The 72,089-nt window shown below is 36.4% G+C and overlaps 1 long non-coding RNA gene across 1 annotated transcript; it reads right to left on the bottom strand.

Moving 5' to 3' along the window:
- Positions 1-36,380: 36,380 nt before the first annotated feature.
- LOC125176814 (uncharacterized) lies at positions 36,381-55,996 on the bottom strand. The gene is made up of 3 exons (XR_007156404.1): positions 55,826-55,996; positions 42,316-42,473; positions 36,381-36,645 (listed from the first exon to the last, which is right to left on the bottom strand). It is a non-coding gene; the product is annotated as an uncharacterized LOC125176814 (long non-coding RNA).
- Between the last annotated feature and the right edge of the window lie 16,093 nt (positions 55,997-72,089).

Raw genomic sequence — 72,089 nt, 5'->3', positions numbered from 1 at the left:
TCGGTTGAGTGTCTGACTTCAGCTCAGGTCATGATCTCATGGTCTGTAAATTGGAGCCCCGAGTTTGAGCCCTGAGTTCGAGCCCCACGTTGGGCTCTGTGCTGACAGCTCAGAGCCTGGAGTCTGCTTCTGATTCTGTCTCCCTCTCTCTGTCTGCCATGCTTACACTCTTTCTGTCTTTCTCTCAAAAATAAATAAACATTAAAGAAAAAACATTGAAATGATTCTCTTTATTTCACTTATTGAATTTTTTAAATTATAACAAAAACTGTTTTCATGATCTGTCAGTAAGATTCTACCTATAAATCTATCGCAGCAGTCTTTTCATTTTTATTTTGTCATGACTTTCTAAAGGTTCATCAGTATTTTTTGCTTAGTTCAATACAAATGCAATCATGGAGAATGTGTCCAAAACTGTGGCCAGATTAATTCACCACAATCTATTTACAAATGACCAGGAATGTAGAAATTATCAGAATGTGAAACTTCTGTGTTTTTAGAACTTCAGTATATCAATTTGGCCGAATGTTTCCAGAATAGTACATCTATGTGAGGAGCATATAAAAAATGGCTAATAATATAAATAGCAAAATTGATAGTTTTATTTTAAAGAAGCTGTCTTGGGAAGAAATCCCCTCTCTTCATTTGTGAGCTAATTGCATAAAATAATCAGAACTCTTGAGGTAATTGTAACACACACACATACTCACATCTGCCTTTTTTTTCGTCAATTATATTATTTACTTAAGTCCTCAAACATACTGCAAAACTTTATTTTGAAGGAGATGTTGACAGTTTTAAAAATTAAACCTAACTACTCAAGGAGAAAATTCTCTGAAACTAAAGATACTAAAATCAGAGAGAGGTTCTGAAGATAATTCCCAAAGTAGAGTGTTGAAATTGTGTTTAACAAAGGTGATATTTTTGGATTAAGGCCAAAGCTTCAATACACTGAAAAGAAACAATAATGCACTAGATATATACTTTTGTTATTTTATTTTAAAGCTTTTGTCATTTCATAGCTAGAACGTTAAGTACAGTTTTAATTAACCTAATTTATTATCAATCCAAAGAAGATCTTTTTATTATTCATTCTAGTAAGAAAATTACAAAGTCTTTATTCGAGGTATAATTGAGACCTTCAATAAAGTAAATTGTACAGTTTTATTTTTTGATCTGTGTATCAGTTTTTTTTTGTAAGTTAGTAGGGGTGTATAATACAATTTTTGTATAGGGCAGAACTATAAACAATAGGATGATAAAATAATAAAACTTTTTAAGTTTATTTATTTTGAGAGGGAGAGAGGGAGAGAGGGAGAGAGGGAGAGAGAGAGAGAGAGAGAGAGAGAGAGAGAGAGAGAAAGAATTCCAAGCAGGCTTCATGCTGTCAGTGCAGGGCCCAATGCTGGGCTTGATCTCACAACCATCAGATCATGACCTGAGGCAAAATCAAGAGTTAGATGCTCAACCAACTGAGCCATCCAGGTGCCTCTTGAGTACCATTTTTAATGTAACCCCTTCACAATTCTTCTATATAATTCACCTGAACAAAGAAAGAATTTGACCGACATTATATTAATAGTTTATTGAAGATCTGCAAACATGATTAGAGATTGATTTTCTTTACATTTTGTTTAATGGTTTTTTAATAAATAAACTCTTTAAGAACAGTTTTAGATTTACAGAAAAATTGCGTGGATAATAACAAAGAGTTTCCATGTATCTTACATTGTCTTCTCTATTACTACCATCTTATATTAGTATAGTACATTTATTATAATTAATGAACCAACACATTATTATTCACAAAAGTCCATACTTTATTCAGATTTCTTTAGTTTTTAGCTTAAGGTCCTTTGCCCATTCTAGGATCTTATCATATATGCCAAAATGAATTTAATCCTTTTGTTTTCTTAGGCTCCCTTGGTTGTGACAGCTTCTTAGACTTTTCTTGTTTTTAATGACCTTGACAGTTTTGAGATTTACCGGTCAGGTATTTTGTAGTATATCCCTCAGGATTTGTCAGATATTTTTCTCATGATTAGACTCTAGGTATGTGTTGTTGGAAGGAAGATCATAAGAGGTAAAGTGCCATTTTCATCACTTCATATTAAGGGTACATACTATCAACATACCGTATCACTGGTGATGTTCATGGAGTCACCTGGGTGAGACTGCATTTGTCAAGTTTTCTCCACTATAAAGCCACACCCCTTCTTCATGCCTCCCACTTTCCATACTGTTCTCTTTTGGAAGAAGTCATTATGTGCAACCCATGATTAAGGAATGAGAAGTCATGCTTCACCTTTTTGAGAGTGGAATAGCTATAATAAACTTTATAAAATAAGTCGCAGGTAAATAACTTTTATTTTCATTTGTATATGACAATTTGACATTGCTATTTTGAGGTCTGTGACATTTTGATTTATATAAAGCAAACTGGTTAGATTTCAGCCTTTTAAAGAATCAAGTGAAGCATACAAAAGACTCCAATCTAATCTCCCTCTAAAATTCCCCCTTTATTAGACCTCTACCCATCTCTTACCTGAGTCTTACCTCTTCATGTGTGTTATCTGGGAAGTGGAGGTGGAGAGTCAAGAAAGGGATGAATGGGTGAGAGATGTTTATTACATATATTATTTTGAACATAGAAAATGTGCATTTTAGTTCCAATACTTTGATATATTTGTGTGAGATGCCTCATATCTTTTCATATTTTAAATAAAATGTCTCTTACTCCTCCCCTGCTGGCTATTTCTCAAGACCAGTCTTCTTTGTGGTTGGTCAACATGTGCATTTTCTTCTTTGGAGTTTAGAAAAACTTCTTTCTGGTTCCTAATTCCTTACAGGTAGTGCCATGTAAATTTTAGGAATATTGTCAAAGTTGGGAAGGGCTATAATTTTTCAGGACATTTAGACTTTCCTTGTGCAGTGGCTAACTTAAATGTCCCTATATTTTTCCAGTGTTTCTTTTCATAGGACTCACTCATATGTCTCATATGTCAATACTACCTCTTACCCTGGCACAACAATGGGGGAGACTCACAGCTGGGAGGTGCAATTATTCCTGAATGTTTTCTCTGTGCTGGTATAGCCAGTCCTAACTTGAGTGTGACCTCCACAAGTACTTCAATCAAGTGAAGGACCCTGATTAAAACACATCTGGCAATACTTTGTGGCATGGTTGTGTTGGTGTTTGTCTCATTGTACCAAGAAATATCCAGTCATATGTTAGTAAGGACTCCCTTGTATTAACTAGTTAGCAATCAGCTAACACAAGGCAAGACCGATGAGGTTAGAACTTTAAATAAATATTGATTCCAGAAGAGTCATAAGTCTGGTGCATGAAAGACTACAAAGGTAAGGAAGTTTGGGTTGGGGTCTGTAGTGGGAAACACAAAATATCCAAGAGAGTGGAAGGATCAGGGACAATTGAACACAGTCATCACCACTAAGACATTTTCTTAGATATGGGCCTGTGATGTTTTAGGGATCAGTCTTTGTCTCCTGATCTCTGGCTTAGCATTCTAATGTTACCTAGATTTTGGGGCATTTCTTCCTGTCTGCTGTGTATGTCATCCTTCAGAAAAGTCCTAGACATACTCAAAAGAGTATTGCTAAGTCTACTTGGGAGATTTCATAAGTGGTTGATGGAGATGGAGTAAAGGACAGGGAAGGGCTTCCTGGACATCAGAAAGCACAGTGAAGAGCCAAGACGTTGTGAAACAGCACCACACACCAGGGAACAATGCACCTGGTAGGGAATGGTGGTGGTAGTGAGATAGCCAGAGATGAAGCTGGAGAGTACAGTGAGACTAAGGAATTTGGAAGTGTAGGATAATGTTGCAGGCTAGAGAGAACCAGGGGATCTTTGATAGTGCAAAGAAAGGAGGGCATTTATTTCACTACACATGAGAATGGACTGAACTGAGTACTTTGGAAAGTGTAGTCTGTGTTTCAGAGAAAGTGACTAAAATCCTCCAGTACTAATCTAGCAGTTTTTGTTGTTGTTGTTGTTGTTGTTGTTTTGTCTTTTTAACAGCACTTGAGTAGCCTGAATGAGCTAATACATCTCTCTGACAAACTTGATTCAGGGAAAACAAGAGTCAGCAAATAGTTCTTTCATTTACAGGTATGCAATAGATTAGTGATCAGATATTAGATTTATGGCTGAGCCTAATTATTTTTACCTAAACTATTCCAAATGTAGAAATACAGACTAAGGCACTTACATGTTTAAGAAAACAAACTTTTAGATTCTATAGTGACTTCCCATTTCTTAGAAATCAGAAGATGTTTCATGTATTGCAGTAACATTAACATGTAAGTAATATTGTCGTGGAAGCTAATACCTTGTCTGGTCAGCTAAACTGTGCATTGTAAGCTCCCCAAATAATATTTGTCTTCTAACCAGAGACAAAAATGAAACCAAATCAAATGAAAGAGCAGTTTATTTATCAGATTTTTCTCTTTTGCACATTTTTCCGTAGGATTTTCTTGTACAAGGTCTAGTGTCCTCTGGGGGTTGGATATCCAGTGCTCCTGCAAGTTGCCAGCACAGGGCACTTGAGGAACCAAAACATGACCCACACATTTGCCTTTTGACCTTTTGTTTCCTATCTGATATCTGCAAACATTTTATGTGTCCCAAGTTCAGAGTTAGTGTGCTCTTAGTACAGATGGGCAAAACTAAAATTAAAAAAAATGAAGAAATATTTTTTACCGTCTAAACAGAATAGACTTCCACTATCAAACTTTTCATTCAGACGTATCCACAGTGCACGGTCTTGCTCTTCACTACAGGAGTCAATGAAATGAAGACATATCATTACTCCCAGGAGAGCTATAGAGAAAAACAGAAATTTTATATTTGGCAATACACTTTGGGTTATGTTTAACACGTTTATGTAGGGAGGAGAGTGTACACATAAATGTCATGGACTGAAAAAATTTTAGCACCTTCCACAGACAATAAATTGTGCTCAATTTAACAACCTGTTTAGGGTAAAGTCAACATATTCTAGGTAGAGCTAAAGAATTCTGACAGTAAAGCTTGTTATACCTAACATAATTTTTAATGTATAAATTATGAATAATTATCAAGTAATTTTACATTTGATGATCCTTTTTGTTCAGCCTTGTGTTTCTGATTTTTAAGTGTTTACACTGATTCTAGGTGATGCCATTACCGTCTAGCAGCTAGCTTATTTTCTAGGTTTTTAACAGCCAGTTAGGCCAGCCATATAATTCATGGAAATTGAACTATCATGAGATTACATGCAGGCAAAATCTTTGCCAGAGAAGTCTGGTGCATGCAGAATAATGAACATTTCATTATTTCTGGCACTTTGTATAAGCCATCATAAAATTCTGTTACAAACACACCTGTAAATAGGGCCACATTTCTCCGTAATACAAAGTTCGACGGGTTCATAGGTTTCCCTGCACTTAAAGCCTTTGAGTATTACCACCTTGTGGGCTGTCTTTTCTTCAGCTTCCATAAAACCTCTCTTGTTTTTCTATCACCTTCACTGTTCCATTAGAGTCTTCTTTGCTGATGCTTTTGCTTGCAGTTTAGAAAGTCACTAGAACCAGGGGACATCTATGTGAGTCAACTGCACTTTTCCTAAAAAGAATAAATATACTGCCTGAAGCTTGCAAACATGTGCAACCACCCAGAAAGCTCTATTCCTGAGGAATAAACTTTGTTCTCACTTGAGAACCATGGCAAAGGTGTCAGTTTATTTGAGTTTATCCTACCTCTAGTTTCTTTAGCTTCCGGGATATTTGTCATTATATTAGGAACATTGGAAGCCATTATTTCTACAGATACTCCTTCTGCCCTTTCTCTCCTCTTATGGGACTTCCAGTAAGTATGTGTTGGTATTCTGATGGTGTCTGCTAGGTCTTTGTTTATTTTATTTTTTTTAAATTCTTTTCTCGCTTTCTGTTCCTCAGACTGGAAAATCTAATTGACCTATTTTATAAGTTCAGTAATTCTTTTATCTCTCACCTTACATATGATCTTAGCCCCCTCCAGTGAATTTTTTTTTCATTTAAGTTATTATACTCTTTTAATTCCAGAATTTCTCTTTGGTCCCTTGTTGTAATGACTGCCTCTTTTTATTTGCTAGTCTCTATCTGGTGAAACATTTAATTCTTCAGATATGGCTTCCCTCCATTTTTAAACATATTTTTAATAGCTAAAGTCTTTGTCTAGTAAATCCAACATCTAGGCTTCCTTAGGGACAATTTCTATTCTATTTTCCTGACTATGAGCCATACTTTACTGTTTCTTTGCATGTGTCATCATTATTTGTTGAAAATTAGACACTGGACATTTTTAATAACATAATTGAGCAAAAATGGAGTCAGAGTCTCTCTGCTCCCCAAGACTTGATTTTATTGCTCTTTGTTTTTGCCCTTGTATTTTAGTGGTATTCTTGGACTAATTCTCTAAAAATCTGTATTATTTGTCATCTGTGGCTTTTAAGTCACTGCTTAGTAGCTTAGCAGTCAGCTTATGATTAGACCTTCCTGAAATGCTTTAAACCACTAGGTCTTCCACTCTTTGCATAAGGACTATGTGTGTGTTGAAGCACAACTTCCGCATTCTGATAGTTCACAACTTGCCTCAGCCTTCAGTTCCAGCTGGTGCATAGCCTTGGCATCAGCTAGAAGTGAAAAATCAAGGCCTTCTTAGCTCTTTCCTGGGCCTGAAACACATCCCCCATACAACCACAGGAACTTCTAGATCAATCCAAAATGTGACAACTTCTCAGTCTGCTATGAACATTTTATTCCCCTGATTTTCCTTTCTATGTATGTATGTATGTATGTATGTATGTATGTATGTATTAACTTATTTATTTTTGTCCATTCTTTCCTTGCTCAGCTGGCATCACTGCATTGGGCAGAAGCAATGTTACACAACTGATACTGCTTTTTTTTTTTCCCCACCCGCTGAGGATGGGGTTTTCCTCACTGAGTCAGAAGTAATGACAAGCTCTGTGAATGAGGCTTTTAGGAGCTTTCAGGGCAAATAATGAGAATCCTCTGGGCATGGGTTTTTGGGAAGGAGCTCCAAACTTCTTATTCCTCCTCCAAAGGCTGCCAGGCTGCTGTTTTTCATAGCTGCTGTTATTCTGAGACTGCTGGTTTTTAAGGCCACTGTGGAGCTGGGGGAAGAAAGTAGGTGACGGGAAGCTTGCAGTGTGGCAGTCTTTGCTGGGAGTTTAACTGTTAGTGGGAGTTAATGGTTTGAACTGTGTTGGATAGAAGTGGTGAGACTGGACATCCTTGACTTGCTCATGATCTTAGGGGGAAAACATTTCTCGTCTTTCACCATTACATATGATGTCGGCCATAGGGTTTCCGTGGGTATTCCTTGTTGACTTGCAGAACTTTCCTGCCATTTCTAGTTTGATGGGAGTTTTTCTTCTCAGGACCCCTTGCTGAAATTTGTAAAATACTCTTCTACGTTTAGTGAGATGATCATAGGTGGGTTTTTCTTTAAGAGTGTTAATATCATAAAGTATATTGATTTTAGAAATTATGATTTAAAATATTATTGATTTAAATACTATGATTTAAAAATATTCATTTGTTCTTCCATATCTTGCTAATATTATTTATAATGTTTGTTTACAGTATAAGCAGAGCACAGTTTAAAAGTGAATAACTAAAATACATTCAGGATATAATAATAGTTAATAAAACTGTATTAAACTTTTCTGAGGTAGTCTGCACAAATACAAGTTAGGGGAAATTTTATATATATTTTTCTAAAAAATAAACATGAGGTATTCAGTTTTTCTATTGTGTAAATTCAGAATCTAATAACATAATTACTATATAAACTTATATAAAAATCTTGCTAAGGCAATAAAGTAAATAGGATTTAAAATGTTTCTAAATAAAATACATAATTCAGAGCTGATAAAGCTTTGAAAATGGTAAGCGACATCTTTTGTTAATTTTTTGAATTTCTAAAATTTACATCTTGTCCTTATTCATTACATGGTCCGATTCTTAAAGAATATATAAGGAAAATAATTTTTGTTTTGATGTCATTGACTGACTGAGTTGGCGGGAAGAAGCATGAATAAAATGGCAGCAAAAGAGCCTGTTTCCTTAAGTTAATACCAAAACAGCAAACAAACAAACAAAACACTAGGAGATAAATTCTGAGCTTTCTTAACATAATTGTTCCTCCTAGGCAGCACCAATTATCAGATAGAATAGGTGAGACCTCACAAATTTGCAAATGTTTAATTTATTGCATGTACTTATTTGCAGTCCCTTCAGTGAGTGGCACAGCTGGGTAATGCCCAAGAAGTTTTGAAGTTGTAGTTTCAATGTTATTCCTTTTATCCCTTGACCAAATCTTTTACCCCTATAAAACTTAACTCCCTTTTCCCACAAACCTCAGCTAAACTGTCCCATAGTTTCACCTACAGTGGAGGTATTAAGTAGCTTATCAATCTGGACTTGGTTATTTCTGCTGACTAGTTTGCAGGTAAAATTTTCATTACATTACTATTAGCATGAAAAGAAGACCCAGTCCCTACTCTATTAGGAGAAGCCCCTACCCTGTCCAGTCTCGACCATATCCCTGAGTACACCTGATTGAATCCCACGGACTTATTTCACTCTTTGGATTGCAAGAAGAAAAGCATTGGCCATCTTCCTCTTTCGTAGCTAGTGTCTTTCTCCTGATCATCTGTTTTGAATTGTCTTGTCATAAATATTCTATTTTAATTAGACAAATTCCTACTCCAACATAGTATATTTATTTATGACAACTGCAAACAACAATTTCCCTTATATATATCTTTATGAATTTCTTTTCTCTTTAGAGAAAGAAGTCCACTTTTTCATTTGTCCTCACCAGCTGATCATAACACTTTATAAAACATACTTTAGAACATAATTCATTCTGTTTAATTTCATCCACAAAACCCCATTTTGAATCCCATTTAACTTTCAAATTGACAGCTGCACTGTTTCTCTAATCTAGAAAAAGTAGCAAGATAATTGTAAAAGTAGCAAGGTACAGTGTGGTCAAAAAAGTCTAGTAAAGGGTATACCAAAACAGAATCTTATTTCCCAAACTACTAGTGAAATTCTGATGTGTGTATTTTTATTTTTCAAGAAATGAAATTTGAGTTGTCTTTTATATTAATTTATGAAAAACATCCCCCAAATCTTACGAATTTAGTAACTCTTTCATCGAAAAATATGTATCCATAAATGAAGCGGAACATTTATTTAAAGCTAGTCTTTGCATCTATATTTTGAATAATAATAAAAAAACCCCAGATATGCAGTGTGAGTATAGCTGGAAGATTCTTCTGTCATTATGAAAACATACCGATACATTTCCACGTGCATTACCTGGTGTAATGTCTCTTTTCATTGGGTACTGGAGATAACAGAAGGACAGCAGAGCAAAATTTAGCTCTGATCTTCGCTGGACCATTCAACCTCAACTGGTGTCACCAGCTGTGAAGTACATGTGGTGAAAAAGTGCCTGAAGGAGCGAACGCAGGGCTGTTTGTGTCCTACGCGTGTAGCCATGTTGGTATCAAAGCAGTTCACTGGAGGATACTTCAACCCCCAAAGACTATTTGACCACATTTCTCGAGCTTTCTGATATAAAAGACTTTAAGAAATAAAAGATAATATATGAAGGCTTTCATCCCTATCCCCTCAGACTCCATTGTAATCACCTTCTGAGAAAGCGTACCTCATTACAAAACCAAATTGCTTGCCTCCCAAGAGCTACTTTCTAGTCTGGGTGGATTTTACTTATCCTCCAAACAACCAAAAATAATCAAGATGATTGTCTTAGTTTGACAATGTCTGATGGCTTTTGCATAATAAAGTCAGAAAGGTTTTCTTTTCTCTGTTGTTTTTTTTTTTTTTAAGAAAAATCCTTCTGATAAATGAAGACTGTGTATAATTGATGCATATTAAAAATAACGTTATTAATTCATGTCATATGAATGCTTATAAACAGTTGTATTAAAGAAGCAGTTTCAGTTTATCTGAATTTAGAGATCTTAATCACATCATTTAGAAATTAGCCAGAAGTGTCTACTCTTACATTATTCCTATATTATTTAATCTACCTTTTGTCCTTGAAATATTCCCCCTTGGTATATGTTTGTCCAAAATGCAATAGCATAATCATGAATATACGCATATAAAAGTCTTTTTAAGGCGCTACATCAAATAGTATTTAAAAATGTTTCTTTCTAAGTAAAGGTATTACCAAGTACCAGGGAGAAACTCAAACAACCTGTTGGAACAGAGCCAGCAGAAAAGGTGACCATAAGTTTAAAGCAGTCTTTAGTTGGAAATTATAGGGATCAAATTAGTTGCTGCCTTTGCCTATTCTTGTGTGGCGTTACCTTGGTCAGTCTACAGAGTTTCCTTGACTTTGCTTTTGGAACCGTAGTCTGAATTAATATGACCCATGTCATCAAGATGTTTAAAGAAGTTCTCAGTTTAGACATGCTGGGAATATTTATAGGAGTGATAGGGTAGGTATATTTGCATGATGACATGAGGAGTCTCCTAAGATGAAATTTACCATAAAGGTGAGTGAGGGGAGAGGGGGAGAGGAAGAAGGAGAAGGTAGGAAGAAGAGGAAGAGAAACAAAGAGACAGAGAGTTGGGGGTACAAAGAAAGCGGGAGGGGGAGGATGGAAGTTTAGGAGGATGTTTAGCAGCATTCCAGACCTCTATCCACTAGATATCAATACCACTCCCTGCCCCCACCTCCCAGGTTATGACAACCAAAAATATCTCCAGACATTGCTAAATGTACCCTGGGACAAACTCATCCCTGGCTGAGAACCACTGATGAAAGTAAGGAGGGTTTTAAATATAACATTGCAGTGTGTTCAGATGGTCATTTGGATTGGCCTGCTCTGCACCCTAATAAATCCAACTAGGATCATGAGTGCAAAGTGTACATAGTTCCATGATGAAGATGAATTCCATAGATCATATCAGGAATATTGGTAGACCCCATGGCTGCAGCTGGAAGAAGGCTATCAGAAATCTATTTAAAAGTATATCATGTAAGCCAGCTCCTGGGAACTTTCTGGGGGGAAAATGTATACACACACACACACACACACACATATGTATATATATATATGTGTATATATACATATATATACATATACATATATATACACATATATGTATGTATATACACATATATATGTATATAGATAGATATACACACATATATTTTTTGTTTTATATATATATATATATATATATATATATATAGAGAGAGAGAGAGAGAGAGAGAGAGAGAGAGAGGGAGGGAGAGGGAGAGAGAAAGACATTTGTTTGTTTTCTGTTTTGTATGTTTCCACACATAAGCACACATGAGTGCTACTTCCCTTTTTCATTCTAGGCTCATGAAATGGTTGTACTAACAGCAGCCCTGTTGTAATGTGATGCAGGCCTGTGTCAACTGAGGAAATGAACATTATATCATTATTAACTTCAAAGTTTATTTATTTATTTATTTTATTTATTTTTTAATTTTTTTTTCAACGTTTATTTATTTTTGGGACAGAGAGAGACAGAGCATGAACGGGGGAGGGGCAGAGAGAGAGGGAGACACAGAATGGGAAACAGGCTCCAGGCTCTGAGCCATCAGCCCAGAGCCCGACGCGGGGCTCGAACTCCTGGACCGCGAGATCGTGACCTGGCTGAAGTCGGATGCTTAACCGACTGCGCCACCCAGGCGCCCCAAAGTTTATTTATTTTTGAGAGAGGGGAAGCAGGGGAGGAGCAGAGAGAGGGAGACCAGCCAACACAGAGCGTGACTGATACAGGGCTCAAACTCAAGAACCGTGAGATCGTGACCTGAGCCGAAGTTAGATGCTTAATTGACTGAGCCACCCACCCAAGCGCCCCTATCTTTGTTAATTTTAAATGACACAAAATTATCTCTTTTACTTGCAACCTTTACATCTGTTAGTACACATTTTAAGTTTTATGGATTTGAGAGTATTGGAAAGTTTTGCTATTTTTCAACATTAGCTGAAGCCAAAGAGGATTAAATGGCAACAAAGGCCTTATTGACCCATGGACTGCAGGTCTCAGCGTGTTGCCTCCTGAACAGCCGTATCAGCACCACCTGGGAATTAGTTAAGAATGTAAGTTCTTGAGTGCCAGTGCTCAGTCAGTGGAGCATCTCACTCTTGATCCTGGGGTCATGAGTTTGAGCCACATGTTGGGTGTCCAGGTTACTTTGAAAAAAGAGAAAGAATTAAAGTTCTCAGGCCCTATCCTAAACCCACTGAATCACTGTACTGTGCCTACTTTTCTAAGAGCATGTCTTATAGATGGATTTTTACTTCTATCAAAATTACTTTTCTGTACCGGGGAGATAACATATTAAGATTTTCTTTTTAGTCAATTAATGTGCCTTATTTTAATATACATTTTCTCATGTTAAAACAAAATGTGTCTGGAGTGAACTCAACTGGGATAAGATATATTATCACTTTTCTCTATTGTTGGGTTCATTTGGCTAATATTTAGTTTTAGTGTTTGATTAAGCATCTATCTTCATGAATGAAATTAGATTGTGGTTTCTCTTTCTCATACTGTCCTCATATGGTTATGGTAACAAGTTCATAGTAGCCTCAGAAAGCAAGTTGGGGAATACTACCTCTCTCTTTCCATGAAATATTTCTGCAGGCTTCTAATTCCCTCCACTTGCATGTTTGCAACTACTCATCTCTAAACCTGTATGGATCCAAGCTTTGCTCGGATGAAAAAAAAAATAATTTAAATGTTTCATGATTATAAGACAATTTAGGTTTTTTTTTCTTGAATCATTTGTTAATCTATACTTTTCTAAGAATTTCTTCTTTCATCTAAGTTTTTCACTTATCAGTTTAAAGTTATTAAAAATATTTATTTTCATCTTTTTATTACCTTGCTATTTGAGATGGGCTCTGCAGAGAGGCGATACTAGCATCACCTGGGAGCTTTTTAGCGATGCTCAACCTCGGGTCCCACTGCAAAACTACTTACTGAAGTCCCTGTTGTGGGCTGAATTGTGTTCCCTGCCCCTCAAATTGCTATATGGAAGTCCTAACCCTCAATACCTCAGAATGTGACTGTAATTAGTGATAGGACCTTTAAGAAGTAATTAAGGTTAAATGAAGTCATACAGGTGGGTTCTAATGAAATATAACCAGTATCCTTATAAGAAGAGGAAGAGGAAATGCAGAGGAAAGGCCATGGGAGGACACAGAAAGCAGGGGATCATCTATAAGCCATGGAGAGAGGCCTTAGGAGAAGCCCAAACTGCCCGCACCTTCACCTAGGACTTCAAGCCTCCAGAACTGTGAGAAAATGAATTTCTGTTGTTTAACCAACCCAGTCTATAGTATTTTGTTATGTAGCCCTAGTGAACTAATACAGTCTTCAAGTTATTTGTAAACACATTGTTTTGAGAAGCATTGTTTAATCTCTCCTGCATCTGAATGAATATACTCCTTTTTATTATTAATACTGTTTCCTTGTACCTTGTATCTGTTTTTTCCTTGATCAGTTTCCAGAAGTTAATCCATTTTATTAGACTTTTAAATGTTTATTTATTTCTGAGATAGAGAAAGAGAGGGAGAGAGAGCATGAGCAAGGGAAAGGGCAGAGAGAGAGGGGGACAGAGGATCTAAAGCAGGCTCTGTGCTGACAGCAGTGAGCCTGATGCGGGACTTGAACTTCTGAGCCTCAAGATCATGGCCTGAGCCAAAGTCAGATGCTCAACCAACTGAGCCACCCAGGTGCCACAATTTTATTAGACTTTTAAAAGAACTAGCTTTTGGCTGTCTTGATCCTCTCTATTACATATTCATTATTGTTTTATTATTCTATTACCCTTATTATTTGCTTTCATTTTGTTTGAACTTATTCTCAGGTAGAATCTTTAAGGTTAGTGTTAGTGGTGCTATACAATAAGGCATAATATTTTATTTTTATTTTTTAGAGGATTTTTAAAGAAAAGTTTATTTATTTTTGAGAAAGAGCGAGAAAGCATGAGCAGGGAAGAGGCAGAGAGAGGGGGAGAGAGAGAGAATCCCAAGCAGGCTCCATACTGTTAGCACAGAGCCTGATGCGGGGCTCAGTCTCATGAACCATGAGATCGTGACCTGAGTTGAAATCAAGAGTCGGACACAAGCAACTGAGCCACCCAAGCTCCCCTTACCTAGGTTTTTTTTTTAAATGTTTATTTATTTTTGAGAGAGAGCGACCAGGGGAGGGGTTGGAGAGAGAGAGAGAGAGAGAGAGAGAGAGAGAGAGAGAGAGAGAGAGGATCCAAGCAGGCTCTGTGCTGACAGCAGCAAGCTCAATGTGGGGCTCCATCCAACTCATGAACCAGGAGATCATGACCTGAGCAGAAGTTGGATGCTCAACTGACTGAGCCACCCAGGATCCCCTCTAGTTTTTTTAAAGTTTTTTATTTACTCAGTTAATTAGCCCCAACATGGGGCTCAAACTAATGACCCTGAACTCACGAGTTGCATGCTTTTCTGACTGAGCCAGCCAGGTGCCCCGAATATTCATTTTAAATTAGATAGACATGTTGATAATATAGAGATGGTTTAATTATCCATATGTCTTAGAAATTTTGAGGCTTCATCATAGCCAAAGTTGAGAACTTTCCTCTCCTCAGTGTAGCAAACTCCTGTTCACTAAGTACTATGTTGGTGGATCTTTATGACATGGATGTGAGGTGGTTATACTGTTCTGGCTGCAAAGATATGAGGGGTGATATGCTGTTTTGTGAAGGCATCACAGCCATACATGGAAGCCTGTAGGGTTCTCAAACATCAGTGAGAACATAATTCTTCTTATCAAAGAGAATAGAACGTATAATTTTCCATACTATACATCGATATTCCAAGGATGATCATTAAATCCTGTTGATTTTTCTTTCAGATATTTATCCATATCTTGTTTCAAAAAGTTAGTTCAAATCACTCTTATCCCTCAAAAAACTGCTATAATATCATCATCCTACGTTGGATGGATCAAATTATTAAATTGATAATTGTTTTTAGGATAATAATCAAGTTTCCCACCGTGCTCTACAGGTATCTCTCTGATCTCATTTATTCGGTCTGCCAGTGTTGTTTCTTAACACTCTTTTTTTGTTGTGAGGACTCTACTTCTTCAGGATGTTGGTTTCATTAATCTCCCCTGAAGGGCTTCATACATGCTGACTTCTGGATCAATCTCCAATGTACCTTCACCTGGTGAATTTTTCTTAACCCTTGGTGGCTTGACCCAAGTATCAGGGCCCTGACTCCAGAGACTAGATCTGGCTCCTTGACTCTAAGCCCTGACAGCATCCTGTATTTTTTGATAACATGTCTCAGATAAGCAATTCAATAGTTACATAATTAGCTATTTCACGTCCTGTCACCTTGCTATCATATAAACTTCACAGGCCTGGCTCATTCACCTCCCTAGTGTTTCAAACAAGTGAAAATAACTAGAGACTATCTAATTTAAAGCAAATGTAATAAAAATTTTCAGTCCATTTCTTGCACAACCAACTTTAGTAATTCAAACTAAATTATAGTTTCTAAAGTTATTATGAAATTTATAAAGGATAATGAATCTGATTATAGCTCATAATGGCCTTCTGGTGATGAAATTTTATTCATATTAGCCCCCAAAGGATCTCAAAATAAGCCCTGATACTACATTGCAGTGATATCCAAAAGGCCATTATTTAACTTATATAATATGTATTTGAGGATGTACATCTGTAATAAACAGAATGTTTTTTAGAGTGGTTTTCGGTTGCAGTGAATGTACACTGACAAATCATTACCCAAAGTTCACACTTTACATTAGGAGTCACTCTTGGTGTTGTACATTCTATGGATAGCCACAAATGGAAATTGATATGTATCTACCATCATAGTATCCTACAGAGTAGTTGTATAGCCCCGAAAGTCCTCTTCTCACCGATCATTTTACTGTCTCCATAATATTGCCCTTTCCACAGTGTTATGTAGTTGGAGTGGTTTGATCTGCTTTTGTTTTGTTTTGTTTTGTTTTGTTTTGTTTTGTTTTAGCACTGAATAACATTCAGCCGTCTGGATGTACCACAATTTATCCATTCCCTGATGAAGGACATCTTAGTTGTTTCCAACTTTGGCAATTATGAATAAAGCTGCATAAATATGTGTAAATTTGGGGGGGAATATAGTTTTCAACTTGCTTATGTAAATACAAATGTAATTGCCAGATCATATGTTAAGAGCATGTTTAGTTCTATAAGAAACTGCCAAACTGTCTTCCAAAGTGGCTGTAGCATTTTGCATTCCCCCTGGCAATATACATTTCTCCACATCCATGGCACCATTTGGTGTTGTCAGTGTTTTGGATTTGGGCCATTCCAATAGATATGTGGTGGTATTTCATTGTTGTTTTAATTTTCAGTTTCATGATAACATGACACTGGGCATTTTTTCATATGCTTATTTGCTACCTAATACATCCTCTATGGTGAGGTGTCTGTTCCAGTTTTTCAGCCACTTTTTAACTGGATTGTTTGTTCTCTTACTGTTGAACTCTAAGGGTTCTTTGTAATTTGGATAATAGTCTTTTATGAGACATATTTTTTTTTTTACAAATATTTCATCGCAGTCAGTGGCTTGTCTTCATTCTTTTAACAGTGTCTTTCAGAGAGCAGAGGTTTTTAATTTTAATGAAATCTAGCTTATCAATTCTTTCTTTCATGGATTATGCCTTTGGTGTTGTATTTAAAAAGTCATCATCAAACCCAAGGTCATTTAGGTTCTCTCCTAGGGCGTTTTTATCGTTTTGTATTTTACATTTAGGTCTGTGATTCATTTTGAGTTAATTTTTGTGAAGATCTGTGTCTAGATTCAGTTTTCTGCATATGAATGTTCGATTATAATGTTCCACTATATTGGGAAAAAAAATCTTTCTCCCTTATGTTTCCTTTGCTCCTTTGTTGAAAATCAGCTGATTATATTTCTGTGGGACTCTGTATTCTGGTCTGCCAATCTGTTTGTTTATTTCGCTAACACCACGCTGTGTTGACTATTGTAGCTCCACGTAAGTCTTGAAGTTGGGTTTGCAAGTCTTCCAACTTGATTCTCCTCCTTCCATACTGTGTTGGCCTTTCTGGGTCTTTCACCTCTCCACATAAACATTAGAATCAGTTTCTCAATATTCACTAAATAGCTTTCTAAGAATGGTTGATATTGTAATAAATCTATAGACCAAGTTGGAAGGAACAAATTTAAGTCTCCCTACCCATGAACAAATTTTTTTTTCCATTTATTTAGTTCTATTTCAAAATGGTTCCTTTTCCCCCCTCCTCCTGTCAGAAGCAAGAGGGGACTTTTCTTTGATACTCAGTGTGAGAACCTGGTTGAACTTCTTAAGGTAAAATTCACAAGTGTGTGCGTCCCACCAAGACCTATTACTGGATCCCTTTGGAGTTTTAATGTGTCTATACTGACCCACCAGCAATTCATCAATTATAGTTCATATTTAAATACCCAGAACACGTTCATTTGAAGGTTTCTGCTTATGGATTTCTGGTCCAGTAAATTGTGTTCTTTGTATTTACCCTGGAGTCTCCAGTTTGGGGGAGAGCTATTGGCCCTATGACCTCACTCCTCTGACAGATCTGAGAGTTACTCATTTTTCAGTTTGTTCAGCTTTTTGGTTGTTGTTAGGATGGAGTGATGACCTCTAAGCTCTTTACTTGCTCGACCAGAAACCAGAAACCCTTATAATATCAATTTTTTAAGTATATTTGATAATGGTAAACACAGGTGTTCTCACTTATGCTAGGCATGATTCTCAGATCTGTATACATTATAACACATTTGAACCTCAGAATCACTCCAGAAGATAGTTAGTGGTATAATTCTATTTTACAGGTAAGGAAATAGTCAGATAAAGGGTAAGAAATTTTTCCAAGACCACATAGCTTATAGGGGATAACACTACAGTATGAATCCAAATTGTTTTAATCCAATCTGTTAATTCCTGTGCCACTTTTTTTTTTTTTTGCCTAAATGGCAACTATTTACTACCTTTCACCCTTTATTCTTTGTAGAGTAGCCTAATTTAATTTAGGAATACTGTCTTGTTGTGGCCAGGTCCTGGACCAGGGTGGTTTCATCCTTCCTAGCCAGACCTGCATCATATTTGGTCTAATTGATCTTGATATTTGTATTCTCCTTGCTTGGAACTTGTTTAGAAGTGGGTATATTACAAAATTCTGGCCAGAGATGTTAGGGAAGTTCCGGGAGATCCTTTGGAAAGGTTCGTCTTTATTTACTATACATGATCATGTCTGAATGTGCTATCTGGGATTTTTGCGGCCTGGGAATCTAAAAGCCCAGATGACATGCTGAGGTTGGCATAATAGTGATATGAAAAGATGGTATCATTTTAGGTATTCAATTATTTTTACACCACAGCCAGCATTGTGAGTATTTCTTTTATGGGAGGCACTAATATTTCCTAGCTGTTGAAGATGATTTGAAAAACCTTTGATAAGGGTTTTCTGTGATTTGTTGTTGAGAATAACAAACCTGATCCACAAACCAAACAAAAACAAAAACACCCCCCCAAAAAAAACCCAAAAACAATGAGTGCATTTCAAATCATTTTTTTTAAGTTCTGTATTTTATTTATCAAATAGAGACTATTTCCCACTGTAAGATCCGGAAAATTTGGTCCCTGGAATTAAAAGCAACCTGTAGACAATTTGAAGCAATATTTTAAGAGAAGTAATCTGGGAACTAATAAGTGGTAACTGAAGTCAAGCTCTCTTGTTTCAAATTATATTCCAACACTTACAAATTATGACCTTAGGCAAGTTTTTTAATTTTTCTATACCTCCATTTCCTCATATATAGACTATATAAATAATATAATCTACTCCAGGATTACTGTGAGGATTAACTGATATATTCTATAAAAATTCTTAGCAAGTACCAAAACATCAAAGCACTAAAGAAATTTCGGTTGTTATTATAATTAACATTTTATTTTTTCTGGTTTACAACATTCCCCACTAAGTGTTCTCTGCCTCAGTTAGATCATCAAGATCCTACCAGGGATATTTACGCAGAATAAAATTAGTTCTAGTTACTGTACCTCACTAGGTTTGCTCAAAAACATTGACAATATGTGTAATTCAAAGAAAGAAATTAGAATTGTTTCAACTAAATTACTGTAGGAGTAACTTTAGATTTTAGAATTGACTTTTTATTCCAGTTATGCTGTTAATTTCCATCCTTCGATTTAGAACAACGGAACAAAAATTGGATACAAGGTCGAGGTTCTGATGCCTTGTATGCTTTTTTTAACTGATTCTTGGGAGTGAATATAGTAATGAAATGGAAGTTCCTCTAAATATCCCAGCATAATACACTGCTATTTAGTATTTGACACTGAGATGTACTAGTAAGTATGAAAATAAAATTACCACTTCTAAGATATTAATCAGTCCCTTTGCGTCTCTTTGTAACAAGGTTTTAAAAATGCATTTTCCCAAGACTCTTATTCATTTATTTTCTTAGACTTTTTTTTTTAAAGCTATAGATCCAATGATTCCCTCTGATAGCCTTTCCTCATTTTATTCTCAATAATGACTCTTTGGGGAGCAATGCTATGGGGAATGAGATTGATCACCCATCACTGCTTCTGATGTGCTGTTTAACCAAGCTGGTGAACCATAGACTGTCATCATAGAGGGTATCAAATCAACAGTGTGTGCCATGCAGCATACACTCCTGTGCACCTAACAGTAATGAGAATTCTTGTAGTTCATTAGACAGCCCAAAGAATTGCTAAGTAAATTTCAAGACAAAATGTTTTATGTGATTCCGGGTAATCCGTGTTATGAAGAAAGTTGAAAACCAGTGTCCCAAGTATGTGACTTTCTGATTTAGACCTTGGAAAAGTAATTCTAGCATTTAAGTTACAGTAGGCAAATAAGAGTGTTTCATCTGAGGGCTTAACTACATGATGACAGTTTTTAACAGATTCATAATTATTATTGGCAGTGTCTTGTCTACAAATCACTTCACCAAAACATGGCAATTTATTGGGCCATTTTATTTATTTTTAAATTCTTTTTCCTTGGCTTCATGTCATCTTCTTCTTCATTTAAGATTTAGAAAGGAAAGATATTAAATCATTACATTTATTAGTTAATTTTTGCTCCCCAGTAAGTGTCAGGTTTTCAAGGAGACCATCCATGTTTCCTGTTTCTATCGTATCTTGTAGGGGTCAGGCCTTACACAATAATTGAATTCTGATTATATGTTAGTAGAATTAGGCTAAACACCCTATCCCATCCAAGTAGATGGGATTGAACTAAATATTCTTAACATGCACTCCAGACTAAAGTATTTATTTTATGAGGAAGGCTATTTGTAATGCAAAATCAATCTCGCCTCTTCACATACTATTTGCCATTCATCCTGTTTTCTCCAAATATACATTGAGAATGATTTTATTTTTTATTTTTTAAAATTTTTTTTCAACGTTTATTTATTTTTGGGACAGAGAGAGAGAGACAGAGTATGAACCGGGGAGGGGCAGAGAGAGAGGGAGACACAGAATCGGAAACAGGCTCCAGGCTCTGAGCCATCAGCCCAGAGCCTGACGCGGGGCTCGAACTCACAGACCGCGAGATCGTGACCTGGCTGAAGTCGGACGCTTAACTGACTGCGCCACCCAGGCGCCCCGAGAATGATTTTAAAAACAAACATTTTAAAGAGCTATACATTAGCTAAATACAGCTTTTACTTATTAGAATAATCTTCCTGTATCCAAACAAATTTTATGCAAAACAAAACTTTTCTTTATATGTGTAGATGTATCCAAAGGTTAATAATGGCTTAAAATTTTCGGAGAATACCTATAACATTGCCAATTCATTTAATGGAAAAATTATTATATGTTAATATGGAATGATTATATGTTAATATGGAACAATTGTATACTAATGGAGAAATGTTTTTCTGAATCTTTTTTTAAGAAAAACTAAATGGAAATATAATTTTGAAACATTGTTTGAAAATAAATATAACAATAGCATTTTAAAATAATATGCTAATTGTCAATGTATCTCACACTTAGTTGAACAAAAACAGCTTTTTTTCCCTGTAGTACTCTGTCAAAGCTGATCATTTTATTCTTGACAAAGCATCTGATTTTTTGTTTGTTTGTTTGCTTTTTTTGTTTTGTTTTGTTTTGTTTTCCTTCTAACTTGAATTGTGGTTTGGAAGAGAGTGCCTGGAACATAATAGATAATAAAAAAATTTTATAGGAAAATCGATTGAATGAAAAATCATTCTATACTCTAATTGTTTGTGTGTGTGTGTGTGTATGTGTGTGTGTGTGTAAGTTTTATAATAGATTAAGTTGTCAGCATATTTCACAAGAATTTTGCTTGCCCTTTTCTATATTAAATTTACCAAATAGTTGTATATAAAAAATAAAAGAAATATAATGGGACAGATAGAAAGCAACCTATTTGAGCTTCTTTGCTTGATAAGTGTATTTAGACATTGATGATGCTAGTGCTTTTGAAGTCACTACAGGCGGAACACCACTAAACCTTATAGATAGTCTTTTAACTTTATATGTGCATTATGTGAGGTAGCTTAATGAAGAAGGAGGGAATATAAGAAAGAATAATATGCACTTTAATAAATCATATATCCTTGTGCTATTTAAATGTTTCTTCAAGGTTGATTGAAACTTTAACCTCAGTCTCAATAAAAAAGAAAAGCTTCAAATTTGCCAGACCTTGAATTTTTACAACACTATGTTGAATTATGCAGTGATCAGTCAATTATTCATCTCCCTCAGCCTGAGATAGCTGTGCTTTGAAAAGCATGCAAAAATGGGGCTACAGAATGTGATGCTGTGTCAACACATTTCACTCAGGATTGCTTACAAGACAAATTTTTGTTTCAACATTGATTCTAGTTTTCTTGATGTTTGCTTCTAATAAGGTACCTGTTACAAATCAATTTCAGTTTGCATGCTTTAGTTTCTGATTCAGGATGATACACTGCCAAAATGACATTACTGCCTTTTCCATAGATTTCTACACCCGTGTGAGAAATAGAGATCTTTCATGTTTCAAGGTAATCTTAACACAGGACTGCAAAACAAACCTACTTTTCTGCTAATGGAACACACAAGAATGAATGAACTAGTTCTAAACTGCAGAAGAGATTTATTTGCAATAGTTGAAATTCTTAAAAACGATTCGTCAATAAAATCAATGGAAGGAAGGATGCAGGAATAGTACTGTGTTGGTCTCTAACATATCTATTGACAAAGGAAGGATTCTGTTTGGAAGGCAGAGAAGGAGAGAAGCATTAAAGCAGAGATCAAGGGTGTGGGCTTTGGAATTTGAATCCTGAGTTGGAATCATGATTTACCAGGACTTTAACCTAAGCCAAGTCGATTTCTCTCTCTGAGCCTTAGATTCCTCATTGCTGTAACAGGAGAAACAAAACAAAACAAAACACCAACGTACTTACTTACTTACAGAGACTAGATTATAGACTATGTGTTGAGTGTTTAAAATGCAATGTTTGGCCGAAGGTGGGCACTCAAAAAATTGTACCTATTTTTATTAACTAATGATCTGAGATTAGAAGGGAGATTCACAGAGACGTTTGGATGCCAAGACACACACTTTCTAAAACTAATAAATTTGATAAAATACTCCACCCAATTGAGTAACAAGTACTAGCCACAGGACTTTGTCTAAAATTCATTACCATATTTATGTTTGATATGAGGTATCTGGAGTTGCAAGGGTATCTCATGTTAGCCAGTTGCTCTGATTACCTATAGTATCAGCCTTGTCTATATCATGTTCCCTTTTACCGGACTTATCTTGCTCTGGTTTTATACAATCTTTCCAGTACAACTAGAAAATTCAGAGACCCAGCATAAATTATGGAATTCAAATCTCAGTTGATTTCCTGTTAAAAGGCAGCACAATTTTGACAATGAAATTGCCCCAACTGTTCAAGGGAAGCTGGCTGAATAGAATTGAAAATCTGAGACCTATTCAATTCAAGTACACTGTGCACACAGTTTCAGCTTTAACATTAAAGACTTGACAAGATTGAGATTTTTCTTTTTGGCTTTAAGACAATACTAAAAACATATACATTGTCAACATGTTTATTCATGACTGCAAAATAAATGTACAACTTGTTTCAAAATAAGCAAAAGAATGTAAATAATAAACATACTGATTTGACACCTTTAATAAACCAAATTATATACTGTATTTTAAAAATATCTGCTAACTATAAAATTAAAAGTATTGCAAATATTACGCATTTGGTAAGATTATAATTTTATCACCAAATGCATAAGACAGTGAATCTTCTAGATATATGGTATTCCATGTTAAATGTTTCAAAATAAAATAAATCACCCCTAATTGGCACAAAAATTGTGAGACCAAATGAATACCATAATCCATATAAGAAAGAACATTTGGAAAAACCACAACAAACTGAAGTGGGGCTTTTTAGTATATGGAATATAAGCTTATATGCATCATTGCTTTCAAAGGTTTAATTCTCTCTTGTTAGAAATACTGAATAAAAATCAGTGGAGCAGGGGTTAATGAATCTAGGTTCAAATGAATCTGAGCATATGCTCCATTAATTTCAAAAAAAGTACCCATTTAGTTTATTTAAATAACATCTTAGAATATTTAAACCTGAAAAACCTTAATGGCTACTGACCTCATTCATAGACCAGTGTTTACCTAAATTTTCCCAACTTCAAATATAGTCATTTCAAATTCTTACATATATTTAAGTGATTTTCTGCGGTATTTGAAGTGAGGAAAGGTAGGTAGGTTTGTTTTGCATGGTCCGGAACTCTGTCAGGAAAAAGCCAAATATGTTGAAGGAGGAAGATAAAATGTGGTAGGCGCAAACACAGGTTTGGGACTAAGAAGACACGGATTTACATCTAGATCCTGTCACTTCCAGACCCATGTGTGACTGTGGCCAAATGTTCAACCCAAATAGATGTCAGTTGGCTGGTGAGAAAAAAAGAGGGAGAGAGAGAGAGAGAGAGAGAGAGATCATACGTACCTCAAAGGATTATCCTAAAATGAAAGTAGGTGTTAGGTACAGGTTACAAAGTACTTCCTATGATACTAGCATCTGAAGTGCTCAAACATGATATTTACTGGACCTATCATGATGTCCTGAACGTAGAGGGAAGAAGTAATTATTTCTCGGAAATCTTCCAAACTACTCTACAAGCCTCATTGCTTCTACCATGCAATAATTGCCACAGCCCTGTATGTGATTTAAATTAACATTTTTCTCCATCCTTTATGTTGTTTTCTTTTCACCGTTCCTCATTTTGTTAAACAGATTCCTATCTATGTATCTATGTATCACCTATCTATCATAAATATATATACACAAGTTACACTATCTCCTTTTTAACTGGAAAATGGTGGTTCATCCTATTTTCTCCAATTATTCATTTTTTAAAGTGGGGTGTATGTCAGAGTCATCTGTGAGGATGTCCAAAAAATATAGTTGAATGGGCCCCATGCTAGACTTGAACCATAATTCCCAGGGATGGAACATAGGAACAGTGACTGAAAATTGTAAAGAAATATTTTCCCTGGTCATGGCTGATACATTAAGAACCAGCGTAGTGGAATATTTGATGCTCCTTTTATGTAGTTCTGCTGATAGATGGAGCCCAGCAAATAGTTAGTCAGGGACAAAAAGTAAAAATTATGTAATTCATTAGAAGGAATAGTTTTATTTCTGCATTTATTTATTACTGTCTCACCTCGTACCTAAAAATGAATCAATCCAGTTTTATAATAATAAGTATGTTGGCATGATAAAATAGATTAAATTAAGTGAAAATAGAGGGAGAGTAACAAAAAGGGTAGGAAATTAAGATGAATTTGGGATGAGGTTTAGTATAAAATATTCAGTATATAAAGACTTATGTACTTGCTAAATTCAGTGCACAAATTTCACTGCAAGCTTTGTCCAGCCAAAGCAAAGAAAGAAAAATGAGCATTTGTAGAGTTTACCTAATTTACAATATAAAAATAAGCCAATGGATGAGGAAACATCATTATTGCTGATAGACTAGAAATAATCTTCTGTAGTCTGTATGTACATGATACTAGGTCCAAGTAGCCAGGCATATTTTACATGTATTCTTGGACCAGGAAGATATGAAAGTTCTAAAAAAATAGTAATTTTGTATCTTTATACAGAGTGTAAAGATCCAATGAAGAATCAAGTCTCCTCGCCCACAAATCAGTCTGAGAGTTAACTTCAGCTCTAGCATCCTACATATAAGCATATAATTCTAAGGGGAAAGCTTCTGAACATGGTTCTGTAAATTGTACAGCTAATCTTAAATATCTTAAAATATCTAGATTTATTTTTTTTCTAGGAAAGCATTTTAGTCTTGGAATGAATTACTACCTTTCCTCTAATCATACCAGAGGTAATAACATGGTTGCTAAAAGGGCTTCTTCCACTAAAGCTGGTACAAGTGATGAGGCCATTATAATTTAGGGTGTGTTCCATCCTTTTGTAAAAGGTAATTCTACAGGAGGTGACTGTAATAGATACAGTATGCTGTGATGTAGTATACAATAATAGAGTGTAATATAGCATTGTAGGACTGTAGACCTTAGAATGACAGTCCTGGGCCAAACAACTCAGGACGATCAATTTGATTTACACACCAGGCTGATGCAAACCAAGGCACATGAACATCATGAAATCCATTTAGTCCTACATGCAGTGATGGAGGCCTAGAAAATAGTCATTTTCTTTCCATCTTTTCTTGCTGTTCAATTTTGGTTGAGTGCCATATAATGTACTGAAATAAACTGTCAACATACACTGCTGTTGCTCATTGGCAAAAAGCTCTGCTGCTTTTTGGATGGTTGACAAAGTGTCTATGGCATTAACACAGAATCTTTACAAGTATGTATATCGTGCTATGGTGAAACGCTGCTTTGCTGATAACAATAGTATACATACGTACGTTTTTTTACACCTATGATTTCATTTAAATTCCATTCAACACATATTTATTGGACAGTTTATGCACAAGTACCATGCTGAGTGCTGGGAATGCAAGAATGAATAATACATGGTCCCTGCACTTGAGGAAATCACAGTATAGTGGGTAATACAGGTGTAAAAACAAATAAATTATAATAAAATATGATAAATACTTATAGAAGGGAGAGGGGATGTGCTGTAGGAGCTCAGAGAACAGAACAGTTAACTACATCTAGGAAAGTTATTGAAGAGGTGACATTTGATCTGGTTTTTATGAGAAATAGAGATTTTTCCTGTTCTAAGCAGTAGGACAAACATTTGCATAAGTCCTGAAACATGGAAGTTTTTGGAATGCTATAGGTATGTTCATGGGAGCTTAGTTCATGGGGGAAAAACATGGCTAAAGGGGAGAATGAGTGGAAGGAGAAGGTGTGATGATAGGAATGGGCAATTGGTTGCATACTGTGAATGACTTTGTATGCTAAACTCAGGAATTTGTATTTTATTTTGCAGCCAGTGGACAGCCAAGGGTGATTTTAATGTAGAGAAGTAACAGAATCATTTTTTAGATCATCACCACGTGAAGGGATTAGAGAGAGGCTGTGACAGGAGACCACTGCAGTAATTTGAGAGAATGATGAGGACAGACTTGGAATAAGACCATTGCAGTGAAGATAAGAATAGAAGCCAGAATTGGGAGACATTTCTAAAAAAAATGTAAAAAGGTTTGGTTGGTGATGAGATTTAAGTCAGTGAAAGAGTGGACAAGACCAGGGGAGAATCAAAGCTTCTATCTTGGTAGAGTGTAAAAATGAATGCTGACTCTTTTTACTAAGAGAGAGGACATCAGGCAGAGTCTGTTTTGGAAACAGTAAATTGAATTCAGCTTGGCACATGTCCAGTTTGAGGAACTTGCAAGGTCTGCATCCATGTATGCTGATTAAGTATTTGGAAGTACAGCTTGGTTCTCAGGAGGGAAAATATGTCTGAGAAAGAGACTTCAGATTCACCTTCATGTAGAATGTGGTTTGGGTCATGGGCATGGATAAAATCCCATGTCCAGGTTCTAGATGCCTCCTCAAATATTCTCATTCTTATCCATTTCTGGGACTCTCAGCTATTTACCATCATTGCCGTCCAAGCCACCGCTGCTGTGATCTATACTACATGGACTCTGATTGTCTTTGTGCAAGATCACACCTTATGCCCATACCTTGCACATTTTCCCTCTTGCCTTAAGACCCCTTCTTTTGCGACCGTGGTGTGAGGCACAGGAGCTATCTGCTTAGCGTCTTTGTATGCACAAACTGGAAGTAGAGGAGACTTAGTGCAGTGTTGGGGTAAGACTGTGATTAATGGAAATCAAGACCGCCAGTAAATAAATTATGTTCTCTTCTTCCTCAAAACAGGCTTCTGTTAATTCATACAGTCCCTCCAAACATGGCCCAGTGTGATCCATCAAACAATTACATTTGATAACAATGGGTGCCTCCAGCTTAGTTAAACCCCTCATCCTTGTTCTCCTTCCAGCCATATCTCACTTCTTCTTTACTTCATTCTTGCTTCATGAGGATTCTACATTCTAATAGAATAGTAGCAGTTAAGACTACCTAAGGCAGTGCTCTCTGGAGAAACTAGGTTATCTCACATTGGGAAGGCTGTATCATTTCTGGGACCAAATGGGAGAACGAGACCCTCAGTAATTTGAATAGGTGAAGTTTAATATAAGGAGTTGTTTATTACAACAGGGGCTTATAGTAATAAAGAATTGACAAGACAGAAATAAAAAGAATTCTAAAATATACAGAAATAACAGATATCAGGAGAAGCCACTTCTTATAGGAGCTGAGCTAGAGTACCTGAGGGAGACTTCCTCCAGGCTTCAGAGTAGAATCCTGTTGGGGAAGTCGTAACTCTGGCTCTGGCTCACTGAGTGGCAGATGAGTCACTGTGGTGCCTTACCAGTGGAATGTTTCAGAAATCTTCCCTTGAGGATACTGGGGAAAGCTGTTCATAGGGACATGTCTCATTATTCACACCCCAATCCAAAAATACCTAAGAAGTTTGCTGGGGGAAGTTGCTGGCCAGTGGGTGCTACTGGCTGCCATGCATCACAGAAGATGGACACTGCGGAGAACATTGACACTGTGGAAGCTTGGTGCTGGAGAATGTATATGCACTGCAGGAAACTGTTGCTAAAAAAAAAAAAAAAGCCCACACGGCAGTCACTTGGCCCTGGGAAAGTTGAGTGCTCTATAGAAACTGGACACTGGAGGAGACCTTTGTGCCACAGAAGCTGCCCAGTGAACACTGGAACCCGGAAGAAAAATCCTTTCCTACTGAAATGTCACTCAAGTGCCCTCCAGAGACAAAACCTCATCTTCTGCCAGATGACTAAGGAAAAATAGCTGAAGGGCTCAAACTCATTTTCACTGAGCAGAGAAAAAGGGTGAAAGAACCAAACACGAATAATTCAACACCTGGGACACAAACTGAGATAACAACGTTGGAAATGTAGTGCAAGTAAGAATATAATGTAGCCAGGTGCATCATGGCATCTTAGCGGGTAGGGTATGATGAGCCAGTGGGAGAGACAGATGGAAAGATCAGAGAACCAAGGAGAAAGGGATGCTAGATCTGAGGAGATCACAGATTTGAGAAATAGGATGTGGTTAACAATTCAGTGACTTTGGAGAGGTGAAAAAGGATGAAGAGTGAACAAAGTCCTTGGAATTTGTAAATGTGTCAGTTATCAATGAGTGATGTGTCAGTAACTGATTTAAGGAAGAGCCAGAATAAGATGGCATGAAGAGTAATTAGATATTGAGGAAGCAGAGATAGTCAAGTGATTTTGAAACAAATGGAAAATACAGTAATAGGACTGATAGGTGTCAGAAAATATTTCTACTGTGATATTGGCAGTTATTAAATGAGAAAACGATGCTTGACATATTTGTGGATAGAGAAGAAAAACATGATGAAATCAAAGTTGGAGGAGTGCAAACCTCATATAGAGTCAAAGACAAAGCCTTGGAAAGAAAGAGGGATCCCTCTTCCTCTGAGAAAATATGGAAAGGGTAGTGATGATGCATTATGTTGGCAGAGAGGGCCTGAGGAAAAGCTCTGGTCTACGGTTAGAAGACCTGGAGGCTGACATTTTCTTTCTGCCTAGTAATGGACTTTTGACCTTCTACATGTCACACCCTTACTGTATCTCAATTTTCTACCAGCTAATTTTGTGGTGTGAACATACTGCTATCTGCGATCCCCTTGAGAACTAACATTCCATAGCAATGTTCGACTCTCCATTTTATACTTGGAAAATAAGAAGCAGGAAGGATAATTACTTGTCCAAGCTTATCCAGAAAGTCGGCAATAAATTTGAGAGATGCACAGAGGACGGGAGCATTGAGACACAGGCAAAGTACACAGAATGTTTTGTACAAAATCTATTTTATATGAGCCACCTGAATAAGCCAACTCATGAAATGTTAGAATAGTGCATCAAATATGTCTGTACTGCAGAAACATAACATCAGTGGAATACAGCCCAGCATAATTACAGCCCACTCAGTGTAATGTGCATATGGAATACAAAGCAGGTCTCAGATAAAAATATATTGTAGGATTTATATCAAGGGTAAGAAAGGGGAAAGAGAAACAGAGGAAACTCATGAGTACCTGAGAACAACTGTAGCCAGTACATAGAAGCAATGGTATTGGTCGTTCCAAACTTAATAGTAATGCGAAGAGACCTCCGGGATTTCCCCTCTCAACCTCTGCATATAATAGACAGAGATGCCCAAATTCTGTGCTTCTCAAACATTATTGGTTGGACAGGTCACTTACAAATCTAGTTAAAATTTAGATTCTGATTTAGCAGGCCTAAGGCTTGGGGTGGGGGTCTGACATTCTGTATTTCTTTGTAACAAGTTCCCAGGTGATGTAGACCAAACTTTGAGTAGCAAGGGTCTAAGAAATGACAACTGGTTGAACTGCAGGGCCAATATTGAATGCATGTGAAATCAACTACAAAACAAACCGAACAATATTGGGGGGGAAAGTACTAAGACGGACTAGTCTCGGAGGCTCGAAGGAGATTTTTGTACACACTTTATTTTTCAGCTTAGTTTTAAAATTCTTGTGGTCCCTTTAAAACAATCGACAGCAATATTTGCAGCAGATTCATGAACGTTAGTGACCATCTAATGAGTACTTCTGATAATTTTCTTTGCAAATCAAATGCTAGCAGAGCCTGAGGGACTCCTACAGACTGGAGGAAACTTAGGAGAAATAACTAAATGCAATGTGAGAACCCGCAAGAAAAAGACATAGATGGAAAAATTGGTGAAATTCATATGAGGTTTGTAGACTGGTTAATAATATTGCACCTTTCCTAATATTAAAATTTATGCTAGGTTTATACAAAAGGTTAACACTGGAAGAAGGAGGTAGAGTGAGGGAAATAATGGACTCTATAATTTTATGAATTTTCTATAAGTGTCAGATTATTTCAAATTTAAAAGTTTATTTTGGATCAGATGATAGTTCTATATTTAATTTTGTGAAGAACCTCCATATTGTTTTCCACAGTGACTGCACCAATTTATGTTTCTACTAATACAGGAAGAGGGGAAAGGGAGAGGGAGGTACAAGCTTCCAGTTATGGAATGAGTAAGTCATGGGAATAAAAGGCACAGCGTAGGGAATATAGTGAATGGTATTGTAATAGCAATGCACAGTGACAGACGGTGGTTGCACCTGTGGTGAGCATAACATGTAGAGTCGTTGAATCACAATATTGTACACCTGAAACTGATGTAACATTGTGAGTCAACTATACTAAAAAAAAGTATTTTTAATGAAACGCTCTACCTGTGCTTTATTCTCGACCTACTAGTCCGGAATCTCCGCAGGGGTACCAGGAATTTGCATTTTTTTTTCAATTTTTTTTTTAACGTTTATTTATTTTTGAGACAGAGAGAGACAGAGCATGAACGGGGGAGGGTCAGAGAGAGGGAGACACAGAATCTGAAACAGGCTCCAGGCTCTGAGCTGTCAGCACAGAGCCCGATGCGGGGCTCGAACTCACAGACCATGAGATCATGACCTGAGCTGAAGTCGGCCGCTTAACCGACTGAGCCACCCAGGCGCCCCGAATTTGCATTTTTAACACATTACTGGGACAATTATTTTGCTCAGTAAGACTCAAGAAGAACTTCCGACACAGCTTACCCTTAAGGATCTTACTGTAATCCTGCCTCTCAGGTAGAGAGGACAGCAGGCAGTTAGAAGGAATGGCTGGCTACTCCAGCTTCACGGGGTGGTTCTGCGTACTGCGCAGTATACACGCTCCTGCCTTGTCCACCTCTCTGGTCCACTTCTCTGGTGTCACATTCTAAAGCGGTCTTGTGTTTGGACTAAAGATTTTACCTTATCAGAATCTATTTGATGTTTTGTTAATTTACATAAAGACTGCCTGTAATTTCATTTGAAGGTGAAATCTGCTTTAGAGGATGATGTTGAGGCTCTGGGATATACTTCTAAAAGATTCCACATTATAGGAAGCCTGTGCATTGGAAAGAAATGCTGGATTTTTCCAAGTTGGATCCAAATCAATCACAGGCCTAATGCTTAACACTGCTGATATGTCAGTCATTTGCCAGAATGGTGTGCCATTCATATTGTTAAATGAACATTTTCATTTCCCAGAGGAGTCATCCACTGCCCATCCTTATAATACGGAGCATTGTTCCCAAGCTATTTACATCAGCACTGCTCCTTACAATGGACCTGTTTCATTGGTTTACATAAATTGAAGGGTGCTTTTAAATAAACTAGAAAAGAACGAACCATCATGCTGCTTGTGATTAATCAGAGAGATTGTGTGACAACGAGAAGATGCATCAGAATATAAGGGGAATATTATGGACACCAGCTTTAATAATGTATAGTATACATTTAAACAGCCTTATTTGGAAAAGGTCCATATTGACTATATGCATCAAAAGGGTGATTTAGAGGAGTTTTTCTTGTGCATTATGATTATGTGACCAGAAGCAGGAAACAGTATTTAGAGTGTTAATCATTTAATGAGGTCTGTCCTAATATTCAGATTTTTTTAAGTGTGCTTTGTGGAGATACATGAATTTTTATGAGTTTTAATGGGTGGGTTTAGAAGCTAACTTACTTTTCTTTTCAAATCAAAGATCCTGAGTAATTTTTGTGTAAATTGTCTTTGTTTTTCATACAATTAATAAATAACAAATCTGGAAATAGAAAGGAGTGGATCCCCCCCCCCCCCATTCCTTCTCTTTGCTGCTGAGTAGAAACCAACCCGACAAGTGAAAATTACTGCAACATGTTCTGAAATCAAATTTTCCCACAGAAAGAGAAAATTATTTGCACAGATAACGTCGTTTTCATGTGCATAGATTCAGTATGAAGATACTGTGAAAATGGTTCCGTATGTATTTCTTTTTAATTCATCAAGTACCAGTCCACTAGGTGAAACAAAAACTAGTAAGCGTTTGTGTACAGCCCTAGACACACCCAATGCAAACAAACACGGACACACTAGAGTAAAAGCCTTAACAAATTCTCATTATTCAGGTAGTTAAAGAGGAAACTAAATAGCAGCACCAACCTGCTGTAAATCCTCAAGGCTGACAGAGAAGTGGTTATGACAGCTTTCACATTATCTTATTGCAGAATCGAGGCAGTAGTCACAGCTGGCTCATATGTCAAAATGTGTCAGGACTTAAATGGTAAAACAGGAGTGCAACAGCAATTGGCTTTTCAATCAATAACACAATCAATATATTTCACAGATATTTTCCCATATCTAAATTACTCTGCAGAGATGAGGGAGCCCGACTGAGTGTTTATAAATCAATAAAACACACAGCTAAAGGACATCTGCTCCTGTTCTTTTACTTCAAGGTGCTGTTTGCCTTTTCTTTCCAACTCCCTTCTTATTTAAGAATGTACTTTTGAGGACAAACAGCCCTCTTGTGCACACAAATCAGCTTACTGCTGCATTTTGTGCACATGATGTTTTTTAATAATTTTGTGCTTGAGCATTCAACTAAGTGGAAGGACAGCTTTTCTTAGCTTAGAATGCTCTGACTGTTAGAATTAATAAAGCAGCTTTCAAATTTCAAGTAATATATGCTACATAAACTTCAAATAAATAATATCAAAGTACAGCATCCAGACTTGCGAGTTGAAATAATAACCCAGGGCATTATTTTTTTTCCTCACATGGAACAATATTCTTGCCGAAAATTATATATTGTATTTGTGCAGATATGTCACAAATGAGAAAAATGCTGTCCTCTACAAATCTGTCCCCTTTGCAGGAAGATATGATGGGGGCAAAAAAAATCTACAATTTAATGCAAAACTCTAATGCTGACATATAATTTTATTTCCATCCTGGATATCAAAACGAGGTGAAGTATGAAGCATGGTTTAACAAAAGCTGCGGTATTCTGAGTTAAATCTGCCATACTCTATCAATAGCCTTTATACCACAAAGTAATATTATGTCCCACACTGTCAGTGCTTTAAAAAAAAAAAACAAAAAAAAATACAGAAGGCCATATTGTGTTACAAGTGGAATGCAAATTAAACACATCAATCCATATACTTTTCCTAAGCTTCTGTTGCCGAGGGAAACATTTCCCAAGTAGCTTACCCTAAAACACAAGCAACTGAGGCATCATGGTGAGGATATCACTTCTGTGTGAATTTAGGACATGATTCAAAAATAGGGCACTAAAATGGAAGACACTCCTCCTTAATGAAAGCTTATATTTGCCACTCTTCTTTTTCTATGAATTTATAACTAAGAATATTTACTCTTATTCCAATGGCTAGAGTGACTGTTTTACCTATCGTTGGCAACACCTTATGAATACAGATAGAATTTCATTCCTTCTGCCAATGTTTTCTTCTGACAAGTAATTATCTTCACACTTGTAATTGGTTAATTAGAATGTAATGTTTTTTGTCAGGTCCCACCCTTTCTTCCAACCTCATCTACCACTACCTCTGTCTTCGACCTCCTATCTCAGGGAAGTGGGATCTCACTCCATTCTGTGAATAACCCTTGCACTGTCCAGATTTCATGCCTTTCTTCAGCCTGCTGAAAAATTCTTCAACTCGTGAACCTATTGCATTTGTCATTGTTGTAGGACCTTTTGGAAATCCAATGTTTCTGGTACCTATCATGCCCTCCAACCAGAATTAGATACTTTTTTCTAAATTTGTACATCATGTTTCTCATGATTCTATGAGATACTTAAGTGCTGCCTTCTTTTGTAATTATTCATTAATGATTGCTTCCCTAAGAATGCATTGTCCAACACTCAAGTGTTTGGGACTATAGTCATTTTTTTTTTGATTCCCTGCTTCTGAATAAATACTGAATTGTTTCATTTTTTTTTCTTGAAGGAAGCATGTGTTTAAGGCATTTAAAATAATTTATAGGGGCGACTGGGTGGCTGAGTCGGTTGAGCATCTGACTTCAGCTCAGGTCATGATCTCGTGGTCCATGAGTTCGAGCCCCATGTTGCTCTCATGAGTTCGAGCCCCATGTTGCTCTCTGTGCTGACAGCTCAGAGCCTGGAGCCTGCTTCAGATTCTGTGTCTTCCTCTCTCTATGTACCTCCCTCGCTCACATTTTGTCTCTCTTTCACAAAAAATAAACATTAAAAAAAATAAAAATGATTTATAGAAAACAATACAGTGGGCTTTAAACTCCTACAAAAATTTCAATCTCTATCATTTCATTTGTATAAATATTCATGAATGCCTCCTTTATGCTGGAGGCTGGACTATAGCACTGGACAAAACAGACAGAAATTCCTGCCTCCACTTTACTTACATTTTGGCAGTAATCAGTAAGTTGGGAATTAAACCATAATGTATATAATTTTTATACATATAATTTCCAAGGATTTAAGACCAGTTTTGAGGCCCATACAGAATATATTTTCATAGTTTTATCATAAGTATGTCCCATGTAATATTTGGTATATACTTATACTAAAAATGTAATGCCTTATTTACCTGAAAGTCAAATTTAACTAGGTGTTGTGCATTTTATCAGGGAACCCCAACTTAAATACTATTTAATAAATTGATAGTAAATAATTTTAATAAATTAAACTATGTACACTATTAATGCAGACATTAAATTGTTTTTTAAGGACAAAGAAAATAAAGTCAAAATAAAAATTATAGCATGTAGAGAGTAATGTTACTTTTATCTTTTCAAATTATATATACACACACACACACACACACACACACACACACACACACACATATATACATACACACATAAACGCACACATACATCCATACATATGCATAAATATGGGAAAACACCAAAGAATTTTTGGAAATGTGGAGCTATACATGGACCCAAATTGATAGACACCCTCTGCCCATTGGGAATTTTTCAAATAATATAAACATGTCATGTTGGTGCTGTCTCATTTCAGTTGCCAATTGACTCCTCAGTTAATTTTTTCACTTCCTTTGACACTGTTTTTCTCTCCTTGGAAGCCATTCACGTTTCACTGAAGTTTCCTGTCTGCAAGACTGGCCACAAAACTTTCTCAACAAACCTGTCCTTACCTCCCTATAAACATATATATACCTCTTCTACTTTAAAGTTTTTAACTGCTATTCCGATAGAAAAATAGGTCACATATATTTTAAAATAGAAGTGATACAAAGCCCAAGAGATATTGCAGGTTACTTGTAGTCAATGGTTTGCCCACCATTGGAGATACAATAATGGAAGCCCTTAGCTTTTGTTCTTGGTAGTGAGCCTTAAGTGGCCTTCCAGACACCTTGAGACCATATTTGAGGGTTTTCCTAATTCTCTTTACCATTCTATAGAAAGCCTTCTCAAGTGAGACTGAAGGGATATTCTTTTGGCCACAAGAATAATGTTTATCTTTATGGAGATCTAAGATGAATGAGCTTAGGGCATGGTGTAGCACAAAAACATTAAATCAGACTTCTGAAAATTATTATTTTTATTTCTTGAATCATTCATTATAGGCAGTAAATACGTTTTAAAATATTTCTAAAATGAAACTCACAATAAGCAATTTATATGTGAATTTACTTTACAGTAAAATTGGAAATTGTCTCTTGTGGAGAAGTCGGTGACCTTATGATGTTCTCAGCAACAACTGACCTTAACTGAGTACTTACTACGTGCCAGGCACTTTCTATATTCAGTCCAAGATCAAATATAACTTCACTTTAGATGGTAGAATGTTTTTATATACCTTGGCATTTGGCTAAATATACGTGTGCAAAAATAGAGCCAGAAACAGCATTGAGAACTTGTGTTCAGGATGAGGTCTCTGAAAACGCTACAATGTCTTCAGCCGAAATAGAAGATGGGGACATACTGAGCAGAATATAAGCTTGGTGGTAAGCAGTAGTCCTTGATGGGATGCAGAAGAGGAAATAAAGGAGAAAATCATCCATTAGGCATTTGGAATTGCACGCAGAAATAGTTTATAAAATTACCTATAAATCTTAATTGCCATGAAATTCCCCCCCAAATGTTCTAATGTTCAGCCTCCAAATCCCTTCCTCCCCCTCACTGTTTGCGTAGTAGGGTAAAAGTATCCTTAGAGCTGATGAAGTAAACCTAAGGATGGATATTTAATCAATCCAGGATGGAAGCTCTTGCCCTCATATCAGCTATCGACTGAATTAAGCATAGACACACTTTGAATTAGTCTTGAGGAAGCCAGGCAGAGTAGCAAGTCTCAGACTGCTCTTGAAGACATCGACAAATGAGATCTATATCAAGTTTTAAAAACATACTGAGGACTCAATTTGGTATCTCATTATCAGAAAATTCAATACAAAGTGAAACAGTTCAGAGGGCTTAAAAATATTAATTGATAATGATAAAGAAGAAAGGTGATTGACTAAGGGTAGATTCAATTTGATTCAAAGGCAGTGAATACATGAAAGTTATAAGTAGCAACAAAGGAGAATTGTTTTGTTGACAGTCATGCAAATAAGCATTGACCCATATGCTCAGTGCCTAAAATAAATTTAGTGTTCTTTGTTCACATTTCCTGTCAGCTTGGGTTTTATAACAAGTTACATTTTGTTGGAACTCTGAGAAAACTTGTTGCAGGAAGGAGCTTGTCTTCTTTTAACCTGCTGATTACTAGAACACTAAAAGAGTATGGTTGAATGGAAGGCTGAAGCAATGGCATTTGTAATTTAATTTGGGTCAACGAACAATTGAGGAACCAAATATAACTCTCATGGTCTAATAATTCTTGAAAACTCTTTGAAAAGCTGGTTTAACATTCTTCTTGTAAACATTGGAAACAAAAACCTTTTAAAATATTTTAATTATGTAATATGTCAAACACATATGTCAAGCACAGAGGCACCTTATGTGCCCAGCAGATAGATTAACATTTTATCGTCTTTGTTTCAAAATTTAGATTTCTAAGAAATAAATACGGGTTCCCCCTGCTATCCAGAATCAGAATATTCCTATGAAAACTTTCATATACTGAAATGATATGAGTGAAGAAGCAATTGCCGTTTCCTAAAAGCAAAAAATCCTCTTTGGATTTCTTTTTGTTGGTGAAAACAGATAGTGGTATGGGTCTTTAGTAAAAGTGAAGTGGTGTAAAGCGAACATTTGGATAGCAGGGTAAACCTGTATTAGAGATGCCCTTAAAGTGATCCTTTCCATTTTATTCGGCATCATCCACTCCTAACATAAAATAAATATCTTGAATACATGAGCATTGTTCCTTTTAATATGCTAAATTATTACTATAAAATCTCATACCCTATATAGCACATATTAATTTTTATATTTTTAATTTCTATAACTGTATCTTGCTATATCATGTGAAACTTGATTTTTCTTATTTAATAAAATGTATTAGAGAGTCATCATACTGATTTTTGTAGAACTAGTGTGTTGTATTAATATTCCAATGATTAAATAACAATTCATCCATCCTCTCATTGAATGACGTTTTAAATTGTTTGATAGTTTTGCCAAAAAAAATGCTTCAATCAACTCTCTTGTCAAGTCTCCTTGTACATGTGTGAGTGTTCTCTAGAATATATAATTCAAAATGGAATTGTGCGCATTTTCAACTTTGCTAGGTATTGTTAAAATATCTTGTTATTTAATCTTACATGTGCTATTTGCAAAATCACTTTTTGTGGATATTCTATAAAAGGCATTTTTCTTGTTAAGCTTTTTCTATGTTTTATTTATTCATTCTAGCAGGAAGTTATATTTGTACATGGTTTCTTACAGGAGTATCATTAACATTTTTTTCTATATATGAGTTGCCAATAAATGATGTACAATGTATTGAATAGTACATCATTTCCCTAGAGTTGCAAACTCACTTTGCCACATAAAAACCATACATACAGACATAGATATGCATATATAATTAGCATATATATGCTATGTATTGCAATATTTTCTATTATTTTGTTTTTCCCTATATTCTTATATGTCTTTACATGTCATATTTTTCTTGCTTTGTGTCATTGCCTAGGACTTCAAATACAGTTGACTAAAAATGATGAGGTAGACATTCATCTCAATATTAAAGAAAATAACCCTAAGATTTTAGCATTAACAGTGTGTATATATATATATATATATCAATGTGTAAATATATATATAAATTATATATATATAAATTAAATATGTATATTATATGCATATATATTTATATATATTTACACACATACATACATATATACAATTGTATATGGCTTTTACTCTTTTGGTAATTACCTAAAGTTGATAAAATTACACTTATAATTACTTATATTTTTGAGGCCAACCACTTTTGCATTTGTCAATTTTAAAAAATTACGTTGTTGGAGTAATGGAATTAGTATTTATTTACATATTTATACCTATATTTTGAGTCTTATTATTTTTATTTTGTATACTCTCCCTTGTTAATGTTGGTATCAATGTCATACTAATCCCTTAACATTACTTGCAAGTTTTCATGTTTATCCTTTAAATTTTTCTGTGCAATTTTTCTGTGTTCTATTTTACAAAAAAATCATCCATAAATTAATCTCTGCCGATACTTGTATGCGGGTAGAATTTTAACTTCTGATTCAATTTTTCAATGGATAGATCTGGGCTTGACTCTTTAGCCATTCTTTTTTTTAGCATCAGTTTGTATGCTGTATATATTTCTAGACAAATGCCTGTTTCTTCTTAAGATTACAAATGTTTGGGTGTGAATGGTTCATAATATTCCAAACGATATGTAACGCCTCTCTATTACATGTAATGTTATCTACTGTGGTAGAGACTATCTAATGGTTACCAGCCCTCTTTCCAGGCTTCTTGCTGGTAGATTGAGTACACATAATACATTTTGGCTAATGGAGGTGAGGAACATAATATCCACAATTTCCAGATCTAGCTCTAAAATATCCCACCATACCATTATGATCATTCTCTTTGTTTTCAGACAAATAAAATAAATACAGTGAAGGGCTCTAAGGGAGATTGAAATTTCACTTCAATATATATAAATAAAAATTTATTTTATGTATCTTACTTGGGGTTTATTCTACTTCCTGAATCTGAAAGTCTATGATTTTGGTTAATGTTATGAAAGGTGCAAAGATCCTGGCTTGAAGTTACTGCTTGGAGGAGAGCTATCCATGAGAACCACATAAAGGGCATTAGACAGTAAGGAGGGTGAGATACAAAACCCCCACCCTAATCCCTCCCCATCCTTTTTTTTCAAACAGCTGTGCATAGCAGTTAAAATTAAGGACCCCGAGTGGTTGACACTTTAAAAAAATATTTCTCATATTGTTTTATTGTTTATTTTGTGGCCAATCTTATAAAAGGTCTTTTTTTCCAGAGAGCCAGCTTTTGGTTTGATGGTCTTCTCCATTCTTTCTTTCCTTTTTCCAGTATCCTTTTTCCAAAGGGATTGCTATGTTGGACATTTTCTAACTTCTTGAACCAGTTACTCTATGAATTTTGTCTCTATTCTTTCTGAAACATGAATTTGATGCTATAAATTTTCCTCTAGGTACTACTTTAGCTAAGCTCTACAAGATTAATTTTATTTGAAGTAGTCTCAAAATCATTCTCTTTTAAACGTTTGACGATTATCATTTTCATTTCTTAAACCATGATTTATTTAGAATGCTTAAAATTTCCAATAGATGCAATTTTATTGATATATAACTCAATGTTACTGGAGTCACACATAGACTTATTCTTTGATGTTTGTTGGTATAAACTTTCTGACCCTTGTGCATGGTCTTTAAATTTTTTGTAAATAATTCATATGTGCTTGGAAAGAACGTGAATGTTCTTGTTACTACTATATGCAGAGATCATAGTTTCTCTAACATGTCAATCTTGCTAATTGTTATATCCAGACCTTGTAAAACTGATTTTTACATGATTATCCGGTACTGAAAAAGGTGTATGAAAATATTGTACTACAATTCTAGAGTTTTAATTTCTTCTGAGTTAAATTTTTTGCTTTACTTATTTTAATTTCATATTATTAGGCCCATATAAATTTTAATTATTGTGATTCCTTACCAATTAGAAATCATTAATTATACAATGACTCCTTTATTACTGCAGTAATGTATATGCCTAAGTCTACTATGTCTCAGGTGCAAAGAGCTAAAATAGCTACCTACTGATAAATTTATTCCCACATCTATTTCCCAAGCTTTTACTTTCAGCCTTTCTGTGTCTTAAAGTCTGGTATTGTCTTTAGTAAACAGTTTGTTGCTGAATGCAATTTTGGAGAACCAGTCTGATAATATCTAACTTTAATTATTGATGTGCAGTATTTTGTACTTATTATGATTGCCAATATATTTGTATTTATGTCTGGTGTTTTATTTGTGTTTTGTTACATGCCCTACATTTTCTTGCTTCTTTTTTCTTTCCCTTGCCTTATTTGGACTCAATGTTGAGGTTTTTAAATTTATTTTTTCTACTCCACTGGTTTAAAGTTATAGTTCTTTTCTTTTAAGTCTTCTCTTTAAATTTTAAACATACGTGCTTTACTTAGATTCTAAAGTTAGTCAAACATCCTTCTTCTGTAGAACTTGAAGTATATATGAAGGGATTTAAGGAGAGATAGGACTTTCTGGCAGGACAGTTTCTTGGTATGCAATGAAAGAGCTAGTTAGGTTTCTCAGACTGGAAATGATATTCCTGGGCCTGAGGGATGGGAGAAAGACAGATTCCTTTGGTTCTTTTAGCTTCAGAGACCCAGTGCCTGTTAAGAAGCACTAGAGATGCAGCAAACTGCACCCCCCCCTCTATCCCCCTTCCTCCCCTGCTCCAGTGGAATGGGAGCATGATCTCCTAGGCAGAGAAAATCATAGAGAGGCTCATAAAAAGTTTTCATCTCCCAGGTAGACATGAAATCTGCAGAAACTCACAGGAACTGCAGAGGAAGTGGGGACAAAGGACAAAGGTATCTGGGTGATAATTTCGTTGAGCCTCCCCCTCAAGACACCTCCCCCTAGCTGACACCTCCCCCTCAAGAATTGGTATTGCCTAAGGCTTCAGAATGCACAAACAGAAGGACTTTGAGTCATGAAAATGAAGTTTTCCTTTAAAGCAAAAGAAATGGGAATTTGGGGTCAAAATGAAATATTAACAGTAAAAAACTGCATTTCTTACACATCTGAGCTTATGAATAAAGACTATCATACATAACAAAAATGAATTATTTCTTCAGGGTAAAAGAGGAGATGATGAAAAGTGAGACAGTGACAGTTTACAAAACTAAATATTTGCTTAATTATTTAATGTTTATTTATTTTTGACATAGAGAGAGAGACAGAGCAGAGGGGGGATGGGCAGAGAGAGAGATACACACAGAATTCAAAGCAGGCTCTAGGCTCTGAGCTGTCAGCACAGAGCCCAACGTGGCTCTTGAACTCACGGACTGCGAGATCATGAGCTGAGCCGAAGTCGGACGCTCTAGTGACTGAGCCACCCAGGCGCCCCAGAACATTTGTTTAATTACATACAAATATATTTAATGTAAAAATTTTCCCTCTGAAAATAAAGGGAAAGTACCTTAGAATTCATGTAGTTTAATATTCTTGTTTCTCTAGGGGGATGCCGATCCTCAGGGTGCTGGGAGACTTGCTCGGTTTTAGTAGGTAGAGGATGGGACTGGACTAAAGTATCTTGACTCCCTAGTTCAGTGCTCTTCCCACAGCCCTCTGCTGCATCTGAAAATGTAGGGGGAAGGGCCACTGAAAATGGTAATACTTCTCAGTTCTGGAAAGGCACATAGAGGGCAGAGTACGCCCAGAAAGTCCTTGCAATTAATTATTTGCTAAATTCAACAATCTGACTAGTGAGAACCACTAAATAATAGATAATACTTCAGAACCAATATTGTACTGCATCATCTATCAGCTGCTGTGAGTCAATATGTAACTGTAGTTGTTCTTTTGTTTTCTACATTCTATAAGCCTATGAAGAACAATTCTACAAATCACTGTGATAAACAAGGGTCCTAGGACGCTTCACCCAAACTTTCTGTTTATTTCAAAAAGTGTTTAACAGTGTTCTATTTATATACTAGGCTACTTTACCATTGAGATAGCAAACAACTATGCTTTATGCCACTGTATAAGAGACAATGAAAAGATTATTATCATACAAGTCATTCTATTTCAAAAATCTTAACAAGTTCGAACATCATTTGACACCAACACAAGTTAGATGTATAATATTATGGATGCTAGAAAATTCTACAATAGGCATTAGAAATGATTTAAAAAAAAAGTTATTCCTCGTCGATAATACTATAAGCTGGAGAGATAAGTTAAAGACCCAGGAGGCAGATGTTTGTGCTCATGTAGACATCTCAGTTGTACCAAACAAACCATGATAGAGTGCTTATTAAAATGTTTAAATATAGAAAGGGATGAGAATTGCTTCAAAAGGACAATTTCATATATATCTTCTGATCATCATAAAATATCTGTGAAGGAAAAGATTCTGAAAATTTAATCCAGAATTGAACCGGGAAATTTACAATATTGTCTGGTATTAAATCATTGATGGTGATATTATCAGAAGTAAACATGTCCATATATATATGGCCTCAAATATATACTAAAAGACATATATGTTTTAAATTTGTAGGTCTCTAGTTTGAAAAATTATGTTCAGTATGGTATCCTCAGGATCCCACAAGATGCCTAGATCCGTGTGTCAATATACTATGGTTACTTGGGAATGAAATTGGCCAGATACACTTTACGGTGATTTCTAATATGAAAATTAAAGCGCATATGTTGCTTGGGTTAATTAGAAAATTTTATGAATTAGAATACCCATTTTAGTGATGATTTCAGAGGTACTTTACTTTGTTATATGGCATTTATGTGTCAGAAAGCTTTTGTTCTAACAATTAAGATTTTTGTTATAATTTAGGAAGACTGGATACCTGGAGATGATTGGGATAATTAGTGAAATGTTGAGTTAGGAGATGATTCATTTGTTTAATTAGACTTTTGTCCTTTTCCCCCAACTTTGTATAAGTATGTATATACCTTTTATATTTTCAAGATAGTTCATGACCTAGAAGTTTTCAAACTATATGAGTTCTAATTCTGACCCCAACATTGATTTCATTTTCCACCCATCTCCCCAGGATAAATCATTAACCCCATCTAATAAAACAGCAAACACCGTCTTTCATGCTGAGCGAATGCACTACGTTTTAAAGGAATTCCCTGGGTGATACTACAAACAATTGCCCTTTTGCTCATCCAGTCTTTGTCTGACCGTTTTCTCATAAAAAGGAACAGTTGGGACTTTATATAGTTCCCCCTTTGTCTTCCAGCTTCCCTCTTAGAGCAAACAGAGGAACTTTTGGCTTTAGTCTGTTTAATCATTCAATGGCAATCAAATATGTAATCTCTCGACGATATTATTTTTAAGTGACAGACAAGATGGTTACCTCATAAGGCTTAGTAAAATACAGATAATGTGGTTTCTATGGTTTGTTGTTGTTTGTTTATTTAATGAGACTTTAATTAGTTAGGCTGGATTCATAACTGCTCAATCTGTTTCAAAGATGTCCAGTACAGTCTCAAGGAAATATCCCAGAAGGAACCATTTCATTCACATTAGTAAAAGTTCTTTCCACTCCCCAAACGATTTCTCTTTTTAACTCAAGGAAGGATTAAGGTCATTGATTGCAAAATAATTTAAAAGTAGATCAATCAGTCATAATTACTAGTTTGTTTTCTATAATTTGCGGTGATACATTTAATTTAGAAAACACTGAACACAAATATATAATAGAGTTACTTGCTAAAGTGTAAAGCATATTATTAATATGGTAATGGTTAAAACAATATGCTTCTTTCTTTTTCTCCAACTCTCTTGCAACAATATAGACTGTTCCGGGATTCACAGGGTTAGATATCCTTGTGATAAAAAGGGTGCTAAAATTTTGACTTTGACCATGAAATTTGTTCCACTCTTCTAAAGAAACATCACCAACCTGTAAAGGGATTTTAACAACATGTCTTTCAAAGTCAAACAATGCAATTCTTATACAGAGAAGGACGCATTGACTGGTAATGAGGTGTGAGAAGTTTCAAATAGCTTGGTGTGGGACCAAGGTTAATATAATTATGGACCACAAACCCCAAGAAATCATTCACTCTCTTACGTCTGAACTACCAGCCTGCAATAAAAGGTGGTCTTTCAGTCTTCAGTGCACTGATTTAAAATGATCTATTGATCTGGACCAAAGAAAGATGAATATACTGAGGAGCTGAGGCCGCCTCTAAGTGATAATGAGCAGAACCGGAGGAATGTAGCTGTGGGATAGGGAATCTTCTTTCTACAAAAGGCTATGGCAAAAGCTGGGACTTTAAAGAACAATGACAAAGATTCGAAGAGGAATGTCATTCTTGTGGTCCCTGAGAAAATGCATTAAAAGGATGTTAGGAACTACAGAGAAGAATCATACAAGTGAATAAAAGATGGGTTCTTTGCAGTTGGGGACTAAAGCAGGAACCAAAGAGAATCACATAACTTTGGGAACTGTGGAAGCTTTGCTTCTAAAGATTTCGTTTTCTTTTTTTAGCCTGGGCAAATGAAAAATGTGGTAAGAAAAAGAGCCCATCAGATCTTTCAGTCATGAGCATTTTCATGTGTGTTCTGATCAAGAAACAATATTATGGAGATATGTGTTTCTCTGGTTTATATGCGCCTTCCCACTCCTTTTATTACTCGTGGCCACAGACACGAGCATACAAGTTTTGCAGATAATTCCTTTTTACTAATGATATGTTGGAAAATAGTACATATATGTATTTTTGTGTGTTACAAACAAGCTAGCTTTAAAAAATAGATGTCTGAGTTTCAGAAACTCCTTGTTTGAAGCAAGACACGCATTTGACAGTACAATTGTAAATGGTTCTATTTGCATTAATACATGCTGTTTATTATTACATTAATTGCATTCTGATATTAATATGTTAATGATATTAGTATGTTAATTTGTCTCTATCACATTTTTCAGTGAGAATTTTCCTTGGGTTATAGTGGAGAAATTATTTTAACACATTTTCCTCCCTCTAGCATAAAAACAAACAAAAAACCCGTGCAATGATATTTGTTCTACTTAAACATCAGTGTAGATATTGTGTAAACATTTAAGTCAGGATTAATCACATTTATGAGCATATTTGGACACTTTAGTAGTTAGAAATTAAAAGCAATATAAGTGAAATATTTCCATTTTCTCTCTCATGCCTCGTCTAGACAGGCCTAACACTCCACAAAGCTTCCCTTCACTGTGTGGCTCCAGTTTTCCTCACTTCTCTTAGCCCCTTGTGGGATATTCCGCAAGGAACAGAACTGAGGGGTGTGTGTGTGTGTATGTGTGTGTGTGTGTGTGTGTGACTTAGCTCAGGTTCCTGAGAAAACACTAAGCAAATATGCTTTCAACTTGGACTCCAAGCCTATAACTGGAAATCGGGAAAGAGATACTCATTATTTTGAAGGAGTATGTGTAATGTGGGAGGGGTAAATGGCCCTAGACTTAGGAAAGCTTGAGTATATATCCTGGCTTTGCCAAATATTTAGCTAAGGTTTTGACTTCTCCAAGTCTCTCCTATGCAAAATGGGGATAACAGTATCTACCTAAATATGTTTTTATGGTCTTTTACTGTCTATATTTTTTATTATCTATATATTTACTTGTATATTTATTAAATATATATGTGTCTATATGTAATAATATGTTATATGTATATATGTAAATATACATATATCTATATCTATATCTATATAGATATAGATATAGATATAGATATAGATATATATACTTACAAATATCCACATAGATACACACACACACACACACACACACACACACACACACACACACATATCAAAAGGCAGGCAGTAAAACAGCAATCTACCATCCCACACTTCCCCCGTTTCCATCTCCCCAAGAAAATCACTTTTAACATTTCTACTTGCTTTTTCAGATATTAAGCTCCACATTTCCAAATAATGAATTTGTAATGCTATTTTATATATATTTTTCAATTTAAGGTTATCCAATTGCTAACATAGCAGATGATGATTTAGCTCTCTTATCTTCCCCTACCTACTCACATGCCACCCCTCGCACATCTGCATTGTACAATTATGTTTTAAAAATGAGGTAAATCAATATTCAGTGCTTACTTTTCATGACTGTCTAGTATTGTTTGCACGTAAGTCATGGAATACACAACTAATAAATGAACTTCCATGCACCGAATTTTGTTTTCTGGAGTTAACAAGCGCCTCATCTTCTAATTTGATGGTATTCTGGAACATGAATAATTCATCCCTACGTTATACAAAATAACTGAAAAAGTCCTTTATATGTGATAAAACACGTAAGGTATTTATTATTTTCTTGTGTGTCTGTCCCTATATGATGTTCTTCTCGGCATCTGTTGCTGTCCAGGTGTGCTGGCTAGAGCTTGTCAGCTGTCTGTCCAGGTATCTCTTTCACCAGGAAATCCTAATGCCTGTCTTGATTGGAGGCTTTGTTTCCTCTTTCTTTGTTTCCCTCTTGTTTTAGAGAAATACATTGCCAAGCTTCTTGAAAAGAGTGTACTAGAATTTTGAAGTCTTGTTTTGTTTTGTTTTGTTTTTCAACATTTATTTATTTTGGGGACAGAGAGAGACAGAGCATGAATGGGGGAGGGGCAGAGAGAGAGGGAGACACAGAATCGGAAACAGGCTCCAGGCTCCGAGCCATCAGCCCAGAGCCTGACGCGGGGCTCGAACTCACGGACCGCGAGATCGTGACCTGGCTGAAGTCGGACGCCCAACCGACTGCGCCACCCAGGCGCCCCTTGAAGTCTTGTTTTAAGAACACACTGGTTTGAAAATAATTTTTAACCTCATATTTGAATGATAATGTTTCTATTAGAGACAATTCTGTGTAGATGTATCAATGGCATTTTTCATTATCTTTTAGTGCCATATTGTCATTAATGAGTTTAATGCGATTTGATTACTGAAAATTTATAGTGTTTTGTTTGTTTTTATCCCACCTACCCACTCCTTAATCATGGAAGCTTTTAGATTCAACTTTTGTTGTTGTCATTGCTGTAATGTTTTTCAATACTATGTCTTAACATGCATTTTTTCATTATTTTGTCTGACTAGTGAGGCTTTCCAAATTAGAAATCTTATGCTTTAGAAATTTTTTTTTTTTTTGCATTTTGTTGACAACAGTGCACTGATAACAATTTTTCAGCTGTTTCTCCTATCTTTTTACTTTCTTTTTTTAAATTATTTTTATCATCTTGGGGGAAACTCCCACAAATTTTCTGTTAAAACTTCAATAGAATTTTTCAAGGTTTACTATGATTATATTCTCTAATTACCAAGAGTCTCTCCTTGAACACATGCTTTTTTTTCCCCTTTTATACTAATCTCTTCTTGTTTACACTTACATCTCTTATCTTTCTCAAAAATCAGTAGTTGGTAAAGATTTTATTCTTCTTGCATTATGTCCTTAATTAGTTTGTTTCTTGTTTATTTTGGTCATCATCTTTCATGTTAGAGATTTTCTTCAAGTGTCCAATGAGCTTTGGCTGATGATTCACAAGCAAGTACAGAACTAAACAGATGAGTACTAGATCAAGTATGAGCGAGATTGCTGAATGGTGGGCTTCATCAGAAGAGCAAAAGGTGGAGCATTTCACTGGGAAGTCTGTCAGTCTCTTCCCCTGGACCAGGCAACTTCACCAAGTGGAATTCTTAGACTCCTGCCTGCTTGGCATAATATGTCTAGCATGCAGCATCTAGCTTTCTGGAGATGGAGTGGGAATAGGAAGCAGAGATCTCACTATTTGAAGAGTATACTTTCCCTCAGCACCTTTGTTTTCAATATCATACCTCACTCCTGGGTTCGACTCTGCCAGGTTTTCCTATAACCCGAGCTTCGTTGATTAATTTTTCCCAGGATTTTTTTCCCCAGGATTAATTTTTCCAGGTAGTCATCTTGCTATTCTAAGTAAGGGAGAACACTGGTGGAGGTTTGTTCAGATTTGTGACCCACCTCCCTGTGTTTGATTCAGTCCCTACACTCTACTTTCTCAGACACCTGCTATCTGCAACATCTGGGCCTCTCAGGATTCTGCAGTGTAAATCATGGTGCAGCTTGTTCCTTATGCACCAGTGTTCTTATCTTCATTAGAATCAGTTGCCATTCATTCATGTACTTTCCCACTCTCAATTTTCCAGAATATTGAAGTCTCTTAACTATTTGATTGTGTCTCCTCCATTCTTTTCTGAGTTTGCACATTTATGCTTTTTAAATAATAATTTTACTGCCACTTTAGTGGGACTTGATGTGGTAATTAAGATAATTATTCAAATTACATAAAATTAACCGCAAGAATGCCAGTGATTTTTATACTTTATTATTTCCTTTAAAAATAGGACAGTTTGTTTAAAAAATAATCTAATGGATTATCAGAATAAATAAAGAGTGGAACTTCTCCAACTGGATTATTATCTTTGTCACCAGTCCCCAAGAAAACATGAATAGATGCGTAGGGTTCCAGAACACTGTACTTCACACAAATACACGATATTGGGTAGGGTTCAGTTCCACACTATAGAAACCACTGTATCTATTGAAGAGATAAATACTTTATAACCTGGAATTTTTTGAGAGACTAGAAGAATGGGCTCCACAAATAGCTCCAATTTCTTGCAATATCACTGCTTCAGTGTGACTGGGAAAGCTCCCGCCGCCTCTAAGTCAGGAAACCGTCACATTAGGAAATCTTCTAAACAATATGCACCAGCAAAGGAAAGTTGTTTCCCTCACATTCTCTCTTCCCTAAGAACAATTTGAACAAATGTATTTGATCAGTGAAATTTCAACCACATCTGGATGCCAGGGGCATTCAAGTCTGAGAAATGTACTTTCCAGCCTCTGTAGTATCCTCCCACAGAGGCAGGAGTGGGTGTTAAAAAAAAAAGCTTATCTGTTATCTAGCTATCCATCCATCTATATCTACCTACCTACATCTGTGACAACTAGCTTTGTCCACACAACCACATAACTTAGATATTTCAGCTATTTTTTTCTTTGTAAATATAAACACTTCCAAATGATTGAGTGAGTTTTTTTGGCCATGTTCATCAACCCAGGTTTTGGAGTGGAGAGGTCAGATGCTTAGATTGATTCATGGTTTGGATTTACACAGTGAGTATAAAAGTAGAATAAGAATGCAGTTGAGACGAATAGTTGATAGACTACAGTCTTTGAAGAGAAAAAATATCCAGAAAATACTCATACCATCCTTAAAGGACTCAAGTTATTGATCAGTTTATTAGATAAAATCCTTACCTTGAAGGAGTAAAATCCATTTTAGCTAGTATAAGAAGGAAATAATATAATAAAGTTTATTAGAAAATTCACCGAACTCTTTCAGAGCCAGAAGATCAGACTTGAAGGCTGCCCTATCAGAAAGACATAAATTATATTGAAGAATGGCTTCAGCAGAAACCCTACTGCATGTTTTTTTTGTCACAGACCCCGCAGACAGCATTGCCGACGCTGGGCACTGTGCCTTGCTCCTTAGGACTGTCATTTTGCTGTGGAAGCTCGATTCCTCTGCCAGCATACTCAATAGAATAGATTCCAGGCGGCACCGTTTCTACATCATGCTTCTAATTTAACAGAGTTTAGGTATCATGCCGGTGTCTCAGTTGCAAGAGAGTGTTTTATTTTTGAATTTGACAAAGCATGGAACAATAAGGTAGGGAAAATCCGAATGTCCTCTATGATAGGATTGAAGAAGAGTTATAGGAAATTGATAGAACTAGTAAAACAGAATGTTGACATCAGTGGCTGTGATACTGGAATTGAATATCCAGGTGATGTAGCCATTGAAGGAAAGGGCAGTTTAGAATACATAAGGCACTAAATGTTTGCAGAATAATTAAATAATGGTAATACCTATTAAAGTAGCAAATATGTACCAGAAAAATGAAAGTGTGTATGCATAAAAAGCAATCATTACCATACTTAAACCAAGATGTAGAAGATTTTTGTATGTGTCACCAGTACATATTACAACATTTATTGTAGCAATAGAAAATTACTGAGAAAATAAACTTATTAATAGCTTATTACTAGAATTTTAATTCAACAAAATGGTAAAGTATGTTTGGACTACTTTGAATCAGACTCAAATTTTTCAAAAATTTGCTTTTCTTTGCATAATATTTTTGGATGTTATCACACATATATAAAGGATACAAAGTAATATAGATAGAAAATAGACCTTTAGTATACTTTTGAGAAATTAAATATCTCAGAAATTATTATAGATTTTGTTTTAAAAGTCTTAATAAGTAACTTTAGTCTAATAGGCACTTCAAATTACTAACGTATTTTGAAAAGAAAATAAACTGTCTCTAGAGCTGCAATTTTGAGGCAAAACCAGTGTCTCTCACTGATTTACATATTTGGTAGCAGAGACACTATTAGATAAATTTCATCATGCAAATCTCTCTTTCTTAATAAACAAAACCAACATTTTCTACAAGGATTTACTTCAAACATCATTTAATGTAACGACCACTTTAGATCTACTGTTTTGGAGCATTTTTCATGGTATCACAATAGAAATTGCTTGTATTAGTGGGGGATTGGCATATGTGCTTGCTGTTGTTCTCCTGTATTTATTTTATTATAATATTTACAATTTTTCTAAGGTTGTTTTTATTCACTTTGGGATTTGACTGGATCATGTTCTTATTTCATAATAATAAAGGATGAGGGTTAGTCAAAAACAGATTACTGACATATATCTCCTGTAGCATAAAGTTTAAAGAGAGGGTTGAAGGTAAATGGCTAGAAAGAGATGAAAGGATTGGGAAGAGGAAAATAATAAAGATGAAAGCGAGGTAAAGGAAACAATTTTAAGAGAGCTGAAAGAGGAAAGAGAGCAAAGAGTTTGATATAAAAAATGGGATAGTGGAAAGAAGTCAGAAAACAGAAGAGAAAATAAATATCCATGATATTATAAAGCATCTGTGAAAGAAATTGCATTGTTCGTTTGTTGATGGAGGAGGAAAGGAGTGATTTTTCTGAAATGTTTGTACAATAAATGAATGAAGACTAGCCATGTCTTTAAATAAATACCATTACATGGACCGGGGATCATATAGAAAGAATATGGGAATATAACTGTCATACTGAGTCACATCAACTCTAGGGATCCGGCATAGTTTCTTTGATGTTTTTCAGGAAAACATGCTAGTTGCCCTCCACAGCCGAACCTCGGGGAGTCTGTGATCCCTAACTTCCTTTTGGTAACCCATTATAAACTCAGTTCATGAATTTATCTAAGCCTTTCCTGAACCTATTTATATTTTCAGACTATATAACCTTCTGGGGTAATGACTTGCATATGTTTACTACCAACTGTGTAAAGTACAAAGCATAAATCCCTTTTATCTTTTATGCTACATTGGGCATCCTCTAGTCCTGTTGCTCTTTAATTTGGTGAAAGGAATCCATCTTTACCTTTCATGATTTGGCAGAGGCTGAGTCCATGCAGGCTCAAGTGTAGTTTTAAAAATTGAATATTCCAAACCTTTTACAATATGCTGACATAGATGGAAAGGTTATGCCACATAATGTAAAGGACTTTAGTTTTAATAGTTGCATGCTTTGAGGAAAGTTGTCTCCTATTTCTAGGCCCCCAAATTATCTATAAAGCAAAGTGCTTGATAATCTCTAAAATTACTTCTGTCTTCCAACTGACCAGTACACTACTACCCATCCCACCCGATCCCCGGTGGAGAAAAAATAAAGATGTGGAACAGAGGTAGAAAATTGCCATATAGATGAGAACATGATCTTTAGAGTGAAACCACCAGGATTCAAATCCCATTTTCTCCTCTTCTTCGCTCTATGCCCTTAAGCAAGCTGCTTACTTGTACATACCTCAATTTCTTCATCAGTAAAACAGGGATAATAATAGTTCAACTTCTTAAGATTATATTTGGCTACCAAATGAGTGTGTGAATGAATGTGTCTGTATAACCTAAAACCAGCAAAGCCATATAATAAGCACTGTATAAAGGTTAACATGCACACACACACACACACACACACACACACACACACACACACACATGGTGGTGGGCAGGCGGAGACAGAGAGAGAGAGAAAGAGAGAGAGAGAGAGAGAGAGAGAGAGAGAGAGAGAGAATAAGCAACCATACCTCACTGAACCTGTGCCCTTGTGCAATCCCATTCCACATTGAATCTGGCCTTGGCCATGTTACTTGCTCTGACCAATGAGACATCAGCAAAGGTGAACCAAATCTATTTTGATAAGCACTTTTGCATAGGGGTTATCTTGTTGGAATGTTTTCCTGAGATCACCATGTAAAGACCAATATAGCCTTCTCAAGGCTATGTGGAGAAAGAAGTCCAGCCATCCTACCTGGAGCTCAGATCCTACCTGACCTGTCAACTCAATATAATGACAAGAGTTTGTAGAAAGGCTTCCCAGCCATAGAATCATGATAAATAAAATGATTGCACTTTAAAATCAATAAATATAGGGTGCTTTGTTATACAACAATATAAATCTGATAGTTTGATCTTCTCTGGTTCTTTTCTATGTACTAGTCTTGAGGGTTTATGTCAATGACTAAAATTTCCATAATGCTAAACTGATAAATTCTAATCCCATTCCCTAATACAGGAAGTATATACTGTAGTCATAAATTTGACAAAGATATGTAATTACATTAATCTGAACATATAAGTAATATCTAATTTAGTATTTTCACGAAGATAGACTCAGAGCCAGAGATTCACATTCAGGAAGTTTATTGGGAAATGTTCTTGGGATGAAAAGCACACGAAGGAGGAAGGAAAGCAGGACTGGGCAGTAGGAGAAGCTAAACTGTGATGTATGCAGGCTCTCTCAGCACAACACACATAGGGAATGAGAGGTGTGATGGCCCTTCAAAATTATTCCAAATTTAAGGAAGTGGACCAAGCCTTTGTACCACAACTTTAATTACTCACTCGATGAGAATGGCCTTAGGGAAGAGATTTTTAACTTTGGGTGAGGCAGCTCTTTTTACGGAGGCTTTTTTTTTTCTTTAATAAGATATAGGTCTTATTAGTCAACTATAATCATAATGTGATCATTATAGATTTCCCCTTCTTTATCCCACCAAACACAAAACAAAGCTGTGTACCAATCTGATTTTATTCATGTGGGTCACAGCCTTGGTTCATCAGCAAAATCACCTTTCTCAGTTTCACAGTTGACAGTGACAGAAATTGACTCCTCTTTCTCAGATATAGACATCATCAGCCTGGAGTAATACACATGGGGTAGTCCAGTCATATGAGAGAGGGGATGGATGTCAAATTTAAGCAGGATCCAGTGCTTTTCTGTGTAATGTTGGTATATTCTGTGCAGTGCTCCTGTGAGAGCCATTTTACAATGATACACACATGTTTCTCCACAACCTCATCTAATTGTGTGGCACATCCTATGGGAATGTCCCAGTGGGACTCAACTTCTACAATCCCTTGTCACGGACACCAGTGCAGTGGAGGTCATCATAGAATTTTTCACCTCATGAGCTCCCAGAGATGGAAGAGCTTTGTCCCTACTGTCATCATAATGTGATTATCTTGGGAAAAATTTTTTTTTCTTATGGATCTTTGGGTGAGATCATAGTGTTTGCATCAAACATATATAACTTCAATCCTTCAGGGGCTGGGTGTCTCATTCTCCTCCACCAAAGACATACAACTAGTTTCTAAGGGCTTCTGATGATATGTGAAATGATTTTGACTATGGGGAGTGGGAGCATCTGGTCATCTCTCACATGGTCCAGGGTATGACTTCAGAATTTAGGACCTGTAGACAATGTTTATTTCCTGACTGGCCAGTGCATCCAAACACCCAGATGCCAGATCTAAGGGGTGCATATCTGAGAAGATCCCTTTTAGATTTGGTCCCTCAGAGTTGAAGCTCTTTTTTCTCTTGACATCACAAACTGGGAGTAAATATGAGCAGTTGTGGCCAATCTAGGTACAGCAGCTATCTCTACGGAGGACCTAAGGGTACTGTGTTGCTTTCTTGGGCCTCTTTATAGGCTCCAAGATTGGCAACAGCTTCATGATGTCCTTGATAGACTGAATATCCAAAGTAGAGGTCCTATAATAATCATTATGAATGATTTGTCATAATAAATAGCAATATAAAAACTTTGTAGAAATACCATATGTGGAAGTTTCTGAGAGTCTAAGAAAAGAATAGACATAGGCAACTGTGTTTTGCATGAGGGCAATGTGGTTAAGTATCCACTTAAAATATTTGAAATCTAAAAGACAAGTACAAAATTTTTTGAACATGTACACTAATAACAATATATTTGCCATTGGGTAAAATAAATACCTTTAGAACAGTAAGAACATGTAGAAATGATCAAGACAATCACTTTGAATTAGGCCATTGCACTGAAACTGCTTGGAATGTAGTTTCTTAGGGTATATATAAATTTGGAGCCTTTCAGGATTTAAAAAGAAAAAAAATAATAACTGCTCTATGCTCCAAACTAAAGCTCACCTCATTGTTTTAATCTCAGGGGGAAAATTCAATAAAAATTATCCCAACATCCAGTCTCACTTTCATACATGTAAGAGAATAATTCATTGGATTAAGTTGATCACAGTAAACATACAAAACAAACACTAACCACTAACTAATGGTGACTTAACAGAAGAGAAGCTGATTTTTTTTTCAAATAAAATAAATCTGATATAACCAGAGCTGTTACAGCAACCGCTTGTTGTCAGCTACCTTTTTGCTTGGCCATTGTTAGTTATGGTTCTCATTGATCTAAGGTATCTGCTGGAGCTTTAGCCATCACATCTGCATCCCAGTTATTAAGGATGGAATAAGAAAGGAGAAAGTGCTCCATATTTTTGAAGAAATTTACTTAAGTACTAAGCCCTTTCATTTATAAGTTGTTACCTGGAATTTAGTCATATGGCCACAGATCGTTTCAAGGAAGCTTGTCCATTCATGCATCTAGCTCAATGTGCAGTTTCTAGATGATTGTTGATTCTTTATCAGATCTAGCAGCTCTTTGTTGTTTGATGACTTACTAAACTAAAAAAACAGCTTATCTTCCTCTTATAGACCCAAAAGAGAAGGATCCGCAAGAATGACATAAAAATTCTATTTAGAACAAACGTAAAGTAGAAAACACTGGCATTATTAGCTCATGAAAATGTTAGAATCCTGATACTTACAAATAGTGAAGTCCCTTAGCCTGGTGGTAGAATACATTCTGTGGTATATTATCTATTTCTTCAACTTCTACCTTTTGGAGAAACTCTTCTGCCATTGTACTCTCTGGTCCCTTGTTCCAGACCCCACCTTCTGAAGGAGTTATTCCTTCCCCATCATAACCTTGGGCTTCTTCTGATCTAGGCAGTGGAAGGTATCTCTTCATGGAGACTACAAAGATTCTGAAGCCCATTTCCTTCCAATACAGGTTCAGGTATTAAAGTTTTAACAGTAACAGACAGTTGCCATCAAGGTTTATAGCTTCTTTTGGCTTCCAGATCTGGTAGTTTTTAAGCCTGATTCTACCTTGAGACCACTTAAAAGAATAGACTTGGGTGGGAAGACAACATACTTAATCTGATCTTTGCTGCTAGCTGGCCTCCCATTGTCTGACTGAGAACTATTAATGGAAGGCCTTTTTAAATGCTTTGGGGCCAGTGATTTATCTCCTGGTAAAACTGCTTCTTCAGAGTAGACTTGTAAGTGCTTTAGTTTGGAACATAGAGCAGTTATTTTTTTTTTTTCTTTTTAAATCCTGAAAGGCTCCGAATTTAATGCATTTAGATTGTAGGCCACACAGAGAGACAGCACCTTAACATCTCTGCCTGCAGATAAGCTGGATCGAGTCTGAGTTCATCAATCCTGGAACTTTGTTGAAAGCAGCAAAAAGCAGCCAGCACAGACAACATTCTAATTTTCCCACACTTTCCCTTAAGGCCATTTAGTCTGCTTTCCAGACAGCCTTTTGTCTGCTTTCCAAGGAAAGGCAGGCAGCAGTTTGACCAAATGTTTTAGCATTGAATTATAAGTGTTGCCAGTTTCCCAGCCTATATTATCAGAGGTGTTAGAATAACCAGATCAGGCCCCAAATGGAGACACTCATGCTCAGCCCCATGTCAGTAAACCAAAACTTAATGAAGCTTCTATGCTTCACTCTCCCAGAGAAGGAAGACCTAGATCAACAAATCAGCACTTGCCTCCTCAGCCTAAGATACTTGACTCTGCTCCTGGAACCCCTTTGCTCCATACAAGGAAAGTAGATAACCCTGCTTTAACCAATCAGCAAACGCCCAGGAGAACTTCCCTATTCTGTTTTCTTTTGCCTGTGAAGTCTCTTGCCAGCTACGGTTCTTCATAGTTGCTTTCTTTTTTTTTTATTTTTTTATTTATTTATTTATTTATTTTTTATTTATTTTTTTTATTTTTTTATGAAATTTATTGACAAATTGGTTTCCATACAACACCCAGTGCTCATCCCAAAAGGTGCCCTCCTCAATACCCATCACCCACCCTCTCCTCCCTCCCACCCCCCATCAACCCTCAGTTTGTTCTCAGTTTTTAACAGTCTCTTATGCTTTGGCTCTCTCCCATTCTAACCTCTTTTTTTTTCTTTTTCCTTCCCCTCCCCCATGGGTTCCTGTTAAGTTTCTCAGGATCCACATAAGAGTGAAACCATATGGTATCTGTCTTTCTCTGTATGGCTTATTTCACTTAGCATCACACTCTCCAGTTCCATCCACGTTGCTACAAAAGGCCATATTTCATTTTTTCTCATTGCCACGTAATATTCCATTGTGTATATAAACCACAATTTCTTTATCCATTCATCAGTTGATGGACATTTAGGCTCTTTCCATAATTTGGCTATTGTTGAGAGTGCTGCTATGAACATTGGGGTACAAGTGGCCCTATGCATCAGTACTCCTGTATCCCTTGGATAAATTCCTAGCAGTGCTATTGCTGGGTCATAGGGTAGGTCTATTTTTAATTTTCTGAGGAACCTCCACACTGCTTTCCATAGCGGCTGCACCAATTTGCATTCCCACCAACAGTGCAAGAGGGTTCCCGTTTCTCCACATCCTCTCCAGCATCTATAGTCTCCTGATTTGTTCATTTTGGCCACTCTGACTGGCGTGAGGTGATACCTGAGTGTGGTTTTGATTTGTATTTCCCTGATAAGGAGCGACGCTGAACATCTTTTCATGTGCCTGTTGACCATCCAGATGTCTTCTTTAGAGAAGTGTCTATTCATGTTTTCTGCCCATTTCTTCACTGGGTTATTTGTTTTTCGGGTGTGGAGTTTGGTGAGCTCTTTATAGATTTTGGATACTAGCCCTTTGTCCGATATGTCATTTGTGAATATCTTTTCCCATTCCGTGGGTTGCCTTTTAGTTTTGTTGGTTGTTTCCTTTGCTGTGTAGAAGCTTTTTATCTTCATAAGATCCCAGTAATTCACTTTTGCTTTTAATTCCCTTGCCTTTGGGGACGTGTCGAGTAAGAGATTGCTACGGCTGAGGTCAGAGAGGTCTTTTCCTGCTTTCTCCTCTAAGGTTTTGATGGTTTCCTGTCTCACATTCAGGTCCTTTATCCATTTTGAGTTTATTTTTGTGAATGGTGTGAGAAAGTGGTCTAGTTTCAACCTTCTGCATGTTGCTGTCCAGTTCTCCCAGCACCATTTGTTAAAGAGGCTGTCTTTTTTCCATTGGATGTTCTTTCCTGCTTTGTCAAAGATGAGTTGGCCATACGTTTGTGGGTCTAGTTCTGGGGTTTCTATTCTATTCCATTGGTCTATGTGTCTGTTTTGGTGCCAATACCATGCTGTCTTCATGATGACAGCTTTGTAGTAGAGGCTAAAGTCTGGGATTGTGATGCCTCCTGCTTTGGTCTTCTTCTTCAAAATTCCTTTGGCTATTCGGGGCCTTTTGTGGTTCCATATGAATTTTAGGGTTGCTTGTTCTAGTTTCGAGAAGAATGCTGGTGCAATTTTGATTGGAATTGCATTGAATGTGTAGATAGCTTTGGGTAGTATTGACATTTTGACAATATTTATTTTTTCAATCCATGAGCAGGGAATGTCTTTCCATTTCTTTAAATCTTCAATTTCCTTCATAAGCTTTCTATAGTTTTCAGCATACAGATCCTTTACATCTTTGGTTAGATTTATTCCTAGGTATTTTATGCTTCTTGGTGCAATTGTGAATGGGATCAGTTTCTTTATTTGTCTTTCTGTTGCTTCATTGTTAGTGTATAAGAATGCAACTGATTTCTGTACATTGATTTTGTATCCTGCAACTTTGCTGAATTCCTGTATCAGTTCTAGCAGACTTTTGGTGGAGTCTATCGGATTTTCCATGTATAATATCATGTCATCTGCAAAAAGCGAAAGCTTGACTTCATCTTTGCCATTTTGAAGCCTTTGATTTCCTTTTGTTGTCTGATTGCTGATGCTAGAACTTCCAGCACTATGTTAAACAGCAGTGGTGAGAGTGGGCATCCTTGTCGTGTTCCTGATCTCAGGGAAAAAGCTCTCAGTTTTTCCCCGTTGAGGATGATGTTAGCTGTGGGCTTTTCATAAATGGCTTTTATGATCTTTAAGTATGTTCCTTCTATCCTGACTTTCTCAAGGGTTTTTATTAAGAAAGGGTGCTGGATTTTGTTGAAGGCCTTTTCTGCATCGATTGACAGGATCATATGGTTCTTCTCTTTTTTTTTGTAAATGTGATGTATCACATTGATTGATTTGCGAATGTTGAACCAGCCCTGCATCCCAGGAATGAATCCCACTTGATCATGGTGAATAATTCTTTTTATATGCCATTGAATTAGATTTGCTAGTATCTTATTGAGAATTTTTGCATCCATATTCATCAGGGATATTAGCCTGTAGTTCTCTTTTTTCACTGGGTCTCTGTCTGGTTTAGGAATCAAAGTAATACTGGCTTCATAGAATGAGTCTGGAAGTTTTCCTTCCCTTTCTATTTCTTGGAATAGCTTGAGAAGGATAGGTATTATCTCTGCTTTAAACGTCTGGTAGAACTCCCCTGGGAAGCCATCTGGTCCTGGACTCTTATTTGTTGGGAGATTTTTGATAACCGATTCAATTTCTTCGCTGGTTATGGGTCTGTTCAAGCTTTCTAATTCCTCCTGATTGAGTTTGGGAAGAGTGTGGGTGTTCAGGAATTTGTCCATTTCTTCCAGGTTGTCCAATTTGTTGGCATATAATTTTTCATAGAATTCCCTGATAATTGTTTGTATCTCTGAGGGATTGGTTGTAATAATTCCATTTTCATTGATGATTTTATCTATTTGGGTCATCTCCCTTTTCTTTTTGAGAAGCCTGGCTAGAGGTTTGTCAATTTTGTTTATTTTTTCAAAAAACCAACTCTTGGTTTCGTTGATCTGCTCTACCGTTTTTTTAGATTCTATATTGTTTATTTCTGCTCTGATCTTTATTATTTCTCTTCTTCTGCTGGGTTTAGGCTGCCTTTGCTGTTCTGCTTCTAGTTCCTTTAGGTGTGCTGTTAGATTGTGTATTTGGGATTTTTCTTGTTTCTTGAGATAGGCCTGGATTGCAATGTATTTTCCTCTCAGGACTGCCTTTGCTGCGTCCCAAAGCTTTTGGATTGTTGTATTTTCATTTTCGTTTGTTTCCATATATTTTTTAATTTCTTCTCTAATTGCCTGGTTGACCCACTCATTCGTTAGTAGGGTGTTCTTTAATCTTCATGCTTTTGGAGGTTTTCCAGACTTTTTCTGTGGTTGATTTCAAGCTTCATAGCATTGTGGTCTGAAAGTAAGCATGGTATAATTTCAGTTCTTTTAAACTTATGAAGGGCTGTTTTGTGACCCAGTATATGATCTATCTTGGAGAATGTTCCATGTGCACTCGAGAAGAAAGTATATTCTGTTGCCTTGGGATGCAGAATTCTAAATATATCTGTCAAGTCCATCTGATCCAATGTCTCATTCAGGGCCCTTGTTTCTTTATTGACCGTGTGTCTAGATGATCTATCCATTTCTGTAAGTGGGGTGTTAATCCCCTGCAATTACCACATTCTTATCAATAAGGTTGCTTATGTTTATGAGTAATTGTTTTATATATTTGGGGGCTCCGGTATTTGGCGCATAGACATTTATAATTGTTAGCTCTTCCTGATGGATAGACCCTGTAACTATTATATAATGTCCTTCTTCATCTCTTGTTACAGCCTTTAATTTAAAGTCTAGTTTGTCTGATATAAGTATGGCTACTCCAGCTTTCTTTTGGCTTCCAGTCGCATGATAAATAGTTCTCCATCCCCTCACTCTCAATCTAAAGGTGTCCTCAGGTCTAAAATGAGTCTCTTGTAGACAGCAAATAGATGGGTCTTGTTTTTTTATCCATTCTGATACCCTATGTCTTTGGTTGGCGCATTTAATCCATTTACATTCAGTGTTATTATAGAAAGATACGGGTTTAGAGTCATTGTGATGTCTGTATGTTTTATGCTTGTAGTGATGTCTCTGGGACTTTGTCTCACAGGGTCCCCCTTAGGATCTCTTGTAGGGCTGGTTTAGTGGTGACAAATTCCTTCAGTTTTTGTTTGTTTGGGAAGACCTTTATCTCTCCTTCTATTCTAAATGACAGACTTGCTGGATAAAGGATTCTTGGCTGCATATTTTTTCTGTCTAGCACCCTGAAAATCTCGTGCCAATTCTTTCTGGCCTGCCAAGTTTCAAAAGAGAGATCAGTCACGAGTCTTATAGGTCTCCCTTTATATGTGAGGGCACGTTTACCCCTTGCTGCTTTCAGAATTTTCTCTTTATCCTTGTATTTTGCCAGTTTCACTATGATATGTCGTGCAGAAGATCGATTCAAGTTACGTCTGCAGGGAGTTCTCGGTGCCTCTTGGATTTCAATGCCTTTTTCCTTCCCCAGTTCAGGGAAGTTCTCAGCTATTATTTCTTCAAGTACCCCTTCAGCACCTTTCCCTCTCTCTTCCTCCTCTGGGATACCAATTATGCGTATATTATTTCTTTTTAGTGTATCACTTAGTTCTCTATTTTCCCCTCATACTCCTGGATTTTTTTATCACTCTTTTTCTCAGCTTCCTCTTTTTCCATAACTTTATCTTCTAGTTCACCTATTCTCTCCTCTGCCTCTTCAAGCCGAGCTGTGTGGTTTCCATTTTGTTATGCATTTCGTTTAAAGCGTTTTTCAGCTCCTCGTGACTATTCCTTAGTCCCTTGATCTCTGTAGCAAGAGATTCTCTGCTGTCCTGTATACTGTTTTCAAGCCCAGCGATTAATTTTATGACTATTATTCTAAATTCACTTTCTGTTATATTATTTAAATCCTTTGTGATCAGCTCATTAGCTGTTGTTATTTCCTGGAGATTCTTCTGAGGGGAATTCTTCCGCTTGGTCATTTTGGATAGTCCCTGGCATGGTGAGGACCTGCAGGGCATTTCCCCTGTGCTGTGGTGTATAGCTGGAGTTGGTGGGCGGGCCGCAGTCTGACCTGATGTCTGCCCCCAGCCCACCGCTGGGGCCACAGTCAGACTGGTGTGTGCCTTCTCTTCCCCTCTCCTAGGGGCGGGATTCACTGTGGGGTGGTGTGGCTCGTCTGGGCTACTTGCACCCTGCCAGGCTTGTGATGCTGGGGATCTGGCGTATTAGCTGGGGTGGGTAGGCAAGGTGCACGGGGGCAGGAGGGGCAGGCTTAGATCGCTTCTCCTTAGGTGATCCACTTCAGGAGGGGCCCTGTGGCAGCGGGAGGGAGTCAGATCCGCTGCCGGAGGTTTGGCTCCGCAGAAGCGCAGAGTTGGGTGTTTGCTCGGAGCAAGCAAGTTCCCTGGCAGGAACCGGTTCTCTTTGGGATTTTGCCTGGGGGATGGGCGGGGGAGATGGTGCTGGCAAGCGCCTTTGTTCCCCACCAAACTGAGCTCTGTTGTCAGGGGGCTCAGCAGCTCTCCCTCCCTTTGTCCTCCAGCCTTCCCGCTTTCCGAGCAGAGCTGTTAACTTATGACCTCCCAGAAGCTAAGTCGCGCTTGTTGTGGGAACACAGTCCGTCAGGCCCCTCCGCTTTTGCAAGCCAGACTTGGGGGCTCTGCTTGGCTGGCGAGCCGCCCCTCCGCCCCGGCTCCCTCCCTCCAGTCCGTGGAGCGTGCACCACCTCACCGCCCTTCCTACCCTCTTCCGTGGGCTTCTCGTCTGCGTTTGGCTCCGGCCACTCCGTTCTGCTAATCCTCTGGCGGTTTTCTGGGTTATTTAGGCAGGTGTAGATGGAATCTAAGTGATCAGCAGGACGTGCGGTGAGCCCAGCGTCCTCCTAAGCCGCCAGCTTGCCGGGAACTCCCTCATAGTTGCTTTCTATTGCTAGATTGGATGCTACTCCTTCATGAATTGCTACATAAAGCCCAAAAGATCTTTCAAATTCACTCAGTTGAATTTTATTCTTTAATAGGGGCATATTTCAGGTTCCAATATTTCAATGTTTCATGCCCATGTAACAAATTCTGTGTAAATTAGGATCGTGACAGACTGAGAGTAACGGAGACCCAGAAAGTAATTGCTTAACCATCACATGAATTTATTTCTCTCTTTGATATTCTAAGTAGTCCAGGACAGGTGGGTAAGACTCCATCCAGTACTTTCGGGAAGCCTGGTCTGTGTCTCTCTTGTGCACCATTCCAGTGAATGGTACTTGTCTCTAAATTCACTTGAAGGCTCAAGGAGTCTGCTACACTTCTGACCCTCATGTCTACATGACAAACCACAAGAGGCAAATTATTGAATGGATCTGACAAAGTGGGAAGTAACCCTCCACCCTTTTTTTTTGTTCCTCTGACTTGAATCATTTTGCTTAATAACTTTACTAGTTATTCTACCCAACACTTATATACCATTGTGCAGAACATAGTAATCTGGTTGGCAAAACTCCAAGAGATTTAGGAATTGTCTTTTATTCTAGGCAACAATATGCCCAACTGAAAATTGAGTTTCTCTTGCTAGAGAAGAAAAAAAAAGAATGGTGGTTGTGGGAAGCAACTCATAGAAGAAAATGAGAGAGGGAAGGCAAGATAAAGAAGAGGGAATATATTTCCAATGAAATCACTAGTACAGAGGTATTGATCTTTTCTTCTCTGGTAAACCACTAGGAAATTATTGTTGGAATCCTTTCTAGGAGCTCAATATACTATGGTATGATATCCATAACATCATTCTTGGGACAACCTTCTAATTTATCCAAATCAGAACACTTTAACATTGAAAGAGGACAGTATTTGTATGTTGGGTTAATGGCTATGAACTGAGATCCTCTTGAGTAAATCAAAATAGATGAGCACTGTTGTCCTGGTTATGAGCAACTTCACTACCTCCTGTTATTTACCTTCTCAGTAGCCTATGCCTGGGGCTGGTGTTACTCTAGCTGTCATAATAGTAATCATCAATATTAGTAGATTGAAGCATGTTAACAGATATCTTGCTTGCTGTTTTCAACAAACTGTTGAAAAAAATTAAGAACAAATTCAATGAAACATTTTAGAAATAAGCTTGCTTAAGCCAAGAGTTCAACCACTAATTCACACTAATAAATTCACACTAATAAAGAGTAAATCCATAATTTGAACCTAAGTATATCTGATACTAAGTTTTCCTCTTGATTCACCATACCACACTGTTAAGAGCATCCTGTCCTTGGATAGATGGGTATCTTTGTGTCAGTAGCATGCTCCCTCATGAAAATGTATATGCACAGGTATAGTTTTGAATATTTCCAGTCAGTATGAGAGTGATAATTCAGTAATCATGGCCCTATTCTAGACTGTAGTTGACCAAATCATGTAGTCTTATTTGGGCTTGTCGGGAGTTGGTAACTATTTGGACTGTTTGCTGTTATGTTCTTTTTAATATGCTATAACAGACATAACTACTCAATCTTGACATTTTCTCCCACTTGACTTGACTTAGCCTTACAATCCTTCTCAACACAAGACTTCAGTCGCTTCAAGAATGGGCATAAAGGAAGTGACAGTAAAACTGTGGAAGGCAGCTAGTAGCTCTCCTCCTCCCATGGAAACATTGAAAAAACAAACAGAAACTGTCCAAAGCAAATTTGTCAGAACTTTGGAAAGCAGTCAAGATGTTTACACAAGCCAAGGAACTGCTGAATCAAGAAAAAGGTAAATTTAAGAAGATTGGAATGTTTTGTGTGTTTTTACTTGCCCTTGTCCACCCTTCACCATGGCTGTGGAGGTCTTTGTTTTAAAACAACAGCCTGCATTTCCAGGGGGGAACCCACTTATTTCAGAGGGAGCAAAGCAGAGCTATTTGGAAATTAAATTATTTTGTACATCTCTTCAAACCTGTCTGGGGGCTGCCTGAAGGACTGATGTAAAGCACTTATCTTGTCTCTCTTGTCACCTAACTGGGAACTCTAGTGGTGGGCATTACTCAAAAACACTGCAAGCTTACATAACAGTTTTCATAAGCGTTAGGAAAAGATAATAGTCAAAACAAACAATAGAGCACCTGAGACTTGACTGAGCTTAAACTAAGATGTTTCTTGGGGAAATTAGAACACTCAAAAGCAGCATCTATATTGGGGAATTTACAAAGCCATGCATATGCCCTGGTCAAGACTCAGAGAATATTTGAGAATACCCCAAGCTTTCACTTTGGGCTGACTGCTAAGTATGGAAGGAGGGCTAAGTATGGAAGGAGTGACCAAAAAGAGCCAATATGAAAAGGCTGGCTCCTTTTTTATTGTTGGCTCCTAACATTCAAGGATATCTGTATCAAAACACTAGTTGAATACAAGCTGGGAATCAGAGATGTTGGTGGCTGTACATGGCAAGGAGTGAAGTCTTTGTGGGAATAGTTTGAGGTCACTGGACAGGTAGACTACTATTGTCTTCAATACCTGAAAAGGCAGCAGAACCTGGAGAAGCCAGAGAATCTGATTCCAGAGTTAATATATTTTAATTTTTAAAAGCCCAGTTTTCAATAAACATAAATCACAAGATGTAGAAAGAAACAGGAAATATTCCTCATTCTAAGGAACAAAGTAAATGGACAAAAAACAAAGAAGATCATACTTAGGAGGTGAAAACTTGAAAACAACTCAAATAGCTAAAAACTCAAGGAATAGCTATAATAAGCTAAAGGAAGTCATGAGTAAAGGACTATAAGAAATCAGGAAAATGATGTGTAAATAAAATTAGAATATCAGTCAAGAGACAGAAATTATAAACATGAAACATTCTGGAGCTGAAAAGTGCAATATTTGAAATGAAAAATTTATTTGAGGCATCCAGCAGCAAATTTGAGCAGGTAGAAGAGTCAATGAACTTGTAAATAGGACAGTTGAAGTTATTGAGTCAGGGGCAGAAAGAAAGAGGGACGAAGGAAAGTGAACAGAACATATACATTATGGGAGTACCAAAAGGAGATGAAGCAAAAAAGGAGCAGACAGGATATTTGAAGAAATAATGACCAAACAGACCCCCCCTAAAGTGATGAAAGACATGAATCTCCACATCCAAGAAGCTCAATAAACTGTAAGAAGAATAAACTTAGGCAGTGCTCAGAAAAAAAATGAAAACTGTAAATTCCTACATTAAAAAAATTAAATCAGTAACCTAATTTTATACTTTGAGGAGAGAGAAAAAGAAGTGACCTAATCCAAAGCTAGCAGAAGGAAGAAAATTAAAAAAAAATTAGGTTAGAGTGGAGGTAACTAAAATAGAGACTAGAAAAACAATAGAATCAATGAAACCGTTGTTGATTCTTTAGAAAGACCAACAAACTTGAAAAATGTTTAGATGGACTAAGAAAATAGAGAAATCACCAATAAATAAAATTAGAAATGAAAGTAGGGACATTACAATAACCTTACAGAAATAAAAAGATTGTAAGAGAACACTATAAACACTTATACACCAATAAATTAGATAACTAGATAAAATGTACAAATTCCTAAAACCACAAACTTACCTAAGATGACTCAGGATGAAAGGAAAAGACTATATAGCCAGAAATAGATCCACATGGGAATGTTTGAATGATTTTTTTTTTTAAGTAGCCTCCATTCTTAATATTGGGCTTGAACTCACAACCTGAGAGTAAGAGTTGCATGCTCTACTGACTGAGACAGCCAGGTGCCCCTGTTTGATTGATTTTTAACTAAAGTATCAATTTGATTCAAAGGTAAATGAAATAACAACAACAACAACAACAACAACAGCAAAAACCTAAAAGAAAATATAGGAGAAAATCTACCTAATCTTAGAGTAGAATTTTAAAGACTTGATTTTTAAAAATTTTAAGAATTAAGATATTTTTTTTAATAAAATGCTTTTAAAAGTATTGATTATGTGGGTACATGATATTGTGCATTTACTGTTTTTGACTGATGTTAAGGAAAATATATTTGTATAAATCAGTGTTTCAGACTCACTTTACATATTGATGAGGAGCTAACCCATATTTGCAAGTCCATGAAATGAGAAGGGAGAATGAGAAAAGAAAGAAAAACTACTAATCATTATAAAATTTAGCATGATACATTTCAAAAATAACGAATAACTTGGTGTCTATGTGGCTACCAAGATTGCTTTTGAAACATAACATTTATTACCTATGAAATTAACAAAGTATCAACTTGTTAATACAGATCAGAAAATTATAATCTTAAAAATAGAGATGTAAGTTAGAATAACATATAATATTATGCTTCAAAATTGGAAGAAAATAGAGGGTTAGAGCTGGACAAAAAGGGAAATCTGGAATAAAAATATTTGAATCAATCGTTTCAGGAAGTGATATGCATAATGTTATATTTAGAGTGAATATAATATGACGTATGTGTAAGTTTAATATTGACCCAAATATAAGATGAATTTGGAAATGACAGCATCAAATATTTATTATTAATTTCTAAAAATGGAACAAAAACTTATGCTTGCTTCAAACTTAATATTTAACTTTTTGCACACTTCTTGATAGAATTCTTGGTCAATAAAATGAAACTTTAAGAAATAGAGAAGGAGATTTGGTACAAAGTTAGTAATATGGAGTTTCTGGGTCTCTCACTGACAAAGATACTTAATTAGCAAGGCTTTGGAAAAGGTCCCAGCAATGTTTTTATGTGGCCACATGATTAAAGAGGAACCCCGAAATTATTTAAGACTTAGGTAAACAACTTGTTAGAAATATGTATGGGGAGCCCTAGAAAACATGGACACATAAAGGATTTGCAAATACTTTAGGTTTGTTTTACTTTCTGAAAACACAATGTCCCTCCTCTGCAGTCTCAAAAAAATGTTCGTAAATTGGTTTTGCTTTGTTGCAGAGAGTGCACATTTTAAAGGCATTCTTTTCATTTTCCCCGTGTCTAGTCCTGAATCCAAACATTCAATGCCTTCCTGATTTTATGGCCTGGTTTTGTCGACTCTTGTCTCTGGGGTCTCACTGTGATTCTGAAAATGCCGAGTAACTTGGATGCTTGAGATGGAAAAAGCTTTGTTTAAGCTTTATTTAACCTACTCAGCTCACCAGAGTTGGATAGACATTTCTCAAAAACTCTTTTCAATAAACTCAATAAAAAAGGGTTATATAGCCCTCAAGCAATTAATGGTAGCTTTATGCCAGCCTGCATAAGAATCCGATAGAGAACTATAATATGGCTCTGTCAGGACTTTTTACACACGCCTTCGCCCACTGCACTCTAACAAATAGTTCTAAGGCTTGGGTTTATTTCAGTTTAGCTTTCTTTTTGTTTTGTAAGCCTTGACTGCAAAAATCACTATTCTGCCAATTTCATTGTATTGTCTCTTTTCTGAACGTTTTTTTCTTGTTGTTTCTAATAGATATAGCTCACAGTGTTTGTGTAATACAGAAGTAATCTGAGATGTTTACTACCATTGATCAAGACACGTGGTCTGTGTTTCCCTTTTAGTAATTCAGGGATCTGAATTCAACCATTACATAAGAAATTCAATGGCAGAGTTTGATCTTTATAAGCTTGGGTTTAAGAATTAGCTGGTACTGAACTGCCTGTAGAACCTGTAAGATGTGCTGGAAAGAACAGCAGCATCTTTGTATGAGTGCCTCATTGAAGGATCACATGGTAACCAGAGATCCCAAGGCCTGGATCTCTCACATGTGGAAACCTGGAAACCTCACATATTTTACTAATCATATGTTTCTGGCCTATGTACTAAAATATGTTCTTAAAAATGTAGATCGGTATATCCTTGGAGACTCTCTTCAGATCATGGGGGATGGGTAGAAGAGGGGTGGAGGTGGGGCTCTGAAGATGAGAGATGTCCTCAGGGTGAGAAGAAAAAGATGTTATTTTAAGTGGTATTTACAGAAGTGTTGTCAAGTGAATAACTTTTTTTTTAATGAGCACATCCTAATGGATGCACTTGAGTATGAGTATGATCTTGAATGAACTAAAACTAGGATAAGAAAACACATTGGCAGAAAATGTTAAAAGGAGTTCCTTGGGGGAACAGAGAATAAAAGAGAAAGAAGAGGAAATGAGGGAACAGGTGGAAATGGGTGAGGGAAATATATGTCAGGGAGAAATTCCTGGAAGTAGGAGAGACTAAAAGACTTTTCAGAGGTTTGCCTAATGCTTAAAATGTATGTGTATGTTTCATGATAATAGAATTCATCCTCTAAAAACATTTGGTAAAGGTTGTGTGAGCGGTATTCTCAAATAATTATGGAAAACAGGTTGTTTTTCATAACTTTATCATGGTAGAAAGAAAAGAGAAACTCTTCTAATGGCAAAATGGTAATCAGATCAAGTTCAGCAAAAGTGGGAAACAGAGAGAAAAATGGAAATGAGATCACACGTGTTTAGACATTCACAAACATCTTGGAAGTGAATTGGTACCAGAAAATGGAAAGAGAATAACCAATTTAATTTACAAATTTAAAAAGAGGATTATAAAAATAATTAAAACCTTTGTGTAGTGTTATATTAGTCAAGATAATGTATATCGGTTGCTTCAACAAATAACTTTACATTTTATTTGCTCCCTACTGTGAAAATATCCATTTTTCCTTCACCACAGTCCAAGGTAGATTGTGAGGATCTTTTGGGTGACTCTCCTATAGTGACCTGAGAGACCCTCAGGTGTCTGGGCCATGTCAGCATCCTGAGCTTTCAGCCATCTCCCATTCACAAGGGACTTCTCTATCTCCCATGTGAATGGGAGTGACTTGAGGATCCTTCCATTAGTGTCTGGGTCATCTCAGCATCCTGAACTTTCAGCCATGTAAGTGGGAGAGAGACTAGAGGATTACATGGGACATTTTATGAATAGGTCTGGCAGGGCATAGATCAGTTCTGTTTACTCCAGTGACAGAACCCAATCATATGGCCCTAAACCAACTGTAGGTGAGGCTGAGAAATCTTGTCTTGTCCACATTAGCCTTGGTGTGCACCTGGCTTGATTCTGCCACAGGTATTGCTGTAATCATTTAGAATAAGGAAAGAAGGGAGACTACACTTAGGGAGGAGATGAAGCTAAAAGCTCTAGTTGTTACAATTCCTTTGAAATCAGTTTAAGTTTTGTGTTTTTAGTCTTTAGATTGGAATCAACAAAACTTAAAGTCCAGATTTTAGTTGATCCCTAGAGAAACCCACTTTCACATCTTAATAGAGGTATCAATTTCCTTTAAAAAATAGAGCAGGAGTTGGCATATTGGCATACAGTTTTTCTTAAAGTCTTGTCCCTTTAAAATAGTAACTATTTGGGGCCTGCAAGAAATGCTATCTATCTCAGCCGCTCAACTCTGCCATTGTACTCCCAGAGTAGCCCTAGACAGTTTGAAACAAATGGGCATGGCTGTGTTCCAGTAAACTTTATTTACAAAACAAGCATTTATTCTGAAGGTCATAGTTTTCCAATCTCTGGTTTAAGTGATTATTGTCTTAAAGAATAACACACAATAAAGAATAAAGTAGCTTATTTTGTAACCATATATATATGTTATGAATTACATGCAAATCAAATTTCTAGAAATCACATCAAAATTTAAAAGTGATTTGGAAGTTGTACAACCTCTATTATAAGTGATAAATTCTTTAAGTAGTAAATAATCACCCCTGATTTTTTGATGTAAATGTATATCATCTCATATAGCATATGTTTGTCATGAGGCACACTATTACTTGAACTTCTATTCTTTATTGGTACCTATGTTTGAATTCTTTGTTAAACTCATACATTTTTATAAATGTGATATATAGTCTGCGGTCTTAGTGTATATATTAATTTGTATTAAACCCAGGGTGCACTTGTATAATAAATTCAGTGTATTTTCTCAGTGAAAAAAGTATGTAGATACTTCGAGAAAGCCCTAAAAGGCACACATAAATGGTTTCTCTACTATAAGCAAGAGTTTGAAAGGTATCATTGCTGTGAATACCAGTGGGGCCAGTTGTAAGGTGGAAAATAGGTGGGACACAATTGCCAAAGTGAAACTGGCCTAAATCTCAATCCTTTAAATAGGCTCAGATTCACTAGAATGGTGGAAGATAAGGAAAGAGATGGGAACCACCACTATTAAAGGGCCATATTTCCCTCTTTGCTTTCTCCCAGACCAGCTGACTTTAGACTAGGTTTATCTTTTCTATAGGACCTCCTGAAATGCCACAAGTAATAAACGAAAAATACCAATATTCTGAATTGTCTTGTCATTTCCCATAACATTAAAGATTCAGGGCTAGTTAATATTCCATGGTATATCAGGAAACTGTTTCATCACATGCTTACTGCTTCATGATGACTGCCAACTTTCCAGCCTATGATAGTTAAGTTCTCAGTTCTGTATCCTCTACTCTGCCAGTTCTTCTCTTAGGATCTCTTAAATGTGACAACCTACTTCCCATTCTCAAATTACTTATCGGTCAGTATGCTTTTGATTGCAAGTAACGTAAAACTCATCTACAAAGGCTTAAAACTGGACAGATTTTCTCACATGTCAATCATTCCAGAGAGAAGTGATTTCAAGGCTTTCTGAGTTAGCTTCTCTTAAAATTAATTTCTCTATCTTCTTAAGGTACTTGAATGTTCATAACAAATCTGTGTACCACAGCCTCAGATTATAATATCAAAAAAGAAAGAAGATTTTTTTCCCCTTGGATACCTCTTTTTTAATCAAG

This window comes from Prionailurus viverrinus, chromosome A1 (genome assembly GCF_022837055.1).
Source record: "Prionailurus viverrinus isolate Anna chromosome A1, UM_Priviv_1.0, whole genome shotgun sequence".
NCBI lineage: Eukaryota > Metazoa > Chordata > Mammalia > Carnivora > Felidae > Prionailurus > Prionailurus viverrinus.
Note: the sequence above shows the minus strand (reverse complement) of the source record. Positions and strands in the feature narration are given on the sequence as shown.